Here is a 64,433-nt window from a genome sequence, read left to right as displayed (position 1 = left end):
TATGTGGTGTTCACATGTTGGGCTTGAATGTTTACCCTTACCCAATATGTGGTTTTCACGTGTTGAACTTGAATGATTGACTCCAATGTGGACTTGGCTCTACGTGTGGCCCATTATGTGGTGGTCCGACGTGAGGGGGTGTGTTGAAGAATATAAATCCCACATCGGAAACTTGACTAAATTGTTGGCTGCGCAAATCTCATGACCTGGAGCTCCGGGCCGAGGGGATATGCGTTAACACGTGGCTTCCTTCTTTTGGATGCGGTGCGGTTGTGCGCGGGCGTGCCAGCACGGTCTACCGTGCATCGAGATGGTGATATGGGTGAAATGGTTAAGTGGTGCGCCTGTTTGAGTTCGACTCCTAATCAAACGATTGTGGCCGAGAGTGGAACTGATCTCGGCCGTCAAGTTCATGGCCTGAGCTACAAGGCCGTTTAATGGTAGTGTTGATGGTGGATTTTGGGCGTTGCTCCGGCGCGCTGCTCAGGGAGCGACGGTCGTATGATATATGGGATGAATGAAAGAGTAACAGAGATGGTGCTTCGGCGCCTTGAAAATCAAGGGTCGTATAATATATTGATGAATGGATTTTCCTTACAACCTAACACTACTCCTAGGAAAGCAAGTAAAGATATTGAAAGTGCATTACAGGAAAATATAATTTGCTCCGTGGGAGGCTTTTGGTTTGGTGTTTGAACTCTTTGAATGTAGCTTGAGTTCGAAATTTTTAGGAAGAGCTCTTGGAGGAGTAATCGAGGCTGAAAATCTGCATGGTGGAGCTTGATCAGAGCAAGTGGGTAGTCCAATCGACATTTGGGATCGTGAAGCATGGTGGTGTGACCTCCTGAATCCTGGTAAATCTCGGCCGCCGCCCTGATCGTGGGTTCTGCGGTTCTGGCCGTGGGGACGCATTAAATGCCCTGGTCTGGTGGTTGGTGATCTGACCTTATGTTGTAAGAATATTTATAAGTATGTTTGCACCTAACCACTCTGATCTCTATCACCAAATCCTGACTTTAGTCACTTCCCTTCTTCCCTCGTGCATTAAATGCCCTTTTACGGCTAGTGGGTTTGCTAGTCAGAGGCGTTACTTCATTAAATGAAGCGTGGGACTCGGCTGCCTCGTGGCGATTTGACTCTAATCCCTTCGGTCGTGACTCCTTCGTCTTTCGGCCTCGGCCCATAATGCCGCGGTCGAGGCCGAGATGTTTATGCCTTCGCAGCTTTTCCTTTGTTTTTAGGAAGGCCAAACATCTGACAAAATGCCACGTTTTAGTTAATGAATAGGTGCTAAGGCCGAGGAAGGTCCTTTCGGCCAATTTATGGCCGTGATTTATTAGGCACAAACATTGCCCCCACAGCCCCGGATTCTTCAGTCTCGGCATGGGAAGAGGCCGAATGGATTCCAGGAGATGGACCCTTTGCATTCCTTCTGAAGTGATTGACAACTGGTGCATTAAATGCGCAGGTCAGTCGGCGCATTTAACGCCCAAGCACGTTGTGCAGGCCATCATTGCCCAGACTTACGCGAGGCGTCGCTTCATTTCGTCAGATGAAACGACGGCCTCTAGGCATCCGACACGTCATCGCGCTTTTTGAGCACGCTGTTAGATCGTTACGTCTCGAGAGAGAGCCATGCCCTTTCATTTCGAATTCTAGCGCCAATATAATAACCCAAACTTCTTCGTTTCTTCTTTACGCTCTCAGAATTCTCAGACGCCCAAGCTTTGCCAAAGTTCTCTCTCAATCCTTCAATCCTATCAAGCTCTCGAGTCTCCAAGTTTACCAGGGAATCTTGCCTGAAACCACGACTCTCTTTTACTCTTGAGTTTCGACTTTCTAAGAACCCACAGATTCTCAGCCTATTCTGGGTTTTCCTTCTGTGTTCTTCGCGTTTATTGCCTTTTTCTCTGCACTTCTCTCCCAAACACCCAACCTCGATCTGTTTCAATGGCCTCCAGTACCTCTACATCTGTTGAAGCTCGGTCCCAAGCCTTTCAGACTGAGTTTGAAGACATTTGCCGAGAAATCCAGGGCTCGGTCCTACCTAACATCATCATGCCTTGGACTGATGATGACGGCGCCGCCACCGATTCCTGCGTCCTCGGCCCCTCTGTTGATGGCGGAATGCCAGAGAGGCTAGTGGCTCATTTAAAAAACAATCTAGTGGACCTCTGGGCCTTTGACGTGGGGGACTTCCAAGATTGGAATGTCGCCAGGCCGCAGCCCCAATGGCCAACCTCGACCCCGGACTGGGAAAAATGGCTGCCGAGGATGGAGCACTTCTTCGGCCAGCAATGGAAGGATCAAGGTATCTACCACTTGATCAAGCTGTTCGATCGGCCGCTCGCTCTTGGCCGCGGCCCTATGCTTCTGATCGTCGGTCACAAACACCATGAACTTAAGGTTTGGCATGTTGACGCCGACCGTCCTAGACATGGTTGTCCTGTTCGGCCTCTCTCCTCTCGGCGTAGAAATGAACGGCACACTTGTTGCCCCTGAGGCAGAAGGGAGCTTCAAGGCCGCCTGGCCCGCGGTTGCCAAGATAGCTGGGAGCAAGGCAAAAAACATGCTCAACTACTCCAGCTTCTACAGTAACTTCGGTGTGGAAGACAGCGCCGAAGACGACGTCATTGCCCCACTTGGCGAAGTTGAGCATGCCGAACAGGTGAACAAGGTTACCTTAGAGTTTGCCCACTTGGCCGATTATCTTGCACAGGGCGGCAGGCTAGCGCTCGGTCCATTCCTACTCGGCCACATCTACCGCACGCTTCATGATGTTGTCGTCGACGGGATGAAGCCGAAGCACGGCGGTCCACTTTGGGCTTTCCAATTCTGGCTGCAAGCTTACTTCCCGGAGCTGAGGGCGGTGGCCAGTATCACCGACATCGAGCCGTTGGCCAACGTATTTTCCCGAGCCCCCAGGAAGCATAATACCTCGACCTTCTGCTACAAATTTTTCTATGGCTAGGTCGAGAGAACTGGTATGCAATTCCGCGTCTGCCTTACTCGGCCATTCCCTCTGTTCCTGGTGCACGACTTCTCCGTCATTCCTGACAGCGAGACGGAGAACGACCTAAAGGAGATCTGGGGCTCATTCCTAGTTGCGCGCGATCTTCACTGCGGTCTGTCCAAGGCCGGGGCCGAGGTTTATCTGCCGAACTTCATGGCGCGGCAATTCGGCCTGATTCAGACAGCCCCGCTTCTCCCGTTTTCCACTAACCGGCTCTCATCTTGGAGGGCCGACGTCGCCCAACAGCACGGCGTGGCTGGCATTTCCTTTCAACTTTAAAAGGGGATGACCTTCCTCACTCTGACGCCTTGGTTGCATCGTAATGTGTATGACGAGGATGGAAGGGTCTGGTACGAGGAGTGCATCTCGGCCAGATTTATTCGGCCTATTGAAGAGGCTGTGAGGGGGGCTTTGAAGAACGCTGATTGGGACCCCCTCCCTCCCCAGGCTGGCAAGGGGAAGAAGGCCTCGGCCGTGCTTTCTCGACCGAGTACGCCAGCCGCGGCTATACCCAGGGTGGCGGCCCCTCCTTTGGCCGGAGCAGCGATTGTGACTTGAACCGCGGCCCCAACCTCCTGGGCGCCGGCTGTGGTGGGGGCGCGAAAAACTTTGGCGCATAGCACCGTGCCATCCTCCCCGCCGACTAGACCGATTGCTGCTGTTGGTAAGCCCTCTTTCTTTACGCTTTTTCGTCGGCCTCTCAGAGCGACTTTTGTCCTTATTTATTCTACCGCTTACTTCTCTCGCTTCTTCCTTCTTTTCTTTGTATATGCAGCCCCAGGTCGTAAGAGGGGTAGAGAGGCTGCGAATGCCGAGGTCGCAGTAACCGAGGACACTCCGGCCGAAAGGGTCGCGGCCGAGGCGGAGGCATCGGAGAGGCCGACGAAAAGGGCCCTCCCTCTTCTCTTGGAGGGTGAGGATGAGGAGGAAGTCCCCTCTGTGATTGTGAGTGAGGCCCCTCCTGTGATCGTAAGTACATCCTCATTTTTCCTCTTTAATCTGTCTTACGCCATACCTAGATGCTAATGACTTGGTTTTCTCACCAGGCCCCGACAACGAGCGCCGAAGTTGTTGTCATGGGGGCGCCAGTTGCCGAGGCGACCACTGCAGAGGCGTCAGGCACCGAGGTGATCGTTACTGAGGTGCCGGACGCTGGGATGGCCGTCATAGAGGCACCGGCCGATGAAGCAGTCACTCCTGAATCGCCGGCTGGTGAGGCGACCGAAGCAGAGGCAACGGCTGGTGGTGATGGCTGTGCCGTCACTGGTTGCTACAGTTCCAGTTGAGCTGCCCCTGGTCGCCCCACGCCGTTCTAGCGGTATCGTGTTTCGCTCGGTAAGTGTTTTAGTTTCATCATGAGTTAGTTTCTTCTCATATTTGTGATGCGAGACCCTGATTAACGAGCTCTGTTTTCAGCCTCCCAGACCATTATCGCCTTCGTCCCCGGCTCTTATTATACCGAGCTCGCAGGTTGTCCCGGCCGTCATGTCTATGCCTCTGGCCCCTACGTCCCAAGAATCGACGGTCGCCACTGAGCTCGCAATGGTTGAAGCTACAGCCACTGGTGCACCGAGCCCGCCGCCGGTCTCTTCGACGGTCTTGACCAAGCTCGCAGTTGCAGAAGTCCTTGCCGCGCCGTCGGTCGCTGAAGTGAGTACTTAGACTTTCCTTAGCATCCCTCATCTCTTAGTTGGCGGTGTCGTATCCGAACTCCTTCTTGTTTTCTTCTCTTCAGGAGCCTGCCTCCTCAGATGACCTTGCCGAACTGTACACTAGCCTCCATGAGGAGGGAAGCAGCTCGGCCTCAGCCCCTTTGGACGAGGATTCCAGGGCCACTGTTGAACGGCTCTGAGAGTTCCTTTTCTTGGGGGTCCATCAAATGACCACCGCCAAGGTTTTCATGGAGTTCAAGTCTTGCCTGGACACAGCTATGGCTCTTGGTTTGCTGGATTCGGCCCAGCTGGACGAGCTGCAGGCCCGCTTGGCCGAGGGCGAGGAAATGATCGGTCAATTTGCGGAGGCCAGTATGAGGATGACCGAGGGATGCTCGCTTGAGCAGGAGCTGGCCGAGATAAAAGAACAAGTCCAACCTGCCATGGCTCGGTTGAAGGAAAATGAACTCGTTCTCCAAAGAGAGAACGAGGAGCTTGCACAGGTTGAGGCCCAAATCGCCGAGCTCCAGGCCCGTCGGGATCTCATCCTTGGGCGCCGAGACGGCGCGGTTGCGGCTGGTGCCGAGCTGAAGTCTTCGGCCAGGCAGATCCTCAAAGCAGCGACCGAGAAGAAGAAGGCATTGGCCGAGAGGAAGCTGATCCGGGCGAGGTGGCAGGCGGATATAGACGGCGGGGACATCGCTTGGAGGAGGATCACCTGCTTGATTTGGGGGATGTTCAGCGAAGGGGTCTAGGCGGGCGGGCGGGCGTTTAAAGATTTTAGGGTGTGATTTTATATAGACATATATATGTATATTTTTGCTCGGCCAAAAATGGCCGTTGTTTGTAAATATGAACCCTTTAATTTAAATACAAAGCATGGGCCTCCTTTTCTGAACGATCGAATATATACTCATTTGCTTTAATTTCACCGCACCATTCGTTTAACCCGCTCGCCTACTTCCCCCTCTTTTTCTTTTTGACCTTTTTGTCGTAGGTCCTTGGTGCCATTTTTTCTTGATCTTGCGCCGAATTGTAAGCGTCGAGTCTCGACTGTTCTAAATTTTCTAAACCCCGAGGCAAGGCTTCCGTGTAGTTCTTCCCCTCTCGTTCAGGTTGCTTGGTAATTCGGAGAAATCGAACCTTTAGCTCTATTGGTACATCAGTGTCATGGCCGTAGGCCGAGACATGAGGAAATGTACCCGTGGCCGAGTGCTTCGATATGCGGTATGTCCAAAAAGGCATAAGGAGCAAATCATGCCGAGCCCTGGGTTTTTCTGATGAGTACGGCTCAGTATACCCTGGTGCCTCCGGCCGTTTCTGAGCTAGGCCGTCCTTGGTCATACACCGGATATCTTCAAACCGAAGCCCTCGAGAGGCCATCTCCTGTTGGGCCGCAAATGGCTGTGGGACCTGTTGCATATCGTTCTGTGGCCTTATCTGCTAGGCCACTTGAGCTGGGGCCTCGGCCGGTGCGACCGGGCTGGGTGGCACTAGATGAGTGCCATGGGTCTGACCAGGGTGCGTGTGTGTTGCCGTCGAAATGGCCGAACCGTAAGGAAGGTGAGAGCCTAGTGGAAATAACAACGCCTGCAATGGTGGTGAAACGGTCGGATTGCTCTGATCGTACTGTTGTGATGAAGCAGCAGTCGCGTTGCCTGGGCCAGGCTGGGTCTGGACGGCCAAAGTATGAACGGGGCCGAGTTGGTGGACCGCAGAAAGCGTGGGGCTACTTTGCCCTAATGATACGGCCAGAGCGTGGAGTAGGCCGTATGCTGCTTCTGCCGGGTAGGTCGGCCTGAGGTTCGCCCACATGGGCTGGGACTGCCCCCAGCTGTTCGTCGGCGGCAGAGAATGCTGGCCATAACCTGACGCTTGGGTTCGGCCAGAGATGTCGAGGCTGCTGCTTTCGCCGTAAGGCTCGATCCTTTCGCACTCTTAGCTTCTCTGTCTGGCTCTAGGAGGTGTTGTGGGCGTGGTCGCCGGCATCCTCTCCTGGAAAAGCGTCCGCAGTTCCGAGGAAAACCTGTCCATTGCAGCCATAAAGGATGTCTCTATCCTGTGGGCCTGTTTAGACATCAGATCTTCTACCACGGCTTGTTCTTGTATGGACTTGGCCGTGCGATCCGTCGTTATTGGGACGCTGGCCGAGATTCTGACCGCATGTTCGGTATCGGTGACAGTGATTGGTGAGGTGGACTCAGGAGTCTCAGAAGTCATTTCGACTGTTTTGTTTTTGAGTTTTGCCTGTGCCTAGTTTCCACCATGAGTTTTTGACAAGGGTCCAACCGAGCGTGCCAAAAGTGTTGGCTGCGCAAATCTCACGGCCTGGAGCTCCGAGCCAAGGGGATATGCGTTAACACGTGGCTTCCTTCTTTTGGATGCGATGCGGTTGTGCGCGGACGTGCCAGCACGGTCTACCGTGCGTCGAGATGGTGATATGGGTGAAATGGTTAAGTGGTGCGCCTGTTTGAGTTCGACTCCTAATCAAACGATTGTGGCCGAGAGAGGAACTGATCTCGGCCGTCAGGTTCACGACCTGAGCTACAAGGCCGTTTAATGGTGGTGTTGATGATGGATTTTGGGCGTTGCTCCGGCGCGCTACTCAGGGAGCGACGGTCGTATGATATATGGGATGAATGAAAGAGTAACAGAGATGGTGCTCCGGTGCCTTGAAAATCAAGGGTCGTATGATATATTGATGAATGGATTTTCCTTACAACCTAACACTACTCCTAGGAAAGCAAGTAAAGATATTGAAAGTGCATTACAGGAAAATATAATTTGCTCCGTGGGAGGCTTTTGGTTTGGTGTTTGAACCCTTTGAATGTAGCTTGAGTTCAATATTTATAGGAAGAGCTCTTGGAGGAGTAATCGAGGCTGAAAATCTGCATGGTGGAGGCTCAACGTTGGGGATGAAGATTGAAGGAGACGATTGCGACCTAATCTATCGGGGTTGGGTTGCGCTCAAACGTAGCTTATTCGAGTTTATCCCATAGTTTTCGTTAGGGGTGGGCAAGGTCCAGTTCTCACCCTAAATCGGAACCGACACTATTTAATAAAAAAAATTATTCATTCCAATACAGCTCAATTTCATGCAAAATGAGGTGATTGGGCCTAGAAAAGATAGGTGATTTGGAGAAAGATTAGTTATTGGCTTAGAAATTTAGCAACCGGGTTTAAATATTTATTAAAAAATTAAAAAATACATAGTCGGTCTGGTTCAACTCGATCAAGCTTTTTCACTACAAGAATCAAAACTAAAACTGTACAAAATAGCGATTTTTGGTCAACCCAGTTTTTCTCGGCTTAGTTTTCCAGTTTTTTAGTTTGAATGTACACCCCTAGTTTTTTTTGGGGGGTAATCCTACTAAAATTGAGCCTGACATGATTAGAATTTCGAAGTAATCCAATCCAAGTGAACTTGGGCCACCAAACACAGGAGTAGGATTCTAGATCCAATCAGTGTTTCTATCCATCCACCAATGCAAAAACAAAAATAAATAAATAAATAAATAATCTTCTAACAAGGATATCACTGTTTTGTTATCCTCGGCCAATAATGCAATGACAAATAGAAGAATTATCCGCATGTCATTGCGCTATTGGTCGGGGATAACAAAAAGTCTAATCCCCGTTGCTTGAAAGTCTCTCTCACTACTACAAAAAACGAAATAGACGACGGGGATCCACCGTCGTTGTAATGCTTTGAAATCCGTCGTTAAATCGACCGCCGTCTATTTGGGTGTCAAACTACGACGGCTTTTCACCGTCGTTGTTTATCTGTAAAGACGACGGTTTTTAAAGAAAATTGTCGTTGTTTAAAGGTAAAGATCGTTAATTATAGGATGAAAGACGACGGTTTTAAAAACCGTCGTGTATTGTATGTAAAGATGACGGTTTTTTATGAAAACTGTCATCTTTACATACAATAGACTAGGCCTGGAAAATGGGCCGGGCCGGGCCAGCCCGGCCCTAAGAAGTGTGAGCCCAAGCCCTATCTTTCACGGGCTTTTTTGGCCCTAGACAACTATCGGGCCGGGCCGGGCCAGCCCACTATGAAATATGCAAAGCCCAGGCCCTACCCACGGGCCAAACTATTTCGGGCTTTCAAGACGGGCCTATATGGCCCTTGTCTATATATATAACATTATTAAGACACAATTCCAATCCGAAAACAATAATAAATCTTCAAATCAATATAATATTTAGAGACTATGAATGCCAAGGCATTTATCAAAAATCTCAACTAAGATTTATGCTAAAATCCAATAATCCAAATGAGGATTTCGGCAATCTAGCAAGAACTTCAAATGGAAGGCCCATATACAAATGACTGACCCTGCCAAGCTATTTATAAAGGAAAAAATAATTGTGTTGATGTGTGAAGTCGATGTGGGACAGAAATAGACACCCACCCCCACTTACTCTTTCTTTTTCTTCCTTCCCAGCCTCCTCCACTTTATCTTTCTTCCTTTCAAGAGCGGGAAGAAGGAGACGAAGGAAGAGAAGAGAGCGATGGAAAAAAATAGAAAAAAGAGAGAGATATGGAAGATGACGCAAAAGAGGGAGAAGAGAAAAAATTGCAAAGACTAACAGAGGAAGAAGGAGGAAAAATAGAAAGAGAGAGGGAGAGAAGAATAAGGAAAAAAGAAATAAAAGAGAGAGGGAGAGATGGAAAGTAACGGAAGGAAGAAGAAGGGAAAAAAATAAAAAATGAAGGTGTTGGGAGGAGAGAGAGATATGAGACAAAGCATGCTCTTAAAAAATGAAGGTGTTGGGGAGATATGAGACAAAGTAACGGGCCTTTTCAAACTATTAATATTATATATAATATAACTATATTAATAAAATAAAATAATTATAATCGGGCCGGGCCGGGCTTTTAAAGGGCTTAAAAATGAAGCCCAAGCCCTACTCATTAGACTTCGGGCCGGGCCAAGCCCGCCCATTACTTCGGGCCGGGTAAGCCCATGCATTAAAAAATAGGGCCGGGTTCGGGCCAGCCCATCGGGCCCGGGCTTTTTTTCCAGGCCTACAATAGACGACCATTTTAAAAAAAAAAAACAGTCATCTTTACTTCACAATAGACAACCCTTTTAAAAAAAACCGTCATCTTTACATATAATAGATGACCCTTTTTAAAAAAAAAAACCGTCATCTTTACATATAATAGACGACTCTTTTTAAAAAAAAAACGTCATCTTTACCTATAATAGACGACCTTTTTTATAAAAACCGTCGTTAATTATCTGTAAAGATCATGATTTATTATAAAAACCGTCGTCTAATAAATTCCCAAATTGCTACATTTTAGTTCTTTTTGATTTCCTATGATGCTATACAACGATTTTAACTAAAAAACCAACCATAATGCTTTATTAATGAATATATACACTCAAAAATAGTTTCTTTCATAAAACTTGAAGATTCAATAGTTATTACATAGTTAACCAATCTTTATTTTACAACAAACATAATTCCTAACAAGACCTACGTACTCCTAATCCAAGCCTTCCTCATCCAAACATACAAATGGTGCACAACTGAAGTCTCCTCCATCATCCTTGTAAATAAATCAAAATGACAAAGAGAGAAAAAAAAAAGCTAAGATTATAAACATAAAAAATTAGGTGGAAGAGAAATTTTACCATTAGACCATATTTCCATAGAAAACTTGTAAAATGAGCATAAAAAAGACCATCGAGAACCTGCAAAAGAAAAAATATATAAATAAAATGATAGTGAAACGAGAAGGTAACAAATTTTCAACAACAAAAAAACATACGACTCACATAGAAAACCTGCAAAAGAAAAAGTTATAAATCTGCAAGCTTCCTCCTCATCTCCTGATAATAAAATCAGAAAATCTAAAAAGAAACAAGAAATATAAAAAAAAAAATATGTAAACAAACCAGACAAATCAAGAGAGACAGAAAATTTGAAATCAGGGAGACAAAGAACATACTAGAAACGCAAAGAGACTAATCCAGAATTCACTAGCAAGATATAGAAGGGTATTGAGAGATTAGGTGACTTTCAAATCAAACCTTTCAACCAGCTTTGATTCTCAAATACAGAACCTCCCTCTACATCTTATGGATCTGCGAAAATCTCTCAACTCTTTCATTGATATCGATTTTTTGATGATTTTGTAGAGAGTTTCATGAGGGTGTTTTAGAGAGTGCAGGAGGGTTTCAAGGAGGGAGAGATAAGGTTTTCAGAGACGGGGGAAAATCTGAAAATTTGTCGAGCGCGAATTCACTTAAGTAGCCTTTTTTTAGCGTGTTTTAAAAGACGACGCTTGTTAATGAGAGATAAGGTTTTCAAAGACAGGTGAAAATTTGAAAATTTGTTGAGCGCGAATTCACTTAAGTGGCCATTTTTTAGCGTGTTTTAAAAGACGACGCTTTTATAAAAAAAAGCGTCATCTTTACATATAATAGACGACCCTTTTTTATAAAAAAAAAAACCGTCGTCTTTACATATAATAGACGACAGTTTTTTTTATAAAAAGCGTCATCTTTACATATAATAGATGACCCTTTTTAAAAAAAAACCGTCGTCTTTACATATAATAGACAACGGTCTTTTTTTTAAAAAGGGTCATCTTTACATATAATAGACGACCCTTTTTTATTAAAAAAAACCGTCGTCTTTACATATAATAGACGACAGTTTTTTTTATAAAAAGCGTCATCTTTACATATAATAGATGACCCTTTTTAAAAAAAAACCGTCGTCTTTACATATAATAGACAACGGTTTTTTTTTAAAAAGCGTCATCTTTACATATAATAGACGACCCTTTTTTAAAAAAACCGTCATCTTTACTTTACAATAGACGACCCTTTTTTACAAAAAAGCGTCAACTTTACATATAATAGACGACCCTTTTTTAAAAAAAACCGTCATCTTTACTTCACAATAGACGACCTTTTTTTACAAAAAAGCGTCATCTTTACATATAATAGACGACCCTTTTTAAAAAAAAACCGTCATCTTTACTTCACAATAGACGACCCTTTTTTACAAAAAAAACGTCATCTTTACATATAATAGACGACCCTTTTTAAAAAAAACCGTCATCTTTACTTCATAATAGACGACCCTTTTTAAAAAAAAACCGTCATCTTTACATATAATAGACGACAGTTTTTTCAAAACAACCATGTCTTTACCAAAAAAAGGACACTTGATTTTTAAAAGACGACGCTTGTCATATCTGCTGTCGTCGTTTTTTGGTCAGATTTTAACTCTGAAGAAAACCTTTTTAATAAGACGACGCTTTTTTATTTGTGTGCGTCGTTATAAAAAAATATTCAATAGTACCTCCGTTTTTTAGTTGTTTAAGTCACTTATCCACGACGGTTTTTTTTATACCGTCATCTTTTTAAACACAACGACGGTTTTTTCTTCTACCGTCGTCTTTTTCACTTTTTGTAGTAGTGTCTACACCAAATGGGGCCTTTGTAGTTACTAATAAAGATCCAAGTACTAATGCTAGGGTTCAAGTAGGGGTAACACTATTCGAGAGGGTTCTGGTGATTATATTTTGTAAATTAAAAAAAGGGGCTAATAATCTTAAACATGTTAAAAATGGTTTGGTGTTCCAAATTTTGCTAAATAAAGTGCATAATAATTACTAGAGGCAATAGGCGATTAACATAAAATGTTGAAAAGACAACCAGAAAGTAAGATAATAATTGACAATAACACCTATTTTTCCTACTTTGTTTTTTCTTCTTTTTGGAACAAATTATTAACATAAATAATATATAACCTTGAGTTAGACCACCTGAGTGGCACCACTGGATGGATATTTTTGACCGTGTGACGTATCATCGGAGTAAAGCTCATGCCTAGTAACATCATGCAATTGTTCCTTCTCCCCATCACCCCACAATGCATATGCCTCTTCTCCATGCACTGCGTCATCCCCAATCAGCAACTGTTCCTCCGGCATGCGCAACGGAACTATACACCGTAAGACTAGGCAAATAATGGAGGTGGCCACAATATTCCATCCAATGATAAATAGGGCTCCTACAATTTGTTTGAGGATTTGCATTCCTCCAGAGCCTCCGTACACACCTCCGCGCGAGTTTGTGACGGGCAAAAAGAGTGCACATAGTTCAGGCTCAGCAAAAAGCCCCGTTAAAACACCGCCAAGAAAACCGGCCACGGCGTGGGTGTGAAATACACCAAGGGTGTCGTCAACCGCGGATAGCAGTTTCCATCTCTTGTCCACTATCATCATGGTGAACCATGGCACACTGCCTGACATAACTCCCATCACTATAGCGGCCCATCCTTGAACAAGACCTAATTGATTTACATATATAAACAATAATATTGTATCAGTCTGTGAACAAACAAAACTAAAATAAAAGCTAGCTAGTTAATATGGTTAATTGATTGTGCATGGTCAACACAACATGCCATGAGTCATGAGAGATGTTAAAAGTTATACAATGCATCACATGTTACTTTACATCTCCTTTGCACTAGGCTAGACCCATCGGCATATAATTCAACTTTTCTTTTGAAAAAAGTCACCTTGAGAGGTTACTTAATACGTACCTGCAGCAGGAGTAATACAGACGAGGCCAGTGATCATTCCTTGGACAGCTCCAATGACGGAAGGCTTCTCAAAGAAGATGACATCGAGCCAAGTCCAAACCAATAAGCTTGTGGCGGCGCAGATGTTGGTGTTGAGGACGGCCATGGATGAGTCCGTGTTTGCCGCGTACGGATCTCCCCCGTTGAAACCTGCCCATCCCATCCACAGCAACCCCGCTCCTGCTAACACCAGAAGTACGTTGTTTGGTGGAAATCTCTCCATGTCCTTCTTCACCCTTGGTCCTACCTATTCATAATCACCATTTCATTTTCATCAATTAACAAACAATAATAACTAATTAATACTCTCTTTTGTATATATATATTGCAATAAAAGCGATAGTGTAAACTACAAGGGAGAGAGAGTTTCTCACACACATACACACTATCAAGGTGTTATGAGGGTTCCAATATGAGATCTCTGATCTGCAAGTCAATGCTCTTTTCCACTATGCTAGATCCATTGACCTTTTCGTAGATTAAAGTAACTTAAAGTAATTTAGACTATGATTTTCATAAAATGTTACTAGAACAACTAAAAATAAAACATCACATCCGTCACATTTCATATATTCAATTTTGTTTTTGTTTTTATTTTTGATGTCCACATCTATATGGTCCACCCTTGTTGAGTTTTTGTTAATCTCACAATAATGCATCCACGCTTCATTAATTCTTTAAGCTCTTAGTCATATCAACTTTTTGTCGTTTCCTAACCTGAACTATACATATTGATGAATATTGTGATCCATATACATTTGTAGGTCATCATCGTTAATATTATAACTTCGTACCCAATTAAAATAATAATATTCCAACCTAGTAGACTTTTTGTGACTTTTTATGGGGAATCTTGTATTCGAATCTGAAGACTTTTTGTTTCTTCTTCCACCTTTTGAGGGAATCTTGTAATTGAAACTCATCACAATTTGATCATCCTATTAATTCTTCATGGAATATATATATATATATATATATATATATATATATATATATATATATATATATTTGTCTGTATAGAATGTTTTTTTTTTCCAATAGTCTAACAAAGCAAAAGACCCACTAGTGTAATGATTTGTAAAGATCCTGAGTTCGAGTTCTAATATCTGTGTAGTGTGTGTGAGTTTAGTCATTGATTAAATCCAAAGAAGAAAACGAAAGAAATTAAAGCCACTATTTTATAATTACAAGGAATTAATGGACTTTTTAATCAATAATTACCAGGCCGGCAGACGTTGACTAATGGAGAGAAAGAAAACTAGCAAAAGCGTAGTTAATTATTTAATTAATTTACCCAGTAAGCAGTGGTGAAGCCAGCAATCCCGGAAGAAAGATGAATGACATAACCACCGGAATAGTCCATTACACCCCAATGGAACAAGAACCCTCCACCCCACAAGCTGAACGCTCCGACCGTGTACGAAAATGTAAGCCAAAGCGGCACGAACATCATCCACGCCTTGAAGTTCATCCTCCCAAGCACCGACCCCGCCAGCAATATCAGCGTAATGGCTGCGAACACGCACTGAAACCACACCATGGTCGCCATCGGGTACCAGGGTGTGGCCTCAGGAGTCTCCGCCATCGGGTACCAGGGTGTGGCCTCAGGAGTCTCCACAGTCTTGTGGTCACTGAAGTAGTGCGTGCTCGCAGGCAGAGCTGCCTGGTTGATGAGGAACTTCTGGCCCAAGGCAGGGCCAGCTTTGCCCCAGAAGGGTAGGAGCTTGTCCCCAAACGACATCTTGTAAGCCCACGACACCCAGCAGATTACGACGGCCGCAAAAGCGTAGAGAGCCATGAAAGCTGAGTTCACTGCCCATTTCTTTTTTACTATGCTTCCGTACAGGATGACAAGACCCGGCACGCTTTGGAGGCCGACGAGTGTGGCTGCTACCATTTGCCATGCGTTGTCCCCTTTGTTCAACCATACTGGCACCGCGCCGGCACCTCCCTGGTACGCAACCGGCACGGGGTTAGGAGGAGGACTAGCAGCCATGGCCTAACTAACTACTTTCAGAGCTGCAGAGACTTGAAGAAGCTTTTATTAATTATAAGTGAAGGGTTCGATTCTACGAATGCGATGTGTAGGGAAAGCCAAGATCCAAAATAAGGGTTTTATTCTTGACCAATTAACAGGGGGTGATAAGGGTTTTATTCTTGACCAATTAACAGGGGATAAGGGTTTAAAAACCATAAAAAATGGTAGGTGGAGATGGGGGTGAAGACCAAGTTGATGATTGGAGGAAAGGTTAGGCAACTTGGCATATATAATAAAAAATTTGGCATAAGTCCAATTATGAGGAGAGATTTTGGGTGCAATCCACGCAGAAATTGTTGTTGATCTAAGTCCTTTGACTTTCACTACTACAAAAAGAGAAAAAGACGACGGCAGAACATACAATCGTCGTTGTATTTCAAACAACGACGGTAAAAAAAAAACCCGTCGTGGATAAGTGCCTTACTGTTGAATATTTTTAAAAGACGACTTTCACAAATAAAAAAGCGTCGTTTTTTAAGAAAGGTTTTCTTCAAAGTTAAAATCTAACCAAAAAACAACGACAGCAGGTATGAATCCACCGATGTAGAACATAAAGACGACAGTTCACCAAAAAATCTGCCGTGTTAACTCCTAACTAAACACGACCAACTGTTCTTATTCCGCGTCGTATAATATAATGGAATCCACGTCTGTATACTACGACGGTGCCTTCTCTGTAAACAGCCGTCTTAATTTTTATTTCTTTTTAAGATTTAATTATTTTTTAATTTTGGTAGCCTACGAAAATTAAAATGAGATCCCAAGAGGTATGATATCTTACCTTTGAGATCTTTGGATCCTGATCATAATCGAACCACCAAAGTGAGAAAGACAATATTTTAAATACACAAAATCCAAAAAGAAACCTGAACTGAACTGACTACTGCAAACTTTGAGAAAGACAATGTTTTGAAAGTTAATGATGTATGCGTTTTGGTGTATGGATACACCAAAACGCATACATCATTAACATCCAAATTATTGTCTTTGAGATGTGAGAGAGAGTGATGATGAATGTGCGTATGTGAGAGAGGAAGACGAGCCTCCGGAGAGATCAGAAGAACTTGGAACCCTAAATGAAAACTGAAACTGAAAGAAAGAGTCAAATTTATAAAATAAATCTTTTAAACTCACGGCGGTCCTTATAGAAATACCGCCGTGTAATTGTAAAAAACCACGTCGGTTATTCTTTAATGGAATCCACGTCATATAATTTAATGGAATCCACGTCGTATAATGTAATATAATCCACGTCGGTATATTAAAAAAAAGAGACGTGTTAAATAATATACCATGACGCGAGAGATTAATTTATCGACTTATTATTTTGGAGTGTACAACGACGGTACCTACAACACTACTGTCGTGTTTATTTACCACGTCCTAAGTTCAAATTACCGTCTTATTTTTTCAATTTATACGTCTTCCTTCTCTGTAAACCGCCGTCTTATTTTTATAGCTTTTTAAAATTAATTAATTATTCTTTTATTTTGGTAATAACACAAAACAAAATTTAATTCTCAATCCTCAACAACATTTTCATCTTAAAAGGCAAATCTCTTCCTTTTGTTCATCTTAAAATTTAAAATTTCATTTCCTCTTGATCAATATTTACACAATATATATGTGTACAAATTAGGCAAATACATCGTGGTTTCTTTTCTGCCTTCACCCTCAACTTGTTCAACTGTTTCTTCCTCTCATATGCAAGCTGGGCCCTCTCCTTCCTCTTGTTCTCAAGCTCCTGCACAGCCACAGATGAATAAAGTGTGAAAAGCTCACTTTAGAGCATCAGGAATGACCATCCTCTTTATCTTATCATAAGGAGCATCAGGAACACCCTCGTATGCCTTCAAACGGGCAAGTGCGGCTGCAAACCCATGCTTGTTCTTGTGAGGAATTATTCTGCAAACCCATGCTTGGTCTTGTGAGAAATCATTCTGCAAACCCATTTTCTTTCAGAAAGACAATTTCTTAGAATTTGATGAGACAGAGCAAAGGGCAAGAAGAAGTTGGAACCCTAATTGAAAATTGAGAGTTAAAAAACGCGTGAAAAAATCATATTTAAACAAATTATCGTAAATATCCACGTCGGTTCTAATATACATAGCGACGTCATATTTTAAAAATCAACGTCAGTTTAGATAAACAAGCGCCGTCATAACTACATCGGAAATCCAAAAGTCATTTGACGCGTATTAAAAAGAGAACGGCGTCGTTTTTAAAACCCCAAAGTAACCACGTCAGTTTATTAAAATACATAGTCGTTGAATTTCGAAGTACAACGTCCGTTTAGATAAAAAAAACCGCCGTCATAACCACATCGGAATTCCAAAAGTCGTTCGGCAGTTATGATAACCACGTCAGTTCAGAATTATTTACTGTCGTTATAACTAAATAATACGGCGGTTTTGTAATAAAAACGTCGTTGTATTGAACTCTTGGAAAATATATAAACTTTTCGTCACCTGACCTAATGTTCTACGGTTTTCTCTCACCGTTAAAATATCGCAGTTTCCCTCTCATTTCCCAAAAGCAACATCATCGTCTGAATCTTCGTCTTCATCTCCAAATCACCATCTTCGTCTTCGTCTTCGTCGAAAGGAAACTTTCTTTGCACGCCAAAGGTTTTTTTCTCACTCTCTTCCCTTTTTTTACATTTCATTTGAATGCCGTCGATGTCTGGAAACAAGATTCTGTCAAATTGAGGAAATCTTTCACTGGTTTTGATTAAATTCATAAGTCGATACTCTCACGACGCCAAAAGACGACAGGTCTGTCTTGTTTTCGACGAGAGAATGGACACACCACGACGGCCGTTAAATTCTACTGAATGCAAATTGCACGACGGTGGTTAAAAACCGTCATGGTGTGACAATTAATACGTCGGAAACAAGATAAACCCGTCGTCTTGTGGGAGAAGAACAATCGTTTTGTGTTTGTCTTTGTAAATTTTAAACCACGTCGGTTATTATGAGTAACCGACGTAGTGTATACATATTTACGTCATGAAAGATATAAAACTGTCGTCGTAATGTTCATATATGGTCTAAGAGACTGTTTAATAGGACGTTGCTGTTTTAGTGTTGCCGTCGTGTTTCTTTATTATTACGTCGTTTATTTTTAATAACCGACGTTGTTTTCCTTGCAGATTAATTAAAAATGGTTTCGAAATCTCAAAACAAGGAAGCTCAAGCATCAAAGGCCAAATCAGTTTCAAAGGCACAAGGGGATGAATCCAAATCAGTTTCAAAGGCTCAAGTGGAAGAAGAAAAATCAACTCAAAGCAAACCCTCGAAGAGGATGAGATTTTCCTCAACCTCCGAGAAAGACTCGAGCACAGCCACATTTATTGAGGAGCCAAAATCTGGCCGCGGTATCAGCACAATGAGCCATGTTGTGAAGAGGAAAATTGAGAAGGTTAAGCCTGTGTTTGAGTTCAACAAAAAGGCAAACCACATGGCGAGGCTGCTGTTGAGATGCAGTCTTACATTGGTGTTTTGGCACGCACCAGAGTCCCTCTTGTGGACAAGAAATGGACTCAAATACCCAAGGACGTGAGGGAGTAGATTTGGGAAGCTGTTCAAATGTCCTATGTTATTGGGGATAGGTACAAGAACATGGTCTTGTCGTCTGCCGCCAAAAAATGGAAGGATTTCAAGTATAATGTAACTAGGTAGTTTATCCTTCCATTCGCACATGACAGGGAGAGGTTAAGAGAAACCCCTGCGCTTTATAAGTTCATAGAGAAATCGAAATGGGATGCCTTTGTAGCTTCAAGGTTAACCCCAGATTTTGAGGCTAAGCATGCTGAACAGAGACAGAGGAGGGAGAAATTGGAGTACAACCATAGGTTGTCTAGAAAAGGGTATGTTGGTTTGGAGGACCATTCGATAGAAACCATGCCCGATGTTGAAGAAATCGATCGAGCTGTTCTATGGAAGAAGGCAAGAGAAGAAAAAACAGGAAACATCCCTGATCCAAAGGTTGCAGAGAAGGCAAAAATAATCGTAAGTCTCACTAACTCTGTTCTAAATTTGAAAAACAGAGTGTTTTATTTTTTATAGACGTCGTACGTTTAAATAAGCGACGTTATAAAATAAATACCACGACGGGCTTAATTTACCGACGTTTAAAAATGAATAGGACGTCGGTTTTTGAATAAAGTAGACGTCTAGATAGAATTAATACGACGGATTAAATTCCTCTATGAACTGCATTTTTGTTTTAAGTTTACTCACGCACACACTCTCCCTCTCTCTGTCTATTTCACTGAAATTTGTGGTGCACAATTTCTGGAAAAGAATGCATATTTCAATCGAGTTTTTTCACTTCTTCATTAAAAGTTACGACGGTTTTATCTTATCTAGACGTTAGAATGTTTATACAACGACGGTAATTTTGTGCAGCCGTATGTAATTAAGTTCTACGTCTGTTTGTTCAATAGTCCGTCGTCTTACTGTAAATACTACGACGGTCTTTGATTTATGTTTGAATATACGACGGGTTTTATCTCACGACGTTGTAAATTATAAACAACGACGGTATTTAAATACAAACATATTAAATTTATACGACGTCAGTAATTTAAGAAAACCGTCGTTGTTTATAATTACAATGTCGGTTGTTTTATCTGTTTTACACCCTGCTCAGTTTCTAACAATCTCTCTTTCTCTCTTTTAGGATGATTTGCAAAAGCAAGTCTCCGAAGGCACTCTAACTGTCTCCGGGACCAATGATGTCTTGACTCTTGCTTTGGGAACCCCCGAGCATGGTGGGAGAGTCAGAGGAGTTGGTGCTGGCGTTACCCCAACTCAGTTCTTCAATTTGCCGAAACAGCAGAGAGTGAAATTTGGTGACAAATTGAAGGAAAGTGTGAGGGAGGCAGTCAGAGAAGAGACCTTGAGGATTGAGGCGAAGTCAAGGGAAACTATAATGGAAGTAGTCAGAGCAGAGAGGGAGGCTATGTTGGCATATTTCCGTCAACTAGTTCCTAATTTTGATCCCAGCCAGATGCTCAAAACCCCAATTTCTCCAATTACTCCAATTAATTTACCCCCTCAAGATCAAAGCCCAAAAAATCCAAAAATTAAACTGAAAACTACCAAGCATTTAAATATTGTCTCTATCCTAAAAAATTGTAATTTTAGTTTTCAAAGTTCAAATGATAACAAAATTCAAACAAATTTAGAGACAAAGCATGGTACTCCTTATACTTTACATAACATAACCCTAAAGTTTATGTGATCCATTGGTGCCCATAAATTCAAAATTATGAAATCCATATTTTAGCCTACTATTGTAGAAGGCATTGTTGTAAGGAGTCCATAGCAATTTTTGTTTCATTTTTCTCATACTTGTGTATTTTTTTAAAATTATTGTAACATTTAGGGTTTAGGGTTTTATGAAACGACGCCGGTTTTCTCCCACTGTTTTTGGTCAACTACAAAATCCAAGACTAATTGAATTCGGTTTACGACGTCGGTTATTAAATAGCGACGTCCGTTATGTTTACAACGTCGGTGTTGTATAGAAACCGTCGTTGTAAGTGAGAATTAGACGTCCATGTAAGTATTGACCGTCGTCGTTGAAAAACGCAGTACTTGAAAATTTTTGGCCGCGACCTAAAATTTTCAGAATTTCTCTTTAACCCTCAAATAGTTCATTCTCTCTCTTCAACATAAATTTGTCTGAAAGTTTTCGCTCTCTCTCAAGCAGTTGTTAACTTGTTATGTTCTCCCAGCTCTCTCTCAATATCCATGTAAGTACAACTCTAGTCCCTTTAACCCTAATTCTCTGAGCTCTCTCTCAAGCTTTTGTTATATTCTCTCAGCTCTCTCTCAAAGCATTGGGTACGTAGATTCTCCAAGCTCTCTCTCAAAGCATTGGGTACATAGATTCTCCAAGCTCTCTCTCAAGAAGTTGTTATATTCTCGCAGCTCTCTCTCAATATCCATGTAAGTACAACCCTAGTCCCTTTAACCCTAATCTCTTCTTAAATCCATAAATGTTTTCGTTGGTAGCTATGGGTTCTTAATTGGTAGCTATATTAGGGTTCTTTTATGTTTTGGTGTTTGCATTCTTGTAATAATTGCTCTCTGTTTGGGTTCTTTTATGTTTGTTTGGCCATGGGTTCTTGGAAAAGGAATGCAGATGGGAGATTTAAGCTTTTTTTTTTTTTTACGACGACAACGGTTGACGGAACAAACCATCGTCCAAATGTTTATTATACGTCGGTTGTTCATTTACTCCCATCGTATGAGTTTTAAGCCGCAACTGGTAGCCTAAAGATGACTGTTTCTCCATTAAACGTCGTCTTTAGGCTACCAGAACCCCGTTCAAATTTCTAGGTTTGGGTATCTTAATGACGACGGTGACTATAGTGGGTGAGTTTGGGAGTGAGAATATTAGAGATGGGTGTGAAGATATATGGATTGATTGATTGTTGTAATGTATGACATTAGTTATGCAGTTAATTGTATGACATTAATTCATAGCTCTGTATATCATTTTAATTCCGATCACATTTTCATTCTGCAGGCTTTGGGCACAACAAATCAAAAATTAAAAATAATCGGTTAAAGTTGAAAATACGACAGCCAAGTTACAAAAATCGCAAAAAGAGACGTCTACAAAATAACCAACGTCGGGTTTTCACAACCGACGTGGAAAGACAACGCAAAAATGAAATAAAAACCGCCATTTGAAAAAGAAACCACATCGGTTAATTAAAATTCATTTCAAAAAGGTTAATAAATATTTAAAACAACGACGGTAAATAAAATAATCAACGATGAACAATAAAGTATAACACGACGGCAAAGCTCAAACCGACGAATTTACGGATATAATCAACTGATGATTAACGTCGTAAAAACATTGTTGCACGTTAGTTATAATTAAACAATTGATGTTTCGGAGAATACACACGTCAAAAAAGGTTATGAAAGAGACTTAACAAAGACTAGCCACGTCATGGAATAAATAAATAACCGACGTAGTAAGTATATAATAACGTCGAATCATTGAATTCTTGGGACATAATAAAGTATAACCACAACCTTTATTTTACAATAACCGACGTCAAATCCATAACTCAAGGCGTTTCGTTACTTATTAACGACGGTTAGACTAAAAGAAATGACGTCTCAGAGATTACACACGTCTAAGTGGCCCACAAAAGAGACTTTTAAAATGCCAACCATGTCAAAATCTACAACCACCGACGTTATAAAATACTAACAACGTCCTAAAATGTGACTCCTAGGCCATAGTAAATGGATTAAACATGACAGGTGTAATAACCCAAACCTTAATTAGTATTTAACTATTAATTTAATGAAGGAAAAGACTAAACTACCCTCGGAATAATTTATTAGGTTTTAAGTTGACTTTTTTGACCGGGAAAGAATTTGGAAAATCCACTTGTACCATTGCGTAGAGCACGACGAAGCGACTCCATAGACACGTAATGGGCTCAATTCCGAGTCGTATTGAAGAAATTACGAGTATTTTTACGCAAATGGACAAAATTGTAATTTTGGAAAATCATATTTTTAAATCTGATTTCTTCCTTCTCTCTCTCCACACTCTCTCTCCTTGCGTCTCTCCTCTCTCTCCCCGATACCAGCCCAGCCGACACCCTTCAAACCTGCAAACCACCGCCAGCCGCCACCACCTCGCACCGGACCGGCCAGGATCTGACCGGCGTCACCCCTCCCAGCCGTCCGACGTCTTCCCCGACCTCCAGCCGCCTTGGTTTCGTCGGAAAACCACGAAAACCACCGGTTTTCATTCGAAAATTCGACGACGTCGTACGTCGTCCTTCGGCCACCAAATCGAAAGATCGAGGTATGAATCTTCGACTATTTTTCATCCCCTAGCTGATGGTTGGGTAGGTTTTGAGAGATTTCAAGGTTTGTTAGGTTGTTTTTCTGCCGATTTTGCGTCGCCGTTATCAGTCACTTCCGGTCACTTTTTGGCCATGGTCCAAGAACAAAAGTGGTTCCAAATAGGGTGTATTACCTAGGATAGGAGTTTGGCACGGCGGTTTGGAGATTTTCCGGTCGCCGGAAATTGTTAGGCACACCCACGCGCTGCCGGCGCGTGGCCGGCACATGGGCCAGGTAGCAGGGACCACCCTTGGTCCCAGAACAATCCTCGTGTCCTCACGAGCGCGTAGGATTTTGCGGATCTCAATTCGGATAACGTTTGAACCCCGAACGGATCTCGCATAGTGTGCGATTTCCGGTTTCAATACGTTCAGACCGTTGGATCATAGCTAAACTGGAGTATGTTGATCTAGGTATTTTCAGGATCGTGTAGGTTTTGACGGATGATAAATCAGAGTCCCGGATGCTCCGAAAAAGCCAACCCTAGGGCTAGGTTTACGGAAAATCGTTCGTCAGTCCGATCGTACAATCGTGAGCAATTCGACCGTCCGATCGGGACCAAACTTTCAGGAAATGTGTCCGAGGCTTGTTGGAACCTCTAGGAACGATCGGATCGGAATTCTGAGGTCGTGGACCCCACGGGGTCCCAAGTTGACTTTTGGGACCTTATCGCTTTTGAGTCCCTAGGTACTTTTAAATCGTGCCCGTTGAGAGAAAAGCTAATGTGGGCATAGGATTGATCTTTAAGTTGATGCATGCACTTTTAGGAGCCGGGGTTCAGGGTTTTTAATTTAATATTGTATTACTGAGCAGAGTTTTTAATAAAATATTATGATGTTTATACAGGCACCCGGGCACCAGGTGACCCGCAGAAGGGACCTTCAAAGGGTCCAGCTAGCTCAGAGTATTTGTGAGTGGACTTTTTGTTTTCATAAATGAATTTATGCAATTTAATCTCATTATTTGATCTTGAATGAGTTTATTCATTGATCAGAGTTTTAATAGCTTGATTTATCGCTTTTATATGTTTTATTATTATATTTTATGTGCTGCCGAGTTGAGAGTGCCTAGAGATTTTGGCATACTAGCGTTTTAGATAGTTAACAGATAAAAGGGCAGCAGAGTTCATAGTTAAATAAGAATTTATTTTATTTCTCGTTTAAAATTATTTCTGAAACGATATTTTTTCTTAGAAACCACCATAGGTACCCAAGATTAATTAAGGTTGCCTTCGATAAATAAGTTGCCTTCGGATTTAAATGGTTGCCTTCGGTCATGATGATGTCTACGGACATCCAGTTGCCTTCGGTTATAATGATGCCTACGGACATCTAGTTGCCTTCGGTTATAATGGTGTCGACGGACACCCTGTTGCCTTCGGTTAGGTCAGCATGCTTGACACTGCCCCACGAGTTGCGGGGACGCCCGGACCGTGAGGTGCGAGATTGCGGATCAGGTTGACCAAGTGTCCCCTGAATCCTGCGAGATTGCGGTCTAGGTTGACCTTGCGTCACCGAGATCTGCGAGAATGTGTCACCCCGGTGGCACGAGAATGGAATTGACGGATTATAAAAGAATGGAATTGAAGGATTGTAAAGGAATTGACGGAAAATAAAGGAATTGACCGAAATCAAAGGAATTGACGGAATATAAGGAATTGACGAATTGCTAAATGGGAACACCTAGGTGGTAGATTTAAAGTTGATTTCAATGCTTTCGAGGACTTAATGTTTTAATCAAGTGTGTGATTGACTATATATATATATATATATGAATGCATTGATTCCAGTACGAGTATTTATATAAGAAATGATTTAGTTTTATAATTGTTTTTACAGAGGGGTTAGTATGTTTATATGCTATTTTTTCTAAAGCTTTGTTTCTGGTCTACTCACCCTTTAAATGTTTTGCGCCCCCAGGCAGTAAGCGTGCACAGTGAGCCACCACCGGGCCGAGTCCATCATCCGCCACCTTCCTTGACAAAGTAGGGCCTTGTTTAATAATTTTATACTTGTAACCTAATCTGTGTAGAGCTCTGATATTGCCCTAGAACACTTGTCTAACTGTTAGTATGTAAATTTTTGTATGCTGGCAGTTGGTGTATATTTTTATATGCATGTTTGACAAGTGTAATCTTGGGTTTGGTCCGTTTCAGGGGAGACTCTGCTGAGTTTTTTTTTTTGTAGAAGTCGAACCCCAGTTGTTTTAGAAATTTTTGACTAGAAGGGCAGTGTGGTCATTTGTGCTCGGCACTTGCCAGGTGTCGGATACGCACAGGGTTCAGCTCGGATTCCAAAGTGGAATTTGGGTCGGGTCCTGTCAACAGGTGTTTTAATTAACCGACGTGTAATATTAAATCCACGTTGTTGGTTTCTATGTTCAAGCCGTCAAAATAATTTTCAACGTCTGTGGTGACCTCAAGGGTCGTGGTTATTTTGTTTTTACGTCAGTCCAAATAAATATATGCCATATTAAATAATTAACACGTCACTTTTTTGACAAAACGGACGTCTAATTTACCATGTTATATGTTTTAGACGTCAGTTTTTTTTTATTTAGTGAACGTAGTATTTATTAACCACGACGGTTTATACGTTTTACACGTCGGTTTTGTTTTAATTAGAGACGTTGATAAACTGATTTACGTCGGGTTTGTATCTGTTTTTGACATTTAATATTATTTAAACGTCTGTGTTTTACTAGAATCGTCGTCTAATATAGTCGAAAGTTGTCTTTGTATGCTTTTATGTATGAAATAGACTTCGGTTTTAGTTTGTTTTATGACGTGTAATATATTAACCACGTCGGTTATTTGCCATCGTTATTTCATGTGTTAAAAGACGGTGGTCGATTTCACGTCGGTTGTAAAACATTATACACGACGGTGGATTCCCGTCGTCTATTTCATTTTTTGTAGTAGTGTTTTGCGCCATATAAGATTACATGCCTATTTTAATTTATTGATATTTACTTTTTTTTATTTTTTATTTTTTGTTCCAGTTATGCACCTAAAATATAAATAAGGTAAATTATGAATTCTTAAAACTGGTAAGTTATTGATTTGTAGGATATTAATTATCATATTTGATTTGAATTTAGTTGCAAATCTATTTATTGAATTCTGAAATTTTCCCAAGGTATACCGACATCAAAATTTGTAATAAGAGTTCATAAAAACTTCATACCTTAACAATAGGTACCTATGCATACACCTTGTATGCAGTATGCTGGTAATTAAACCCATAAATTACCTCTGGTCCAGGTAATTAAATCCATAAATTACCTCTAGTCTAGGTAGTTATACCCTCTAGCCCAGCTAATTGAACTCATATAATGTCTTGGTATGGATCTTTAAACTCAATTGAGATAAAAATGCATAAAAAATTTCTTTGGAAAAATTAAAAAAAACACTATTACATGGAAGACATGTACGTATGTATATAAATGAACCTTCAGAAAAAACTGCTTAAGAAAACTCAAGAAAAAAAGACTTACCTGTAAGGTAGGTACATATATACCTGTATGTATTAACATTATTTACCTGTATGTCAGGTACATAATTTAATGTGGGTGCTTGTCTGATCGATTGGTATAATATGTGAGTCTTTACTTTTTATTGATTAAATTGTATTTTATCTATGTATTAGGAATATTATCAAGGAAAAAAAATTCAAAATTCAAAATTTGGAATTCAATTTCAAGGAAATAATGCATTAAATTTAGATTTTCAATGTGTTTTCCTTATTTACCTTAAAGGGTAAAATCGACACAACAAAAAAGTAATAAATGTCAAAGGACCTACATCTAAAACCAAAAATATGAGAAATAGACCCAATAACAGCTAATCGTTTTGGACCTAGATCTAAGAACCCCTAATATTTATAATAAATTGAGCTTAGACCCATAAAATTCATTTTAAATCACATACAACCCTTCCTTTTATTTTTCTATTTAAAATACCCAATTTTTTCAAATAATACCCGATGACCAGGATCTAACTAAGCAAGTTACCTAATATAACTTAAAATCTTATTTATTGTATTTTTCGAATTCCAAAACTACCCCTGTTTATAAGTTAATGTGTTATAGGGGGTGTAACTAATGACACACGTTGAATTTGAAAAGATATCCAAATCGTTGTAATGGATGTAGGAATTAATTTAGAAACTTATTTGAAATTAAATATTAAATTCAACATAACGTATTAGTAATCTATAAGTGATTAACGTTTTGGTTTATTTAATAAAAAAATTATGTTGTTTTCCTTTTATGAATTATACAACTAGTAATCTATTTTATTATAGTTTTATGAAAAATAGTGTACATTCTAATTATGTTGAAAAATAATTTGATAATCTATTTATTGTTTGTTTTTTGAAAAACATTTTTTTTAAATGAATCTATTTTTTCTCTAAATAATGTACCTTTTTTTTTTCTCTAAATAATGTACCCTTTTTTCTCTAAATAAAGGACCTATTACTTGTTTTATGAAAAATAATTTGATCATCTTTTTATTGTTTGGTTTATGAAAACATTTTTTTTAAATGAACCTATTTTTTCTCTCCAAATAATTTACCTGTTTTTTTCTCTAATAATATACCTAGTATAATGAACCTATTTTTTCGCTAATTTTTGTATCTATTTTTTTCTCTAAATAATGTACCTATTACTTGTTTTATGAAAAATAATTTGATAATCTATTTATTTTTTTTAATGAACCTATTTTTTTCTCTAAATAATGTACCTATTTTTAATTTATAAAAAATGTGCACAAATTTCAATTATACAATGTACCTATTTTCTATAAATTATTGTGTACCTGTTTTTAATTTATGAAAAATGTATGGAAATTTCAATTGCAAAAAGTAACTAACCTAGTTTTTTTTTTGTTTTTTTGGTAAATAATATACCTATATTTTTATACAAATACATTTATATTTATATTTTTCATATGTACATTATTGGATATGTAATTTACATATTTTATTTTTGGTTTGCAATTTTAGAGCACTTCCAGCAGTTTGCCCCTTGCCAAGGCAAGGGGGGGCTAGGGCAGCTACTATTCATGTGAATAGTGGCTGCCCTTGCCATATTAAGCTATGTGTGTTTCCAGCAGTTGCCCTTTGCCATGGCAACTACTATTCATTTTTTTTGTTTTTTTCACAACTTTTTTTACTTAAACAATTATTTTGGATAATATTTTCGGATAAGATTTTTGGGTTCCTACATGTCAATACTATTCATATCGGATAAGATTTTCAGTTTCAAATTTAAGATAAATTTCAAAAATCCAATTTCAGATAAATTTCAAATTTCAAATTTAAGATACATTTCAAAACTTGAATAATAGTAGAAAGAAGAATAAAATGTATGAGGATTTGGTGTTAAAAGTGAAGAGTATTGGTTGGCATTTATAGTATTTTTTAGTAATTTTTTTTTTAAAATATTCAATTTTTTTTCATTTTTTTATTGCACAAAAATTGGCTACCATTGGATTGGAGGAAAAAAATCTGATCGGAGAGCTCAGAGTGCGACACTTGGAAGAAGCTGCTGATGTCATGTTTTGCCCTTGGGCCAGCACTAGGGCCAGCCTTGCCCTCAGGCCAGCCCAGTCTGCTAGGTCCCACCATCAACCCGGGCAATAGTTTGTTGCTGGAAACAGCTTTTTGGCCCACCCCCCCAGCCCTCCCCTTGGCTGCATTGCTGGAAATGCTCTTAGAGGGAGACATGTTAGAGGGAATGGCAACCAAAAGAAATGGGGTGATTGATATGCTATTAATAGGGAGTTTTAATTACAATTATGACAGTTAATGAAATGCTTGGAATAAATTATAAATAAAATATGAAGTTTGATGGCAACGATATAAAAACATAGAATATTATGATCTCTTATATCCTACTCATTTAAGTTTGAAATTGGGTTTTACACATAGATTTATAGAATGATGGGTACATGTCTAGGAAATAGAAATTGGAGAAACCTATATTGAACAAACCCTAAAATTTAAGATTCTAGTTAGGGCGGCATTTGTCTTAACAGTTTGACTTTTATAGATCAAAACCAAGAACAACTGTATGCAGTATCTGTCCCGTAAATCTTTCCTCAAAAGTAGCAGAATCTTTCTTCATTACCTCTTATCTTATATAAGCTGACACCTGAATATTAATCTCAATTCAACGGGATATCCCTTCACTCTCACTCACGTGCCTAGCGCAAACTAAGCTTGCCTACCATGTTCTTATATCATATCAAGCTCCAATAATAATACAACTCGTCATATACCACAATTTTATATCTCTTTCTTTAACTCATACCACAATTCTATATACATTAATTTGTAAACTAATTTATATGGTAGCTTGAGTCGGACATCCACATCTCTTATTCAAAATTTTATTCTTTCAATTATTTTTAGTAATATTAAAACATTAAGAAAACTTACTTTAACTGAGAGAAAGAGGCATCAGAATCATTCCAATTCCTTCTTTTCCTGCGTTTACTAACACATGAGTATTAGAATGATTCCAATTTCTTACTTCTCCTGCGTTTACTTACACATACAAATAATAATAATAATAATGTTACTCTTACCACATTTGTATACTACATTTTCATACCACCTTATGTGGCAGATGAGTTGGACAACCACATCAATTAAAATTAAGGGCTAACATCATTTTACCCCCTCAAGGTTTGGGGTCATTCTTGAAATGGGCCACGGGGTTTTAATTTTGTCAATTTACGCCCTAACGTTTTAAAATTCAACCAATTTACACGTTCCGTCAGTTTGACCATTTGACCTTCTATTAAGTGATGACGTGGCAAACATTGGGTCCACTATTTTAGCTTAGGTGTAATTAAATATTATTAAGAAATAATATTTAAAAAATTAAAAATTTTGACAGATATTAAAAAAAACCCTAGATCTCATTTTTCTCTCTCCTACCTCACTTCGTCAGAATCTAGCAACCTCTCCTCCTCCCCCATTAGTTCCTCCTCCCTCTCTCTTGATCATCTGGCAGTTTACGTGCCTTGCAAGCACATCTCCAAAGATGACCTGCCAACACCTCAAATGTGCTATACTTGATTGTATTAATATTCCCGCCGTCATCTTCCACAGAGTTGGCTTTCAAGATGTTGAGCTGCTCCCGCGTAAATCTAAAAATGGACGTAGTAGTATTACTTGTGCTTTTGAGATGATCATAAGCTAATTTCATCTGTGGAAAAGTTTGATATTCAACGTGAGGAAATGCTGGCTGAGGTGGATCTCGGGCACGAAGTAACATCTTGTTCATTAACGGTGGTTCAATATTTGAGAGATCAAGATCATCACGAGCGATAGCAGACCATGTATTTACTCAAAACAAACAGACAAATAGACCTAGATCCAAACAAATCTAGACTATCTGGGGAGGGGAAGGGGAGGAGAAGAGGGGATAAGAGGAAGGGAAAAGATGGAGAAAAAGAATGGGAGATGAGGAGAGGAAGGGGAAGATGGGTGGAGAGGAGGAGGGGCAGTGGCCACCTCCTCCTTGCAGTTGGTTGTCGATAAGGAGAAAGGGGACCAGAGTGTGGCTAGAGTTTTAAGTTAAACATGCCATTTTAAGTTTGAACTTTTATACAAATAAATTAAACCACAATTTTTGTACATGAAAAATAACAATTTTGTAATAAAAACCATAATTCTCCAATACCTAGATATAAAAAGTCACATTCTCATAAAATAAAAATCATAAAATTATAAATCCCAAAAGTAAACTATAAAATAACCATAATCTATATATAGTTATAAATAATCATAATCAATATACATTTTAACAAATTTAATCATCTCCTCACCGTTAATTGCTTAAATGGACATTAGAAATTTAATAGAAGTTGTAAATATATAAAAGACAAAATTGGGCCTTCAAAGAATATACCCAATTGCAGTCCCAGACACACACAGATTTCAAATATTACAAAAACCCAGGAAATGTAAAAGATAAAATGAAAAAAAAATCCAATATTGTATGTCAAATATTTATAGAAAAAATGAAAATTTTCCGGTGAATTCAAGCTTTATCCTAACCTAAAAACTATTGAAGAATATAAGTCTCATATCGGAAACTTGACTAAAGAAAATACAATATATAAATGGTTCCACTACTAAAATCATGGAGACCTTTTGTGATAAAAACCCCACACCTATTGGGCATTGTAGGTGGTTAAGTAGGGACAATATCGGTGTTGCTAGTAGTGGACCCCTACCTGAATTGGGCCTTTACCTTTACCCAATATGTGGTGGTCACATGTTGGGCTTGAATGTTTACCCTTACCCAATACGTGGTTTTCATGTGTTGGGCTTGAATGATTGACTCCGATGTGGACTTGGCTCCACGTGTGGCCCATTATGTGGTGGTCCCACGTGAGGGGGCGTGTTAAAGAATATAAGTCCCACATCGAAAACTTGACTAAATAAAATACAATATATAATGAATGGTTCCACTACTAAAATCACCGAGGCCTTTTGTGATAAAAACCCCACACCTATTGGGCTTTGTTGGTGGTTAAGTTGGGGACAATATCGGTGTTGTTAGTAATGGACCCCTGCCCATATCTTTAAAATTTTACAAAAACTACTCAAATATTGTCAGAGAATTTAATAATCAAAACTCACAAACAATCTAAACAAAAACAAAAGATGTTGAGAATATCAATGATGAAATGATCACTTATGATGAAGAAGTTCATATGAGAAATATGATAAGTGAAGAAATGGTTTGGGCAAGAGATGGAGGGTTTCGCTAGAAATTGCTCAAGTTCATCGAAGATGATTGAGTTTTGTCGAAGGTTATGGAGGCTCAACGTTGGGGATGAAGATTGGAGGAGACGACTGTGACCTAATCTATCGGGGTTGGGTTGTGCTCGAATGTAGCTTATTCGAGTTTATCCCATAGTTTTCGTTAGGGGTGGGCATGGTCCAGTTCTCACCCTAAATCAGAACCGGCACTATTTAATTATAAAAAAAATTATTCGTTTCAGTACAGTTCAATTTCATGCAAAAGGAGGTGATTGGGCCTAGAAAAGATAGGTGATTTGGAGAAAGATTAGTTACGGGCTTAGAAATTTAGCAACCGGGTTAAATATTTATTAAAAAATACGTAGTCGGTCTGGTTCAACTCGATCAAGCATTTTCGCTACAAGAATCAGAACTAAAACTACACAAAACCGCGATTTTTGGTCAACCCAGTTTTTCTCGACTTAGTTTTCCGGTTTTTCAGTTTGAATGACACCTAGTTTTTTGGTTGGTGAGGGTGTTCCTAATCCTACTAAAATTGAGCCTAACAGGATTAGAATTTAGAAGTAATCCAATCCAAATGAACTTGGACCACCAAACACAGGAGTTGGATTTTGGATCCAATCAATGTTTCTATACATCCACCAAATGCAAAAAATAAAAATAAAATCTTGTAACGAGGATATCACTGTTTTGCTATCCTCTGCCATTAATGCAATGACAAGTAAAAGAATTATCCTGCGTGTCATTGCGCTATTGATCGGGGATAACAAAAAGTGTTATCCCCGTTGCATGAAAGTCTCTCTCCACCAAATGGGGCCTTTGTAGAAACATTGATTGGATCCAAGTATTAATGCTAGGGTTCAAGTAGGGGAAACACTTTCCGAGAGGGCTCTAGTGATTATATTTTGTAAATTAAAAAAAGGGGCTAATAATCTTAAACATGTTAAAAATGGTTTGGTGTTCCAAATTTTGCTAATAAATAAAGTGCATAGTAATTACCAGAGGCAATATGGCGATTAACATAAAACATTGAAAAGACAACCAGAAAATAAGATAATAAATGACAATAGCACCTATTTTTCCTACTTTGTTTTTACTTCTTTTTGGAACAGATTATTAACATAAATAATACATAACTTTGAGTTAGACCACCTGAGTGGCACCACTGGATGGATATTTTTGACCGTGTGACGTATCATCGGAGTAAAGCTCATGCTTAGTAACATTATGCAATTGTTCCTTCTCCCCATCACCCCACAATGCATATGCCTCTTCTCCATGCACTGCGTCATCCCCAATCAGCAACTGTTCCTCCGGCATGCGCAACGGAACTATACACCGTAAGACTAGGCAAATAATGGAGGTGGCCACAATATTCCATCCAATGATAAATAGGGCTCCTACAATTTGTTTGAGGATTTGCATTCCTCCAGAGCCTCCGTACACACCTCCGCGTGAGTTTGTGACGGGCAAAAAGAGTGCACATAGTTCAGGCTCAGCGAAAAGCCCTGTTAAAACACCGCCAAGAAAACCGGCCACGGCGTGGGTGTGAAATACACCAAGGGTGTCGTCAACCGCGGATAGCAGTTTCCACCTCTTGTCCACTATCATCATGGTGAACCATGGCACACTGCCTGACATAACTCCCATCACTATAGCGGCCCATCCTTGAACGAGACCTAATTGATTTACATATATAAACAATAATATTGTATCAGTCTGTGAACAAACAAAACTAAAATAAAAGCTAGCTAGTGGGTCCTTTGTGAGTCACCCCTCTTGTTAAAAACTGGCTAAATAATATATAGAAAAAGAGATGCAAATATATTTAGAGAAAATGTTAGAGAACCATATGAGAATTTTTTTAGAAAATTAATAACTAGAACATGGTCTCGAGGGAACGTAAATGTAAGTAGTCAAATAGTCAAATAAACTTTATTTTTCTGGATTAATTAATGGAAGAACGCGTTTTTGTGACAAGTAAGTAATTATATTAATTTTGTTTGTATTAATTGGGATGATAAATATAAGTCAACTTTGCTTTTTTTTTTTTGGGGTCAAAGTTTGGAAGGCGTTTCAAACACTCCCACTATTTTGCAAATTAAAGTCATTTTCTACTAGGCTAGACCCATCGGCATATAATTCAACTTTTCTTTTGAAAAAAGTCACCTTGAGAGGTTACTTAATACGTACCTGCAGCAGGAGTAATACAGACGAGGCCAGTGATCATTCCTTGGACAGCTCCAATGACGGAAGGCTTCTCAAAGAAGATGACATCGAGCCAAGTCCAAACCAATAAGCTCGTGGCGGCGCAGATGTTGGTGTTGAGGACGGCCATGGATGAGTCCGTGTTTGCTGCATACGGATCTCCCCCGTTGAAACCTGCCCATCCCATCCATAGCAACCCGGCTCCTGCTAACACTAGAAGTACGTTGTTTGGTGGAAATCTCTCCCTATCCTTCTTCACCCTTGGTCCTACCTATTCATCATCACCATTTCATTTTCATCAATTAACAAACAATAATAACTAATTAATACTCTCTTTTGTATATATATATTGCAATAAAAGCGATAGTGTAAACTACTAGGGAGAGGGAGTTTCTCACACACACACTATCAAGGTGTCATGAGGGTTCGAATTTGAAACCATTGATCTGCAAGTCAATACTCTTTTCCACCATGCTATATCCATTGACCTTTTCGTAGATTAAAGTAACTTAAAGTAATTTAGACTATGATTTCCATAAAATGTTATTAGAAAAACTAAAAATAAAACATCACATCCGTCACATTTCATATATTCAATTTTGTTTTTGTTTTTATTTTTGATGTCCACATCTATATGGTCCACCCTTTGTTGAATTTTTGTTACTCTCACCATAATGCATCCACGCTTCATTAATTCTTTAAGCTTTTAGTCATATCAACTTTTTGTCGTTTCCTAACCTGAACTATACATATTGATGAATATTGTGATCCATATACATTTGTAGGTCATCATCATTAATATTATAACTTCGTACCCAATTAAAATAATAATATTCCAAACTAGTAGACTTTTTATTCCTTCTTACACGTTTATGGGGAATCTTGTAATTGAAACTCATCAATTTGATCATCCTATTAATTATTCATGGAATATATAAATATATATATATTTCTCTGTATAGAAAGTTTTTTTTTTTTCCAATAGTCTAACAAAGCAAAAGACCCACTAGTGTAATGATTTGTAAAAATCCTGAGTTCGAATTCTAATATCTGTGTAGTGTGTGTGAGTTTAGCCACTATTAAATCCAAAGAAGAAAACGAAAGAAATTAAAGCCACTATTTTATAATTACAAGGAATTAATGGACTATTTAATCAATAATTACCAGGCCTGCAGACGTTGACTAATGGAGAGAAAGAAAACTAGCAATAGCGTAGTTAACCATTATTTAATTAATTTACCCAGTAAGCAGTGGTGAAGCCAGCAATCCCGGAAGAAAGATGAATGACATAACCACCGGAATAGTCCATTACACCCCAATGGAACAAGAACCCTCCACCCCACAAGCTGAACGCTCCGACCGTGTACGAAAATGTAAGCCAAAGCGGCACGAACATCATCCACGCCTTGAAGTTCATCCTCCCAAGCACCGACCCCGCCAGCAATATCAGCGTAATGGCTGCGAACACGCACTGAAACCACACCATGGTCGCCATCGGGTACCAGGGTGTGGCCTCAGGAGTCTCCACAGTCTTGTGGTCACTAAAGTAGTGCGTGCTCGCAGGCAGAGCTGCCTGGTTGATGAGGAACTTCTGGCCCAAGGCAGGGCCAGCTTTGCCCCAGAAGGGTAGGAGCTTGTCCCCAAACGACATCTTGTAAGCCCACGACACCCAGCAGATTACGACGGCCGCAAAAGCGTAGAGAGCCATGAAAGCTGAGTTCACTGCCCATTTCTTTTTTACTATGCTTCCGTACAGGATGACAAGACCCGGCACGCTTTGGAGGCCGACGAGTGTGGCTGCTACCATTTGCCATGCGTTGTCCCCTTTGTTCAACCATACTGGCACCGCGCCGGCACCTCCCTGGTACGCAACTGGCACCGGGTTAGGAGGACTAGCAGCCATGGCCTAACTAACTATTTTCAGAGCTGCAGAGACTTGAAGAAGCCTTTTATTAACTATAAGTGAAGGGTTCGATTCTACGAATGCGATGTGTAGGGAAAGCCAAGATCCAAAATAAGGGTTTTATTCTTGACCAATTAACACGGGGTGATAAGGGTTTTATTCTTGACCAATTAATTGGTAGGTGGAGAAGTGGAGATGGGGGTGAAGACCAAGTTGATGATTGGAGGAAAGGTTAGGCAACTTGGCATATAAAATTTAAGATTCTAGTTAGGGCGGCGTTTGTCTTAACAGTTTGACTTTTATAGATCAAAATCAAGAACAACTGTATGCAGTATCTGTCCCGTAAATCTTTCCTCAAAAGTAGCAGAATCTTTCTTCATTACCTCTAATCATATATACGCTGACACCTGAATATTAATCTCAATTCAACGGGATATCCCTTCACTCTCACTCACGTGCCTAGCGCAAACTAAGCTTGCCTACCATGTTCTTATATCTTATCAAGCTCCAATAATAATACAACTCATCATATACCACAATTTTATATCTCTTTCTTTAACTCATACCACAATTCTATATACATTAATTTGTAAACTAATTTATATGGTAGCTTGAGTCGGACATCCACATCTCTTATTCAAAATTTTATTCTTTCAATTATTTTTAGTAATATTAAAACACTAAGAAAACTTACTTTAACTGAGAGAAAGAGGCATCAGAATCATTCCAATTCCTTCTTTTCCTGCGTTTACTAACACATGAGTATTAGAATGATTCCAATTTCTTACTTCTCCTGCGTTTACTTACACATACAAATAATAATAATAATGTTACTCGTACCACATTTGTATACTACATTTTCATACCACCTTATGTGGCAGATGAGTTGGACAACCACATCAATTAAAATTAATGTAACATTTTCTTTTCTTTTCTTTTATGATTTATTGACACTTTTAATTGATGTGGATGTCCACTTCATTTGCCACATAAGGTGGTATGAGAATGTGGTAAGAGTAGCATTACTCTAAAATTATAGGAGTTCCATTGTAAAATTTGTAATCAAATATCCTCAAAACTAGGAATCAGACCAACTAGGTGAACATATTTGATCTGATTCCAATTCTTTATTCCCAAATTCTTATCGATTCATGACTTCCATCATTCCTTATAAATAAACATGCCATTATATAGGTAAGGTCCATGCCTCTTTCTCTCTGTGGCGTCTGTCCTCGTGGCCCACGAGTCTATGACCATCGAGAGGTCAAGTTGGACAATTTTTGCTAAGACTATTGTTTGAATGGGCCACTTCTTTGTCTGGTCTAGGCCTTTCCCTTAGGACTTCATATATTTCCACATGATCCGGCAAATTCGTATGTCATGAAGTTTTTAAAGTTGTTAATTTTTAAATTTTTAACGGAGTTGCAGTATTTAAACTTGGTCAAGGAGATTCGTCACGTAGTCATCCTACTTGGACAACCTCTTCTATTAGTGACTAGGCGTGAGTACGGTCCGGTTTGGACCGGTTTTTGTTAAAAAATGGAATTTGAATCGAAAATGCAGACTGGTTCGATTTGGACTGATTTTACTTAAAATTCATACCAAAATCCGAACGAATCCGGATTTGCCGGTTTCCGGTTCTCACGGTTTGGGCTTGCTATAAAGCCTAGTTTAATTTTTTGTGTATTTAAGCTTCAAGACCATCTAATTTTTAAAAAATTTGGGCCTTAAACATCACAATTGGCCCAATTCCCATATTGAAACAACCACTATTCTTTGACAAAAATAATAAAACAATCCAATATTAAATTTAAATTTAAAATTACAACCAACAAGAAAATACACATAATAAAACAAATTAAATTACAGTCAAATTTAAAATTATAACTCCATTCTTTTGTTCTTTTGTTGCCGCATCTCAAAACACCAAGTACACCAAGTGAACCTATCAGATCCATGTATTGCCATCAATCACCTAAATTTGTAGAAAATTAAAAAAAAACTCCGGAAATCTAGAAGTGAAAATGGATCAAGAAATGCAACAAAAGAAAAATATCAGAAAATTAGACCATTTTCATGATCAAAGACAACCAAATGAGTTACCTGCTTGCCCATTTTGATAACAACATACACTGCTTCTCATGTCTCTAACAACAAGGTCCACTCCTCTTTGGCTACCAAACCACAACCTTTTATATTGACCCCAATAGCCTATGCGGTAAGCGTTGGTGTATGTCATGGACCTACTAGCAGATACTGGAATGCTTGACTGTAAACCAGCTGATACACCTATTGTTGAGAATCATAAACTTGGTATTTATGTTGATCAGGTTCCAACTAACAAAGAAACATACCAAAGGTTAGTTGGAAGATTTATTTATTTATCATTGACACGCCCTGATATTGCCTATGCGGTAAGCGTTGCTAGCCAATTTATGCATTCACCTAGTGAGGACTATATGGCTGTTGTGATGCGTATTCTGAGTTACTTAAAGTCTGCTCCTGGGAGAGGTTTATTATTTAAGAAAAATGGCCACTTGGATCTAGAAGGTTACACTGACGCAGATTATGCAGGGAATATTACAGATAAACGTTCTACATCAGGTTACTTCACCTTTGTTGGTGGTAACCTAGTTACGTGGCGTATCAAGAAGCAAAACGTTGTGTCTCGGTCCTCTGCAGAGTCTGAGTGCAGAGGGATTGCCCAAGGGGTTTGTGAAATATTGTGGTTGAGGTGGTTACTTGCTGAAATTGGGTTTAGAAGACCAAATGCTGCTACAAAGCTCTACTGTGATAATCAGTCTGCATTTGAAATTGCTAACAATCTGGTGCAACATGATCGAACTAAGCATGTAGAAGTTGATCGGCATTTCATTAAGGAGAAGCTGGAGCATAAGTTAATTTCTATACCTTTTGTGCCTTCTTCAGAGCAGCTTGCAGATATTTTGACCCATGCCGTGTCAAAGCGCCGATTTGAAGACTCACTTGACAAGTTGGGCATTACCGATATCTATGCACCAACTTGAGGGGGAGTGTTGGCGTGAGTCAACGTTCCTATTATGAATAAAATTTATATTTTATTGTAATTATCCAATTTGAGTAGAATTAGGAATTTTGTACATATTTCCTATTTGTACCCAATCTGTATGTAGTATATATATACCTCCTTGAGAGAAGAATAAACATATCAGTTTAAACCATAATTATTTTGAGTATTATATTGAGAAATTGCTTCTTAAATTTAAGCATTTGCAAATTAAAAAAAGCAACAACTCCTTTATGAGCCTAATGAAACTATGCTTAATAATTCTGGCAGGTCCATTGCACAGCTTGAGTATGCTAGTGTAATAGGAAGTTTTATGTATGCTATGCATTGTACAAGGCCAGATATTGCTTTGGTAGTATACAAACTTTCTAGATACACCAGTAATCCAGGTATTGCATGCTCGTTGGAAAGCAATTAGTAGAGTATTTGGTTATCTTAAAAGAACCATTAGTTTAAGTTTATCTTACTCTGAATATCCTGCACTACTTGAGGGATATTCATATGCAAATTGGATAACAAGTGCTAGTGATAATAAGTCAACATTAGGGTGGATCTTTACAATTGTCGGAGGAGCAATTTCTTGGGCTTTTCAAAGAAACAAACATGTATAGCACATTCAACTGATGTCTTAGAAATAAAGTTGTGGCCACAACTGATGTCATCCATTTCTTTATACTGTGATAGCGAGGGTTTTTGCTATTTGCAGTCATACAATTTCCTTATAGTAATTTCTAAGGGAATTCTTCGAGTTTTTGCTATTCACAAATCTCAGACTTTGTTGCATATTGGAAGTGGTTTGTCAAGAACCCATTAGCAAATTCAATTGAATGGGGGACAAATAACACTTTTAAGGAAACAATTCAAATCGTAACTCAAAGTCTTTTCATATTTCAGTTTTTACTCAACATCTAATTTGGTAAGTTTCACATCAAAGATTAGTTATAAGACAGATCATCAACATCTTGGTTCAGGGCACTCTGTTAGGACAAAAGATTAGTTAAGGTACAGCTGCATGGAAGCCGCGAAAGTGGACCAAATTACAGCTTAATTAAGAAGAGTCTAATACATATATGGATGCCAACCAAATGGAACGAACAACCAACAAATTAAGAAGAGGTTACAGCTAGTTTAGGCGCAACTAATTAACTAATTAATCCCTCAGTCTCGAAACTTTGATTTCTATTCATTCCTCTTTAATTTGTGTTGTGTGATAACAATCACTTTTCTTTTCTAGTTTCATTGTCATAATCTTTGTCTTCGTCTTTAATGAGAGTGGTGTTTCTAGCGATTTGGACGTCATCCAAGGCAAAAGAAAGACGTCCTGAGGTAGCTAGGGAGGAAACCCAGAATTCCTATTATCTAATTTGTAAATAGAGTTTGTAGCTCAAGTAGGTAAGAGCAGTTACTTTTGCACTTGAGGTCTTTTGTTCGAATCCCTCAATTCTTTAATATCGCTTTTATAAAAAAGAATTGTAAATACAAGTATCGTACGTAATGGACGATGCGCTACAAGACAATGGCGGGGTAGCAGAAGCAGACGTTATGAGGGTATGTTATAATAAAACGATAACACACGTGACTGGGGTGTGGAAGGCTGAGAATGCCTTGCTTTCAACTGTTCCTCTCTTCTTCACCCAACTAGGTCTCATTATGTTAATATGCCACTTTCTCAAGCTTCTCCTTACACCTTTGCACCAACCTCGCATCGTTGCTTACATTATTGTAAGTAATCTGTAATTCTATTCTATATCTCTGTGCTCTATGCTCTATGCTTTATTATCAAAATTTATTGCGAGAGACAAACGATTACCTGGCCAGACACAAATTTTAATTGAGAATATCACATCTATACGTATAATATTGGTATCTTTATGACAAAGACAAATAATAATACGTTGGCATGCACGCATGCACATTGCAGGGTGGCATAATTTTGGGTCCATCTTTTATCCTGAAAACCCAGTTCTCTCGCAAATACCTATTTCCAGTCAAAAGCACGTTGACCATAGAGACAATGGCCAACTTGGGGTTGATTTACTACATGTTCCTCCAGGGCTTAGAGGTCGATTTCAAGCCAATTTTGCAGGCCAGGAAAAAAGTTTGGAGCATTGCCACTGCTGGAATTCTAGTTCCCCTCCCTCTTGGCTATCTCCTCCACAAAACCCTAGCACCCAACGCCCACCCACTAAAGGCTACTACTTATGGTCCTTTCTTCTGGGGCACCACCCTTGCCACCACCAACTTCTCTGAACTTGCCCAAGTACTTGCCGATGCCAAGCTCCTCCAAAGCGACGTTGGCAGGACCGCCCTCTCCGTAAGCATCATCAACGACCTTGTCTCTTGGGTTCTTCTTGTCATCACAGTGGCCACAGTTAGCGATGGCAAACTTTACACAGTGTTGTCCACCTTCACATTGATCATTTTCTGTGTATACGGGCTTCGGCCGTTACTGTCATGGATGGTTTGCAACACGAGCTTTTTCAACGAAAAGTATGACATGGACAACCAAATATGCTTCATCATGGCCGGGGTTCTGCTGTTTGGGTTCATTAGTGATGCGTTCGGGTCACAATCCATTCTTGGGGCCTTCATGTTGGGAGCCATTTTGCCCAAGGGAGAGCTCAAAACTGTAATCACCGAAAAGGTTGAGGACTTTGTGTCAAAAGTCTTGCTGCCCCTCTTCTTTTTGATTCTTGGGATGAGAACGCATGTCGATGTTGTCTTTCGCAGTGCAAGCATTCTAATTGTCATGTCAATTGTTGCCCTGGCTTTCCTCGCTAAATTTGTTGTGACTTTCGTCGCTGCCATCGTCAACAAAATGCCGGTGAGGGACAGTTTGGCTTTCGGACTAGTCATGAACGCCAAAGGCCTGCTGGCTACAATAATCCTCAATTCTGGGCGGGACTTACATGTATGTATATACTATTTCGTTATTGCATGCGCGCGCACACACACACACAATATGGCCAAATGCATGCCTTCTAGGCTTAGTGTTGGGTTTAAGTAATACTATATTCAAGTTATGTAAGTTTACTACTGTATTTAGGAACATAAAAATTAAAGGTTAGGTTAGACAGCTAGTAATTAATGGGAGGTAGACAGCTAGATTCTTATTTATTTATTTTGTACCACATTTGAGTATCACATGAGTCGTTTTTCCTTTTAGAAATTTTGTTTCCAATATTTTTTTAATTTTCCTTTTGGTAATAGGTCTTTTTGTTTATTATTAAGGTTATGTTTAAGGATTTTGTTTTATTGATAGGGGTCCTATTTTTGTTTTGCTTCTTTTTAAATGAAAAATTATGTATATTACTGAATAACCAATAATGCTATTTGTATTACATTTATTTATTGACCATTTTGCTGACTACTTCAATACGTGGAACCTACATGTATTAGAGAGGTGGTTAGTAATATGGTCAGTGAATGTCGTTCAATGGTATTACCATGTGTTCCCCTAAACAAAGTACAAATAAATTACATCTAAGAAATATATATCTTAAAACTATGTGTTAAATTCCTGATTTTATATTGTTTTAATTGTCAAATATATATAAATGCAGGTTTTGGACCACAATACTTTTTCAGTAATGATTCTTGCAATTGTGATAATGACGGCAGCGGTTGGACCCATTTTGGCTTTGATTTACAAGTCGAATGGGCCATCTAAGCAGCACACGCACAGAAGCATAAGAAGCATACAACCCAACTCAGAGTTTCGAATCCTTACTTGCATCCATTCAACAAGCAATGTTTTAAGCATCATCAATCTCTTAGAGGCTTCCAATCCCACCAAACAATCCCCGATGTTCGTCTTTGCGGTCCATCTGGTGGAGCTCAGTGGCCATGCTTCGGCCATGCTCATAGTCCACGACACATGCAGCAATATTCGTAAGACAAGCAAAATTACAGCCAAAAATCAAAAGCACTCTTCGCCTTCTGACCAAATTGTCGCTGCCTTTGAAAAACTTGAGACAGAAAGTGAAGAAAGCAGCTTGTTCGTGGAGGCACTAACTGTTGTGTCCTCTTACACCTCCATGCATGAGGACATTTGCAACCTTGCGGACGACAAGAGCGCAGACCTTATAATCATTCCTTTCCACAAGCAATCCAACATTGACGGGGAAATGGACAACGGAAACTCCTCTTTTAGAGGCGTTAACAAGAACCTTCTGGAGAACGCTTCTTGTTCGGTGGCCATCTTCGTGGATCGTGGGCTCACCGATTCATCTAACATTAAAAATGACGATGGCCATGGCTGCTGCCGCTGTGCCATGCTCTTCATTGGTGGGCCAGACGATCGCGAGGCATTGGCATTTGCGTGGAGGATGGCTAGCAATCCTAGCCCCAATCCTAATATCAGCTTAACTGTGGTTCGTTTCATCGTCGGTAAAGATGCGTCAGTTGATCTCCGTCCCCACAATCCTAATAATGATCATGATCATCATGAGGACGAAGACAAGAATATTTTAGAGGTGGTAGAGGAAAACGAGAAGGAGAAACATCTAGACGACCAATACATAGAGAGCTTCGTGTTCAATACTAGGAACCAACCTTCCATAAGATTAATTAACGAGGTGGTGAATAATGGGGAGGAAACTCTTAAATTGATAAGCGCCATGGGAAATGACTATGATCTTTATATCGTGGGAAGAGGGCAAATAGGTTCTTCACCACTCACGTTTGGGCTATCGGAGTGGGGTGACTGCCCGGAGCTCGGACCCTTGGGAGATACATTGGCATCGTCCAACATTGTGGCCAGGGCGTCGATTCTCATAGTGCATCAAGGTGGTGCTTTAGTGGATGAATTAGTTGATCAACATCTTAGCGAGTAGTCTCTTACATCTGAAAAATACAACTACTCTATCTTGCGCCCTTTGTGAACCCTAAAGGTACTGATGCAGGGCCAAGCAAAAGACAGGTAAATTAGGGTCCACTATCTCCAAGTGCAAGGAGAGACCTGAAAATCCTGGATTGCTATGTTTCTAGCACCACCCTGAAAATCAGAGAACTAGGAACAAAAGCAACAATCTCTCAAGAGAAAGGCACTTAACACAAAGAGAGATGAAACTCCTTTGAAATGGTTCAATTCTGTATTCAAAAGTCTGATTACATATTGATGTGATTAATTGCAAGTGGACAATATCGCTCAAATTAATATAGTAGTAAGTAGAGTATCGTTCCAACAGGGATCAAGTAATCTATTAAATATTAGAGTGATTTATTTCTAATTATATTTGAATTAAACGAAAAGAGAATTATGATGATTAAAATCTAATTAAGCAAGCAAAAAAAATTGAGATTAAGGAAATAATGTAAAAGATGAAAACAAAGATGATAAAGCACTAGGGCACCGATTTCACCTAGCTAATCCCACCGAAATCCTTCTAGCTTGTTAATCCTAATTACCTAACATGTTGATAATCATTTTCCCTTACCTCACTAATACTCTCTTCCGAGTTATAGTAGTTGTATTCCTTACAATCAACCCACTCTATTCCTAGTTATGGATTTAGATAGCTAAGAACCCATTAAGATTTGTGGAAAACAATGAAGATTACACAAACCATAACCTAATCTTCCGAGTCGGCTATGTAATTTATAGTACTTGTTACAAGAAGCTATTTACTATAGGAATCTCCTTCCGATTTCAACCTAATTCTTCCAATCATGCAATTAGTGGCCAATTAATTGAAAGCATTAAGAACGGTAACAATCACTCAACATGTATAGATAAATAAAATTAACAATATCAAAGAATTTGAGTATTCATAGCTAGGCTACATCGTAGCCCTAGTAAAAGGAATTAGTTCATGAAGGACTTATTGAGAATCTTGATAGCTGATGAAGACATGGGAGGAATTGAATTCTCCAAGTAGAATGCCAAGGTTGCACAAGCTCTTTGTATTCTCCTTTGGGTGTTTCGGCTATGAGTATGAATGTGTAGGAATTTGATGGTGGGTAATTCGATCCTTGAACAATGACCTAAACTCCCTATTTATAATACTCCTACAAATCCTACCTATCTAAGGTATAATTACAATTGTTATAAAGGTAGGATTCCTTCTAAAATATGGTCTTCTTTATTTCTCCTTGTTTGACTTGATAAGACTTGTAACATCTTGAATTAGGAAATTTGACAACATTCCTTGCGACAAAAGGAATGACTTGGCTTCTTGACTTGATTAATCTCCAATCTTCATCTTCTTGCCCTTTTTAGCACACTTTCTCCTATTTCCACAATTCGTTCACAAATCTCACAAAACCAATTAAAACAACCAATTTATTCCAAGGAAATTAACAAATAGATAAGTAAAGGAGGCATAAAATATATATATATATATAAAATATAGGCTTATCACATATTCAGATTACAAAGCTGTATATAGCCCCCAGCAATAAAGCCACGAAATTGTAACTGAAAATGGATTCATTGAACCCGCAATTATTAAAACAGGGCTCCCCTCATCAAAATTATTCTTGCTGCTGCAAGTTATACAGTATGAGGAATTATAGCTTTTCTTTTCTTTTCTTATTTTGGCAATCCAGACTGTAAAAGATGGTCACAGTCAACAAACCAGTACACAGTCACAATTGTCAAACAACAAAGTGTTAAAGTTTGTATAGTCTTTCATTGATGATCTCTTTTGGATTACGAAGGGAGCAGAGGAATGAAAGGAAGAGAGAAGAACTAGAGAGAGAAAGGAAATAATCACTGCAACATTCTCTACATTGCAAAATGATGCATTTCATTCATATAATTCATTCTCTTACATCAGTCCTCATAACCATTCAAATACATGAGCCATTGTGATTATGACACATAGCACTACAAGGCATGTGAGCCATTGAAAATGAAAACTGATCTAAGACCCTACACTTGGCATATAATTAAGCTCAAGCTATCACAACATAAAGCAGTTACACAATATGACAAGAGATAAATCTAATAAGTAAATCATTTACTAGCAAGAAATTAGTAAGCAATTTACTTTTCAACACTCCCTTCTAAATTGCTAACTGATTTCACACCAAGTAAGTTTCTCAAATAGTTGAATCTCTCCTTGGGAAGAGCCTTGGTAAAAATATCAGCAATATGTTCTTCACCTTTGCAGTAGACCAAATCAATCACACCTTCTTGAATTGCATCTCTAATGAAGTGAAACTTCCTGCCAATGTGCTTGGTTCTTTGGTGAAACACCGGATTCTTAGACATGGCTATAACTGAAGTGTTGTCACAGAATAGAGTAGTTGCAGCTGCTTGCTCTTCTCCAAAGTCCTCGAGCACAAACCTGAGCCAAATGGCCTGAGAGGTTGCTTCAACTGCACTTACATACTCTGCTTCTACAGTTGAAAGTGCTACACTGTGCTGCTTAACTGAAGCCCATGAAAATGCACCACTTCCAAACGAAAAAGTATAGCCTGAGGTGCTTTTCATGTCCTCCTCAGATCCACTCCAGTCACTATCACAGTAACCAATTAATAGAGCAGATTTTCCAATCACATATTCAATTCCAAAGTCAATTGTTCCTTGAATCACTACTACATTTTATTATTTGCGCGACGAAGAAATTTTGGTCGCGCAAAGTATATTTGAGTCGCACAAATAGTTGCGCGACAAACTTATTGCGTTAGTCGCACAAAATGGAGCGACAGTTAACCTTCGTTGCACCAAAAGTCTCGGGACGGCGAGATTTTTCGTCGAGCAAATATTTTAGCGACGAAAGTACAGTCGTTGCAATGACACAGCGCGAGGATTTATCTTCGTCGCGCATACATGGAGGGACAAGAGAATATTCGTGACTCAAATCTTTGCACGACGAAATCTATTTGTCGCAGTTTCTTAGCGAGACGAAAAATTTTGTCGCGCAAAAATAGAATAAATTGTTTAAAATTTATTTTTACGGTTTTGTATTTTCTAAAAAAGAAATTTGCGTGACGAAAAAATGTCGTCGTGCAAAAATAAATATATTTTAATTAATTTTAATTTTAATTTAATTTTTTTGGTAACAAAAATAAATTTGGTTTTTTTTTTTAATAATAAAATGAAATTGCAATAAAAAATAATGTAATGAAGAGAAATATTTTTGTTATAACAGAATATATTTAGTACAATAGAAATATTTAAAATGTAATTAAGAAAGTTAAAATCTAATCAAACAACCCTCCAAAATCTACATTGTCGTTTGGCAAATGCAGCTCGGAGGTCTGGACATTGTCGACAGGGGGAGAGGTGTGGTGGCCATGCTCGGGTTGGCGGGGCTCGGAGGTCGACGAGGGAGGAAAAGGCAGGATTGGAATGCCGGACTGAGCAAGGGACTGTAGAAGATGTGACAAATGACCCTTGAGCTTGGCCACCTCTGCTGTCAAAGTAGTCACCTGACTGTTTGACTGCGATGATTCACGGGGTTTAGGTGGCCACCGCCTGGCATTCCCCATCCCTCGACAATATGTCCCTGGACGACTCCCGAGAGTCTGATCCAAGGTTTCAGTCAAGATTTGAAACCCTGCATCTTGTGGAGGAGCCACGGACTCGAGCAGCGTATCGGGAGGAAGCTGGGAGGCAGACTCCTGAAGAACCAACTGGCTCTTTTCAATCATCGTCGTCTGTTGAACATAACATAAAATATTAATTAAAACATTCATATAATAACCATGAAACTTGAATGCGTAAGATAATAATTAAAATTAAAGACTACTTACATGAAGGGACTCAGCCAACTCATTCCCAGGTCAAACATAAACGTCGCCAAAGACGTCAATCTCAGGGAATTTGGACCCCCCCCCCCCCCCTGAATTGAACAAGAGAAGAAAAATGTTAGTACAAAAAAAATAAATTAATATTAATGACGTATTAAAAATTAAATAAAAACAACTTTATTATTACCCGGTGCCGCGCCTCCATCCTATAGGAGAAGGGCCTGGAACCTGAATGGTGGAGAAGAGTCTTCCTCTCCCTATTGCCCTTATTTGCTTTGGCCTTATTCTGTTATACAAAAAATAAAACGTATTAGTGAAAGTCAAATGAAATATAAAAAATTAAATACACATTTGTAAGAAATGTGTAATAAGTTTCAACTTAATATAAAACAATACCACATAATCGGCCTCTTGAAAATGACCGCAGAGCCACTGCCAACTATCCTCCTGGCCCTCAAGCTCCTTTGGGCAACCCTTCTGAAGAACGACCTGCGGATCATCATATGCCTGAAAATGGTGATGCAGGTCACTCTTCCACTGCTTGTACCTCTCAACAAAGAGTCTGTTGACGTACGCCAACAACTCGTCGCCGACGTTCTCTAAATTGTAGTTTGTCTATAATAAATTCATTACATACATTAAGTATTAGAAATAAAATTTGAAGGGAAAACAATTAAAAGGTATAGAATACATACCGACAGCTGTCCGCACACCTCCATCCGCACCTCGTCAGGCATGACCTTCCAAGACTTCCATTTCATCGGGCAATAAGTTCGAACAACGCATCCAATGTCGTGGGCCAAGGAGCTATGCTGGTCCGCCGTTGGTGCAGCCCGATGCCGCTCATCGTATCCGATGTTGATACGACTGTTGGTCACCCAGGTGACCTTCACCGTCCTCAACTGGCGACAAGGTCCTCGGGTGTTCTTCTTGGCTGCAAAGAAATATAAAATTAACGTTAAATAACAAATCCTACTAAAATTCTTGATCCGAAACAACTTGAGTTGAAGGAAATCTTTACCTGGTTGTGACCCCGACGCACTAGCATCAGATGTCAAAGTGGTGTCGGTCGTGCTGGGGGGCGGTGACGCCGCCTGGCACTAACAGGTTGCGCCACTGATGACTCTGATGACACCAGCGCATGGGAGACCCCAGGACAAACCTGCATGGCGTCGACCTGTGGTGGAGCAGTGGCAGCTGAGGTCGCAGCCAGGGGAGTCAAACTATGTGCAGTTGTCATCGCCTTACGACTTCTAATAAGGTTTGACATCTGCACAATTGAACAAGCATCCAAAGTTAAAAAACATAGTTACTCTAATATGTGGTCTAAAACCATTTTAACATGTATTGAAATATTTTTTAAATGGAGCAAATGTCTAATAAAATAAACATAAAAAACCCAACAACTAATAAAACAAAAAAGTTATTCCAATTTACCAACTAAGCATGTACAATTTCATTAAGATTCTTAATTCATTAAGTAATCATATCTTGTCCTAGGGTTCGCGATTTCGAAGTATCCGGGACTCTGATCCACGATCCGGCGAATCCTATACGATCCTAGAAATACAAGGTACAACATACGTGAGTTTGGGTTTGATCCAACGGGCCAAACATATCAAACCCGAAAATCGCACAATAGGCGAAATCCGTTTGAGGCTCAAATGATATCCAAATTGGAATTCGAACATACCTACGCGCACATTACAACTAGGGGATCACATCGGGACACAATTGTGGTTTGCTACAGTATCCACGTGCGCCTCCACATGCGCCAGCGCGCGGGTGTCTCAAGCGATAACCATCGCCGGAAAAATCTCAAAATCAAAGGACAATCTTCCTACCCTAGGTTCAGGACATCGATTAGAGCCACTTTTGTTCTTGGACATAGGCCAAAAAAGGGCCGGAAGTGGCCGGAATTTCATCCCGAAATTTGGCAAAAATTTAGGTTTTTCAATTTAACAACCTACGCTAGCAATTCATCAAATCCTAACCAACCATCAACTAGAGCATGAAAAGAAGAGTGGAATCCATACCTCATTCGTCAGATTTGGTGGCTAGAAGAGGGAGTACGCCGCCGGAGAAACAGTGGCAAAACCCGTCAAAATCCGATCGACAATGGCGGGGAAGGGCTGGGGTTCGAAGGTTGTGGCGGCCCGGTCTAAAAATGGGGTAGGCTTGGCAGGTTGGGGTGGTTGCAGGTTAAGGAGGGAGGGACGGAGACGGAGAGAGAGGAACCGGATTGGGAAAAAGACAACTCTGTAAGTTTTAGAAAAAATTTCGCGAACTTGCGCAACGTACCACATATGGTGCGTCGCACATTGTCAAAGCGGCGTCGTTTCCATAAATTTTTTTCGCAAACTTAACGGGTGACGAAACAAAACCGTCGCGCAAGGAAATTTTGCGCGACGTAAGAGATAACACAGCGTCCCGCAATGTGATAATGCCGCCGAAATTTTCGCAACCTTGTGCGACGACTTAAAATCCGTCGCGCAAGGTGACAACCCCGCCAGATTTTCACCTCATTCCGCCAAAATTATCACATCCTTGCGCGACGTGACAAAATATGGCGTCGCGCAAACTCAAAACCATGAACCCTAAACCCTAAACCCTAAGCCCTAAACCCAAAAAATCCTAACATTGCGCGACGACATAGTTCGTCTGCCAATATTTTGTGCGACGTATAAAACTTTGTCATCGCACAGAGTAATTTTGCGCGACGAAACGATTTGTCGCGCAAGAGTTTTTGTTTATAACGATTGAAAAGTTTTGTCCCGTTAGTAGATCTCTGAATGTTTATTTTTTGGGATTTTTGGGGTATACGATCTCGTAGTATATACAAACAAGTTTGATGGTTGGATCGTTGAAACTAGTTTCTTAAAATGCGTATGCCATCAAAACAATATATTCACTAACAATTAAGAGTTTATTTATACTTTTGTTATATATAACATAAGATTTTGTGGTATTAACTAGTGTAAATATTTTAAATTGAAGATCAAATTCCGTCATTGTATTCATATAGGGTAAAGGAGTATAGCTGTAAAAAATCATCAAAATCAGAGTTGAAATAACTGTTCAATCGTGATTTTTCGTTTCTAACCGTCGAAATGTTTTGTCCCTTTACTTGATCTCTGAATGTTTATTTTTTCTGATTTTTGGCGTATATGATCTCGAAGTATAAACAAACAAGTTTGACAGTTGGATCCTTGAAACTAGTTTCTTAGAATGCGTATGCCATCAAAACAATATATTCACTAACAATTAAGAGTTTATTTATACTTTTGTTATATATAACATAAGATTTTGTGGTATTAACTAGTGTAAATATTTTAAATTGACGATCAAATTCCGTCATTGTATTCCTATAGGGTAAAGGAGTATAGCTGTAAAAAATCATCAAAATCAGAGTTGAAATAATTGTTCAATCGTGATTTTTCGTTTCTAACCGTCGAAATGTTTTCTCCCTTTACTTGATCTCTGAATGTTTATTTTTTCTGATTTTTGGCGTATATGATCTCGAAGTATAAACAAACAAGTTTGACAGTTGGATCCTTGAAACTAGTTTCTTAGAATGCGTATGCCATCAAAACAATATATTCACTAACAATTAAGAGTTTATTTATACTTTTGTTATATATAACGTAAGATTTTGTGGTTTTAACTAGTGTAAATCTTTTAAATTGAAGATCAAATTCAGTCATTGTATTCATATAGGGTCAAGGAATGTAACTGTAAAAAACCATCAAAATTGAAGTTAAAATAACCGTTAAATCGTGATTTTTCATTTATAACCGTTGAAAAGTGTTGTCCCGTTACTAGATCTATGAATGTTTGTTTTTGGCAATATTTGGGGAATACGATCTCGCAGTATATACAAACAAGTTTGACGGCTGGATTGTTGAAACTAGTTTCGTAGAATGCGTATGCAGGTCTGGTCCGACTAACTGTTTTCCCGAACGGAGCAAAATCCAAACGGTTAAGGTGTTCCAAGATCTGATCACCATCTTCGATGCCCAAGGTAACACACTTTTCCAGCGTGCCAACCATAAGTTACATCTTCCTTGCATACAGAGCATGCCATATAACCCTTTGTGCTCCATCCTGAAACCATTGCATGTGCCAGAAAATCATTCACAGTCCATATAACTGCCGCCCGCAAAGTGAACATCTTCTCAGTGGATTTATCGTACGTGCGCACACCGTTTGTCCATAAATCCTTGAGCTCATCAACCAACAGCCTTAAGTACACATCGATTGACCTGTCAGGATCCTCATTTATTAAAACAGTTATCATCATGTACTCTTTTTTCATGCATTTCCAAGGCGGCAAATTATATGGGAATACGAAAATCGGCCAAGTGCTGTGGTGTTGGTTTAGAACCCCGTACGGATTGAATCCGTCAGTGGCAAGTCCCAACCTAACATTTCGGGGATCAACAGCAAACTCGGAGAACGTTCGATCGAACTCTTTCCATGCCTCCCCATCTGCAGGATGCCGCATCACATCGTCGTCTACCCGTTTTTCCTTATGCCATCCCATGTCTGTGGCAGTATGCGTTGACATATACAATCGCTGCAATCTTGGTTTCAGGGGCAGATAACGCATGACTTTTTGTGGAACCTTAGTCATTCTATTCTGAAACGTCTGTTTGAACCTCGACTCATTGCATATAGGGCATGTATCCAATGTTTCATACTCTTTGTAGAATAACATGCAATTCTTTTTGCAAGCGTGGATTTTTTCGTAGCCTAATCCAAGACCACTCAACATCTTCTGCGCTTGTCTGTGGTCTTTCGGCAACCAATTGTCCTTCGGAAGCATTCTCTTGAAAACCCCCAAAAAGTAATCGAAACACAGGTTCGACATACGATACTTTATTTTTCCATGCATTAGCTCCACAATCACCGTCAGAACGAAAAGCTCTCGCACCCCGGATATAACTCTTAGTTGGCATTTCTTAACAGTTTTTTATACTGTTCGAACTCTGCACTATCCATTGGTGTAGGCACGTCATCTTCCCCTTCCTGATTGCTGCTGGTCGATGCAAATGGAAAAGCATCATTTATAATATCCATGACTTATTCATTAGGATCCACAATAGGTTCAACATTGTCCACCCTTGTGGCCCTTGAAGACAAAGCAATGTCTAATTGTTCCCCGTGATGGTTCGAAGTGCTGTATGTCTCAATCATTCCATTCCTTACTAAATGAAATCGAACATTTTCAATTGTATCCCACAACATGTTGTTACACCTCCTACAAGGACACCGGATTCTAGTTGCACCCGGGTTGTGTGACCGTGCAATGTGAATAAATTCCTCGATTCCATCCAAGTATTCGTCTGCGCACCTGTTAGGGTTCTGTATCCACCTTCTGCTCATAATTCCTGGAACCACAATCACAATACAACAATCATGTTTTATTCTTACAAAATCATAATGTCACCTTATGCCTCTGGTAAGGGCCCTATCCCATTCAGAAATGCATAGTCATGTCACGTAATTTACAGCTACATGAGATTAGATTTCGACGTGGATGAATTTCGGCAGCATCTCGGTACAGTTCTTGAGGTGTACCGTAGATATAAAATACCTACGTACCACCCGAAGAACGTATCGAGATGACACCGAAATCTCCACAATCAAAACCTAATCATGTACCTGTAAACTACGTGACACGACTATGTATTTCCAAACTGTCCAAAATATGGGACAATTTAAGAATTAATTGGACCGTAGTCATGCTTTACGCATCCATGCGCGACATCCAACTAACCTCGAACGGGAACTAAGCTTTACAAAAAAAAAATGTACGAAGTTAATTTCAATCAACTTCGTACATCAACGTGCATAATTTAACAACATAATAAAAATATAATTTCACAAAAACAATATATAAAGAAATTAAATTTATATTTTAAATAAATATAAAACAAATAAAATACCTTCTTCAATATGTCCAGTTCCAAGCGTTATTCAGATATAATAACCTATACACAACGAAATTAACGATGTTAATACGAATTTATAATAATACTTTTACACTAACAACCAAAAAAACTTACCCAACGCACGTAGCAGAGGCAGGAAATGAAATCCAATCTCTTTGATTGAAATTTGCAGGCTGAGAAGACGGAGAGTGAGAGGGGCAGAAGCAGAGGCAAAACTGTTTTTTCAGTTTGCCTCTGCAATAGCTGAAACTGTATTTGTTAAAGACGATGCCTTTTGCGCGATGAATACGTCCTTTCGTCGCGCAAAATAACCTCGTCGCGCAAAAGACCTATTCCGTCACGCAAAATCCCATTTAACGACGTGCCGACATCACGTCTTTACGCGACGAACAGCTTATATCCGTACCGCAAAGTTTGGTCACACAAATGCACTGTATCGTCACGCAAATCCCTACTTTGACATGCATGCAGCGTCGACATCCACCTTACGCGACGACTAGGCCCTTTCGTCGCGCAACAATTCGACGTGAAGCAGCCGAACAACTGTTTGTTTTCCCGCGGTTTTTTCAGCGCGACAGGTACGTTTTTGGTCGCACTAAATATATTTGCGCTACGAATATAAGCGTCGCGCAAGTTTTGCCTCCAAATGCAACTTTCCCGGGGTTTTTTTTCCTTTTTTTGCGCGACGCTGGGAGTATTTGTCGCGCAAAGTGTACTAGTGCGACAAATATTTTTGTCGCGAACGTTACAAAATATAATATTTTTATCCATGGAAGTTTGTGCGACTGATACATTTTTTCATCACGCAAAACATCCTATTGCGACGAATATGTATGCGTCGCGCAAACTAAAAAATGTAGTAGTGAATATATCTTAGAACCCTTTTAGTAGCTCCATAATGCTTCTTAGAAGGCTTGTGCATAAATCGTGCAAGCAAACTAGCAGAGAACATAATGTCTGGCCTAGTTGCTGTTAAATACAGAAGACTCCGAACAATTTTCCTGTACAAACTCTCATATGCAGGTTCAGTTTCATCCTCTCTTTTCAGTTTATCGGTGGCAACTAGTGGGGTGCTCACTGGCTTGCAGTGTTTGAGCCCAAATTTGTCCAAGAGAGTTAGAGCATATTTTATTTGGTGTATAAATATACTCCCTTCAGTTTGAGTTACCCCCATTCCAAGAAAATGATGGAGTAAACCCAAATCTGACATCTCATATTTGCACATCATCTCAGCCTTGAACTCTTCCATCATTTCTGCACTACTTCCTGTGTACACTATGTCATCAACATAGATTGACACAATCAAAGTACCAACACCTTCCTTGTTCCTCACATATAAAGTTGCTTCACTTGAGCTTCTGTGAAAGCCACAGTGAATTAAGTATGTGTCAATTTCACTATATCAGGCCCTTGGTGCCTGTTTTAGACCATAGAGAGCCTTTCTTAGCCTATACACTTTGTCTTCAACCTCTGTAACCACAAAACCATCAGGTTGATCCACATATACCTCCTCTTCAAGAACACCATTCAGGAACGCTGATTTAACATCCAATTGCCATAGTTTCCAACCTTTCTGTGTAGCTAGTGCAATGAGTGTCCTAATGGTATCTAACCTTGCCACAGAGGCAAAGGTTTCATTGTAGTCAACCCTCGGTTTGTGTGTAGCCCTTGGCTACAAGTCTAGCTTTGTGTTTTTGAATGGAACCATCAAGATTCAGCTTTGTTTTATAGACCCACTTCACTCCCACAATTGGTTTGTTGCATGGCCTATCAACCAACTCCCAAGTTGACTTCTTCTCTATCATTAACATCTCTTCTGTCATAGCCTTTTTCCAAGCTTCATCTTTGATTGCCTCACTAAAATCTTCAGGTTCAATAATGCTCATCTTGCATTGAGCATATACATCACTCAAACTTTTCCATTTCTGTGGAGTATGATCATAGGTTTCTGAGATTGAAACTGGAGAATCAAGTGAACCAGATTCCTGAGATGCTTGCATGTCTCTAGTTGTTTGTGATCTTAGAGGAGATTGCATATATTGAGGTGAATCATTTGATTCTGAATCAAATTTAGATATCCTTGAGTTTCCTTCATCATTCCAAGGAATAGAGACTTGCACTGCCTCATTAGATTCCCAATTCCATATTGCTTTCTCATCAAAGATTACACTTCTTGATAGTTCAACCTTTTGAGTTCTCAAGTTGAAAACTCTATATCCTTTTTCACAATTCCCATATCTAACAAATACTCCCTTCTCACCAGTTTCCTCCAATTTGTGTCTTTTCTGTGAAGGAATGTGAATGTAACACAGAGAACCAAATAACTTTAAGTGTTGACACCTGGTTTCCTTCCACTAAATGCCTCAAATGGAGTTATGTTGTTCAAGGCACTTGTTGGACATCGATTATGCAAATACACAGCTGTATTCACAGCTTCAACCCAAAACTTCAAGGGAATCTTCTTTTCAAACATCATTGTCCTAGCCATTTCAATCACAGTACGGTTCTTCCTCTCTGCAACACCATTTTGTTGTGGAGATTAGGCCACAGTCAATTGCCTTTCTAATCCCATATCTTCACAGAATTTTGAAAACTCTAGAGATGTGTATTCCCCACCCCTATCGCTTCTGAATTTCTTAATTTGATAGCCACTTTGAAGCTCAACCATGGATTTGAACCGTTTGAAAATGTTGAAGACTTGTGACTTGTGCTGCAGAAAGAACACCCAACATATTCTAGTGTGATCATCAATGAAGGTAAGGAAGAATCTATTTCCTCCAAGTGTAGTGATCTACATTGGACCACAAATATTAGAGTGAATCAGTTCTAGAGCTTGTGATGCTCTCCAAGCCTTTTCCTTATCGAATGGTTCTCTGTGACCTTTCCCGGTAGCACATCCAGAGCAAACATGTTTAGTGACTTGTAGTCTAGGTAAGCCCTGCACCATTTCCTTTTGTTGCAGGAGCATCAAATTGATGTAGTTTAGATGTCCATATCTTCTATGCCACACCCAAGATGACTCTTCAACAGTTGCACTGTTAGCCATAAGAGGATTGACATATTCTAGACCTTATAGGGAAAGCATCTATTCCCTTTCATTGGAACACTTGCAATCAGATATTCCATCTGTCTATCTCCATATATCAACCATGTAATTACCAAACACAAGCCAATATCCATGTTCAACCATCTACCCTACGCTCAAGAAATTCTCATCCAATCTAGGTACAATCATAACCTCTTTAATGTATCTAGTCACACCCTTTATTTCTATAACCAAGGTACCTTTGCCTATTGACTGCACTAAATCTCCAGTGCCCATTTTAACTCAACACTTCACATTTTTATCAACATCAATAAGCAAAGATTCATGAGAGGTCATGTGATTACTACTACATGCATTGTCTACATACCATATGTTCATATTCCTTCCAATAGTAGCAGAGTGACAAGCATAAAATATGGTTGCAAGTTCTGTTACCTGATTAGCAAAGTTTACAAGTTTTCCAGCCTTGTTTGGTTGATCACAATCCTTAATGAAATGACCAAATCGATTGCAACCATGACATTTTGGCTTCCCTTTAAACCAACACTCACCATAGTGTAGTTTATCACAATGTTTGCATTTTCCCTTAGCCTGATCAGATTTTCTCTCTTGATCATTTTTTTCACCTTGATTGACAGAGTTCTGAGGCTTAGGATCCCATTTCTTTCCCTTCGATTTCCAGTTCTTCTTTGGATTTGACTGAGTTCCCTTTGGATTCATATTCATACTACTGAAAGCTCTCTCAGTGGTACTCTCAACATGCCTATAAAAGCGCTGTGCAAATCCCCTTAATGAAGCAATAACCTCTTGCACCTCAATAGTTTAAATGTCCTTAGTTTGCTCGATCACATAGCAAACATGATCAAATTCTTTGGTCAAGCTTATGAGAAATTTCTGAACCAAACGTGCTCTGGGTAATTCTTCCCCATAACCCTTCAATTCACCAACTCGAGAAGACGAGTGAGATACACAGACAGGGTTTCATCATCCCTCATCCTTGTGTACTCGAAATCATGACGTAGACCTTGCAACTTGATGGATCTCACTTACTTATCGCCATGAAATTCTTGGTGTAGAATGTCCCAAGCACCCTTTGAGGTCTCCTCGTTCGAGATTCTGGGGAAAATGTCATCCGAGACAGCTCCTTGGATAATACCCATTGCCTTAGCATCCTTCATTAGCAGAGATACTTTCTCTGATTCCAATGACCCTTCCGCATCAACCTTCTTCCCTTTCAATTCTGGAATTTCAAGACCCTTTTCAACTAGATCCCAGATTCCATGTGATTTGAAAATAGTTCTCATTCGGATCTTCCAAAATTCATAGTTGTCACCATTGACTATTAGAGCCCGAAGATCACTACCACCTGACCCAGCCATTTGAGACCTGAATTGACGAACTGAGTCAGAAATTACACGTTGGATTTCCAAGCACAGTACTCACAGATCCGACGTCCCGATTCCAGATAGAAACTGGGCTCGTGATACCATGTTAAAGTTTGTATGGTCTTTCATTGATGATCTCTTTTGGATTACGAAGGGAGTAGAGGAATGAAAGGAAGAGAGAAGAACTAGAGAGAGAAAGGGAATATTCACTGCAACATTCTCTACATTGCATAATGATGCATTTCATTCATATAATTCATTCTCTTACATCAGTCATCACAACCATTCAAATACATGAGCCGTTGTGATTATGACACATGGCACTACAAGGCATGTGAGCCATTGAAAATGAAAACTGATCTAAGACCCTACACTTGGCATATAAGCTCGAGCTATCGCAACATAAAGCAGTTACACAATATGACAAGAGATAAATCTAATAAGTAAATCATTTACTAGCAAGAAATTAGTAAGCAATTTACTTTTCAACACAAAGATAGCCGTGGAGCAAATATAGAGATCCATATGATAATGACAAGTAACACTACTCTTCATCTCTTAAAACTGAATGATATGAAAAAGACCTGTTTTCTCAAAGAGAAACCTTCATTGCCAAGCTCCTGAGCGCACCCGTCATGAAATAACAAGCATATACCCCCGTATGATAACAGATATTACATCTCTTAAATGAAATGGAGAGTGCATGGCAAGTGAAAAACAATTTGGTTAAAAATGACACGAAAACAGTCAGATACAGCAAAAGCAACATCTAACTCCAAACCCTCCATAAATTCAGTTAAAACCACTTAAAGTGATTCTTCATACAAGTGATTATTGACCTATCCAAAATCACTCCAAACGAGCATTTATTAAATTATGGTCAAATCTTATATTGCCTCCCAGAAATTATAGTAGCTCACTTTGCCCCCTTGATCAAGGTCTAGTATTATAGAATGGTATGTTTCCACCCAGATATTGCCGCATGTCTTTTAAAAAGAAAATTTAAATTTTTTTTCCAGCTAGACATTGGGTTTCAATTTTACCCTTTAGAACAAAATTTTAAGAAAAAGAAAGAAGACGACTGTACCCAAGGTTTGCAATGCCTCTACCACTTGTTGCCGCCCTCTCTCTCTCTCTCTCTCTCAGAATCAATTTAGGGGGACTGCGAACTAGATAGAGATGGGAGGTGAGAGGGAGGGCATGACGAAGGGAGACTGCGAACCGGTTGCATCACTTTCACCATGCACTCAGCAGTATATATTTGATGGTATTTATGCTCTGCTTGTCCAATCGAGGCAACTTCAAAATCATGAAAATTCCGAAGGCACAATTCCACCATGTTACCAGCATCATTCACCCATTTTGAAAATGAGTTTTTATTTAGTTTTCACGTAACAGTAATATCAATGGAATCAAAAGTTTATATGAATACATCAATGATTATAGTCTGTGCAAACGGCCAATTAATGAAGTCAGTGTGATCACTTCCTTGAACCTGATCGAGTTCAATTCCCCTTCCCTTGTCAATAAAAACTTTACAATTGGATGTCTGAAATTCTTGAGACAAGATTTAGTAGCAAAGAGTTCAATTATCACAAACCATAAGTCCCACAAATTTCTTTAGCTTCATAATGTGGCGGTTTTTCTTTGACTCTGCAATGGCGACACCTATCACAGCAACAAAGAGGAACCTCTGTATGGGGCTAAACAGCTCCCAAGCCACGGCTTGCTCAGGGTTCAAGCCACCTTTAGTGGCTCGAGCCGAGCTGGCCTCGTCGGCATTGATGAGCCGACCAACGAGGGAGACCCATGCCAGCTCGTCAGAATACAATGTCCTTGGATATTTTTTTGAACTTATTTGTAGTTAGATTATGGATCACTTAGAATTCATTCTGCATACACTCCATTTTGTTCACTGGGTGCAACACACATTGACTTGCGCCACACTTCCCCCTTTCCCAAATCATATGGTTATTAAGGTATATAATGCATTTGAGAAAGTAATAACCAAGATGGAAAAGAGATGCATTACAAGAACTCATGCATAAGTGTCAAACTTAATATAGCCTCCATTTACTCTCTCCTCCAGACCAAAACGGTTATGAAGTTAGTAAAAAACAACTCAATCAGCTGGAAAACCACTTACATCATCCTCAAAGTTCTAGTAATAGCTTTCAAAGCCTACAAGTAGTTCCCAAATTCCCAAAATTTTATGTCTCGGTCTGAATTGCCTTGACTCAGAGTCAGAGCTGATTGTGAGTGATTAGAAGAGCTTCTTTGTAGGGTCTTGCTAATGCTTCTCTAAACTATCCTGAAAGATTAAGTTCTATATATTTAAATCCTTTATTTGTTATTGTAAGTAATCCTTTCCCTGTCTTTGCTGAATTGATGCAGTCTTTTCTGTCATTTCCTCATGCATCTGGGAACTTTTATGAATTGTGATAATTCCCGCTTTGGATTACTTCTTCTTGTGGTTCGTAACCGATCATGAATTTTAATATTTATAGAAAATTGAAACTGCAACAACTCCTCTGAGAAGATATGTGGATGCATAAAATGAGCCAAATGAGATGTATTATGCAGGAACATACAAATGGATAGAGGGAACATGCTTACCTCAATGTTACAGTAAATTGATTTCCCAGGAGTTGGCCAAGGACAAGTCCTTCCCTCACATAGCTGGAGAAAGGCAACTATTACATGAACATGCATTACAAACCAAATGGATGGGAATATAGATAACCCACAATTCTTGAGCCTTATCAGACATCACCTACCTTGATACCAATCAACCTATCATTAAGAGCAGTTAATTTACTTGCAAACTGCTTAAAAACAGTTACCTTGAAACACAACAAGAACTAATGGAGCACCATCCTGCAACAGAAGTATTAGTTTTAACAAATTCATTAAATATTTTAGCAACCATTTTGCTGGAGCTAGAATAACTGATATTCAGAGGATTGGACTAGAATATTTCAACGAAATTCGACCTATGGAACATGGGTCAAATCCCTGTTCCACACGCTGATTTGAAAACAATTAAAAGATGAGCTTCTATACCTTGGTTCAAAGATATGTTGTGTTAAACAGCTTTATCATCAGTCTAACATATGAGTGCCAACAAGAATAAACTCAAGCAAATATTTCTTCTAGATAAGCAAATACAATGTTTAGAGGCATAAGCAGCAAAGTTAGTGAGTATCAGTTACCCATTGAGGTGAGGGGCATAAAAGGCAGAATCAATATGGCACACACATCATGTACCAGGCATCAGGCATCATGTATGGATTATGATACTTGGAAATTAAGTGGACCAAGGAAAAGTAAATATCATCTGGTTAGTTCATTAAAGGAAGGGGCTTTCTGTGACAATAAGCTACACAAGGTTTTCTTCTCTACATAGACGATCACTCGAATCTCCATGAGCATAACACAAACACAACTATGCTATTCACAATATGTACTCTACTTAAATTTGGATGCTATTCACATATCTACTCCAGGTAAAGTTTACAGCTTCAACATTGGCAACTTCTCAAAATCCTTACACCTGGTTCCAAAAATCAAGATAAAACATGATAAAAGGGTTCAATGGCCATACCAAGCACAGAACTTAATGGAAGTTTGAACTAAAACTTAAACCCTAAACTAAATCCACAATTCATAAAACAATTCCCAAAATAACAAACAAACAATCAATTTCAAAAGCATTATAATACAGCTACAACTTCTTGGTTATTTAGAAAAAGCATATATTGAAAGAGCACAACATTAATATATAGGTGCAATGCAAATTTTAGCAGTAAAAACCTAAACTTTCCCAAATCCCTCAGTTCAATACCAACCCCCTTCCTAAATACAATCTAATTAGCCTTCTTCTAATCAAAATCCTTCCTTGATCCTCACCAAATCAATCAATCAATCACTTGTACTCGAAGCTGGGCACGGGCGGGGCATCAAAGCTCTCCAAAATCTTTGTCTCGCTTCCGCTACTCTTAGCCTCAGGCTCCTTGCTCTTCCCGAACCACCCTCCAAGCCACCCTCCCGAACTAGCCTCAGCCCCGCTGCTGCTAACCGATGTTGCCGGCTCCGAGACCGGCTGACCCGGAGCACGGCCCATAGGAGGAAGCCCAGGCAAACCGGCCACGCTCGCTGGCTCTTCAATCACAATAGGCATCTGCTGCTGCTGGCTCATGAACTTATTAAGCATGATCCCAGCTCCTTCGATCAGAGCCAGGAGGACCCCACCGAAGGCAGCCGATCGAGCAGAGGCGCCGAGGCCCTGTCGCATCTGGAGGAAGCCACCGGCGGCAGCGCCGGCGATGATAGAATTCCAGGGGTCCTCCTTCTGGCGGACATAGACCATGGTGCAGTCGAAGGCGGAGAAGAGGCCACCCCAGACGGCGAAGCTACCCCCGACTCGCGGCGCGTTCATGCGCACGGCTTGCGAGCCGCCGATGAGCCGAGTGCCGGAGGGGGAGTTGTAGACGCCCTTGAGGAAGTGGAAGGCGGAGCCGCCGACAGCCCCCATGCCGAAGGCGCCGCCGATGTCGTCGAGGATGCGGTCGGGGCACGGTTCTCGAGAGGTTTCTGGAGTTCCCATGGTTTGTGTGATGGGCGAGAGGGTTTTTCGCTTCTTTGAGGTTTGGTCGAATTAAGAGGACTTTGTTTGTGTTTTGCTTCTTCTGGTTCTTCTGGGTTTTAGTTTGGGTGGTGTTTTAGTTCGGGTCGGGTTTTTTTGACTTGCAAATCACGTAGTCAATTGACTCATGAAAGTGCAACACTTTTTAGTTCGGGTAGGAATTTAGGCTTGGAAATTCTTGCGGCATTTTAGGGATTCAATGGGTATCAATTCAACATAATTATATGATTTTTTTTCACTTTTTCTCCCTAAATATTATCCCCAAAGTAATAAAATAAATTATTGCAACTATATCATCTCAGAGATTTTCTATTTAAATCCCACACCTCTCTTTGTTCACCCCAATACTAAAATCATTAAGCTGTAAGTTCTATTATTGTGTAAAAAGACAAAAAAGGTCATCCAACTTAATAATTAACCTCAGTACATCTATACACACACCCCACCACTCTTCATATTAATTAAGTTTAAAAAAAATACAAACTCCTCTACATCCTATTTAAATTGGATCAGGACAGAGGTAAAGTATAAATTGGATCAGATCAGGACAAACTCCTCTACTTGGAGAGAAGTAAAGTTGTTCTCTTTCTCTAAAAAGTATTACATTTTGGGTTTGGGGTTCCATTTGTTTGTGTTTTTTTTTTTGCTGGGAACAAAGAAAATTGTGGGGTTTAAATAGAAAATCTCTTTTATTTCTTATTTTTTCAGTTTGGGGTGTATTTAAGGGTAGTTTTGGAAGATAGTGGGGTTTTCTTAGAAATTGTGAAAATTTAAATTAAAAGATGGGTTGAACTAAGAGAAGTCTGGGGTTTAAATAGAAAATCTCATCATCTCATGTTACGTACGAATTGAGCAATGAAAAAGTGAAAGATCAATTATAGAGAAATAGGTGGCACAAGTGTTATATTTATATATTTTTTTTTGTTTCATTCTTTTGTTGTACTAATGCCTCGTTGCCCTTTTTTTTTTCCTTCTATGATGTGTCTCTGGAACCAGCAAAAGCTCACTCTCTAGACTTGCTCCACTTGAAGCAGTACTATGCTTCCATAGGTAAAGCGATTGTTTTGTTTCCAACTATTCTGTCATAAGGAAAATATGCAAGATTTATCTGGTCATAATTTGACCTTTTTCCTAGGTTTAATGATGGACTATAATGTGTTCAATTAGAAATCATTAGTTCATTTGGGGTTTTTAGCTGAGATTGTGGTGATTTTCATTTATTTTCTTTTTGTGGATTTTCAGTTATTGCAAGATGTTAACAGTGTACGAGAGAGTCAATAAGAGGCTTTGAGTATAAAGAGGTTCTTTGCAAGCTAGACAAGATTGAAAATGGTTTTTTTTTCTTTTTCCTGTTTTCTTTCAAAACTTTTTGTTCACTTATTTTCCCTGAATATTATGTTCAATGTATTTAAATTTTCCTCCAAAATGTTTTATTTGTGTTTCTTGATTTGAATGAAAGTTTGGTATTTCATCCTTTTTTTGGGTTTCTTTCATTTCATTCTATCTTCGTATTTTCCTTTTCGTTGTGAACTCTTTTATCACGATT

General features: G+C 39.6%; 4 protein-coding genes across 4 annotated transcripts; 1 reads left to right on the top strand and 3 right to left on the bottom strand.

The window, feature by feature from the left end:
- Positions 1-12,311: 12,311 nt before the first annotated feature.
- Positions 12,312-15,400, bottom strand: LOC110756378 (ammonium transporter 3 member 1-like). The gene is made up of 3 exons (XM_088251337.1): positions 14,582-15,400; positions 13,249-13,534; positions 12,312-12,990 (listed from the first exon to the last, which is right to left on the bottom strand). The coding sequence occupies exons 1-3, from the start codon at positions 15,281-15,283 to the stop codon at positions 12,455-12,457; spliced, it is 1,524 nt and encodes a 507-aa protein (XP_088107463.1). The 5' UTR covers positions 15,284-15,400; the 3' UTR covers positions 12,312-12,454.
- A 17,625-nt stretch (positions 15,401-33,025) lies between these two features.
- LOC110769431 (ammonium transporter 3 member 1-like) lies at positions 33,026-36,326 on the bottom strand. Its single transcript, XM_021973398.2, has 3 exons — positions 35,449-36,326; positions 34,194-34,479; positions 33,026-33,679 (listed from the first exon to the last, which is right to left on the bottom strand). Exons 1-3 carry the CDS (start codon positions 36,109-36,111, stop codon positions 33,144-33,146), a joined length of 1,485 nt encoding a protein of 494 aa, XP_021829090.2. The 5' UTR covers positions 36,112-36,326; the 3' UTR covers positions 33,026-33,143.
- A 2,022-nt stretch (positions 36,327-38,348) lies between these two features.
- LOC110769430 (cation/H(+) antiporter 15-like) lies at positions 38,349-43,992 on the top strand. The gene is made up of 4 exons (XM_088252272.1): positions 38,349-39,103; positions 39,428-39,509; positions 41,079-42,068; positions 42,721-43,992. The coding sequence occupies exons 1-4, from the start codon at positions 38,349-38,351 to the stop codon at positions 43,990-43,992; spliced, it is 3,099 nt and encodes a 1,032-aa protein (XP_088108398.1).
- Positions 43,993-61,926: 17,934 nt separating this feature from the next.
- LOC110769436 (mitochondrial import inner membrane translocase subunit TIM17-2-like) lies at positions 61,927-62,945 on the bottom strand. Its single transcript, XM_021973409.2, has one exon. The coding sequence runs from the start codon at positions 62,846-62,848 to the stop codon at positions 62,168-62,170; it is 681 nt and encodes a 226-aa protein (XP_021829101.2). The 5' UTR covers positions 62,849-62,945; the 3' UTR covers positions 61,927-62,167.
- Between the last annotated feature and the right edge of the window lie 1,488 nt (positions 62,946-64,433).

Source organism: Prunus avium, chromosome 4 (genome assembly GCF_965620075.1).
Source record: "Prunus avium chromosome 4, drPruAviu1.hap1.1, whole genome shotgun sequence".
In the NCBI taxonomy this organism is placed as follows: domain Eukaryota; kingdom Viridiplantae; phylum Streptophyta; class Magnoliopsida; order Rosales; family Rosaceae; genus Prunus; species Prunus avium.
The sequence above is the reverse complement of the archived record's forward strand: the minus strand, read 5'-3'. Positions and strand labels throughout refer to the sequence as shown.

Coding starts and splice junctions, on each gene's coding strand:
- LOC110769430 (XM_088252272.1), top strand. CDS start 38,349: ATGGACCTACTAGCAGATACTGGAATGCTTGACTGTAAACCAGCTGAT. Junction 39,104..39,427: donor TTTGAAGACTCACTTGACAA/GTTGGGCATTAC, acceptor TAATTCTGGCAG/GTCCATTGCACAGCTTGAGT. Junction 39,510..41,078: donor CAAGGCCAGATATTGCTTTG/GTAGTATACAAA, acceptor TGCACATTGCAG/GGTGGCATAATTTTGGGTCC.
- LOC110769436 (XM_021973409.2), bottom strand. CDS start 62,848: ATGGGAACTCCAGAAACCTCTCGAGAACCGTGCCCCGACCGCATCCTC.
- LOC110756378 (XM_088251337.1), bottom strand. CDS start 15,283: ATGGCTGCTAGTCCTCCTCCTAACCCCGTGCCGGTTGCGTACCAGGGA. Junction 13,535..14,581: donor GCTTCACCACTGCTTACTGG/GTAAATTAATTA, acceptor GATTATGAATAG/GTAGGACCAAGGGTGAAGAA. Junction 12,991..13,248: donor CTGTATTACTCCTGCTGCAG/GTACGTATTAAG, acceptor TAAATCAATTAG/GTCTTGTTCAAGGATGGGCC.
- LOC110769431 (XM_021973398.2), bottom strand. CDS start 36,111: ATGGCTGCTAGTCCTCCTAACCCGGTGCCAGTTGCGTACCAGGGAGGT. Junction 34,480..35,448: donor GCTTCACCACTGCTTACTGG/GTAAATTAATTA, acceptor GATGATGAATAG/GTAGGACCAAGGGTGAAGAA. Junction 33,680..34,193: donor CTGTATTACTCCTGCTGCAG/GTACGTATTAAG, acceptor TAAATCAATTAG/GTCTCGTTCAAGGATGGGCC.